At 48.0% G+C, this 52,147-nt stretch overlaps 1 protein-coding gene across 1 annotated transcript; it reads left to right on the top strand.

The window, feature by feature from the left end:
• Positions 1-3,879: 3,879 nt before the first annotated feature.
• Positions 3,880-37,590, top strand: SEPTIN3 (septin 3). The gene is made up of 10 exons (XM_074983921.1): positions 3,880-4,063; positions 26,851-27,042; positions 27,673-27,801; positions 28,236-28,317; positions 29,368-29,505; positions 30,017-30,134; positions 31,535-31,630; positions 35,306-35,402; positions 35,993-36,044; positions 37,347-37,590. The coding sequence occupies exons 1-10, from the start codon at positions 3,958-3,960 to the stop codon at positions 37,480-37,482; spliced, it is 1,146 nt and encodes a 381-aa protein (XP_074840022.1). The 5' UTR covers positions 3,880-3,957; the 3' UTR covers positions 37,483-37,590.
• Positions 37,591-52,147: the final 14,557 nt, after the last annotated feature.

The following is a 52,147-nucleotide window of genomic DNA, read 5'->3' on the forward strand; positions in this document are numbered from 1 at the left end:
CAAAAAGTTTAGGAAATGCTGCTCAGCATTTTCCATTTTTCCTTTTGCAATTTTGTAAAATTTTAAAAGTTCCTCTACAGTTGGAAAAGTGACAGACTAGCAAAATGAAACTGTACCTTCTCAAAAATGGGAAGAATTTCAAAAAGTTACAAAGTAGCAAGAGGAAGAGGTGGAGCAGGGTAAGTCTGTGTGGAAAAATCCAATTCCTTGACATACTTAATTTCACTGGATTTGAGAGGGTTGGGGGGGGGCAAAAAATTAAAGTTTTAAAAATTCAAAGTTTTTCAAAATGTTTTAATAAATACATCCATAAAACAAATTTTATTCTGTTTTGACCTTCAAACAACTGAAAATCATCCACTAAATTGTTCCTTTTAATATAAACAATAAATATAATGTGCCACTTCAGTAATGCAGGAAGTATATAGGTTGCATAGATACAGAGGAGTGCAGCATGTTTGGGGGATTCTATCCAGTCTCTGAGGCCTTTGTACTTCTGGTAATGCCTAGCCTGGGAACGACAGGGTTAAGGTGGCTAGTATGAGCCCAGGTCACAGGGCAGGAATGGATGCAATGTGAGGATTCCAAGTCCTTCAGGCACTCCACAAACAGCCCATTGTTCCACCCCCTGCTTCTCCTGTGCCCTGTGAGCGCTGGGTGTGGGGAGGGGAAGAGAGGATGATGCTGGGGGGTGATGTTAGTTCCAATTACTGTAAGTAGGTCAGAGGCTGGAGGTGGTCCAGAATGCTCAGCTGAGGCTTTGACGCTAGACCCAGGCAAGGCAGATTGCTTGAAGAGAGCAGCTGGTAAGCCAAGGGGATCCAGAAAACCAAGCAAGGGCAAAGCTGATGGGGAAGAGGCAAATGCACATGGATATATCCTGGGATAGTCCCCCTATTCCCAGATGGGAGAGGTGGAACATATTTAAAAGCACACCCTACTACAGGCCTGCTGTAACCCACCCAGCTGCCCGTGCTGCTCTTCCAGTTTTGGGCTCCCCTAACACAGCTCAGTCAATGTACACAAATCCAGCAGCTCCCCTCCTTATCAGTGCCGTGCCCAGCACTCGCAGCTCTGGCACCATCTCTCTTTCTAAACACCCAGTTCTGGCTTTCCATCCTGCTTCATCCTGATCTGTTACGCTGTTTCCCCAGACCCAGGGGCTGTCCAGTTCACACAACTCTGCCATTGTACCTAGCCTGACCTACCATGCCCCAGGCTTGGCCAGTCCCCCACACAGCTCCTGACTTTGAGGGAACTCATTGGCACTTTTCAGGAAGACTAACGAATTAGATGGAAGCAAAGGTCTCGCCATTCAGTACAGAAACAGGGAAGTAGAGAACAGAGCGGATTCCAGGCACTGGCGTGTTCGCTTCCAAACATCTTTCTCAGAGTCATGCACCATTCTGTTAATCTCTGCACTCAGGCTGATGATGCCAAAAAGGGCATTGGGAGATCCAGAACCAAGCTGTAGAGTCTCATTGTCCCTGCTGGCGCTCGATTTGAATCAGGGAAGTGGATCACAGCACCTTGGCCAGACTTATCTCTGTTTCACAGCTCATAGAGTAAGCAGAGCTGAGGGCTGGGCAGTGCATGGTGAGCAAATTGCCATGAAAACCCAGCGGCTGCAGAAAATGGTTCTAGGACCTCTGCAGGTGCAACAATTCAAAGGTAGGTAGTATTGTTGCAATGCCTCAGTGTGTTGCTGGAGGGCTGCGCTGAGGGAGGCACTGGTTTTCAGGGAAGATATAAAACCAAGGCATTGCAGCACTCTCTCTGTTTAAAGATTCAGTGGCAAAAAGTGCAAGGCTGAGTTGTTAATTAACTCTTGGCAGGCAGGGCATGTTCCAACTCTGCTCAGTGTGTTCACTGCGCTGAAATCCTCCTTTGGTGTCTAGTGAACACCATTAACCTCGGATTGTTGTACAGTGTTGCTGGTTCAGGATGGCTGTCACATGCCTGCCCAGCAGCAGGTAAGGTAGGAGAGACTCCTGGGTGGGAAGGATGTAGGAGCAGCACAGCTCCTCCTTTTCTCCTCATCTTGGCCAAGCAGCACCCCCAAACTGCTCCCTCTCCTTGGCTGGAGCTTCCCTTCCTAGTTCAATCTACTGTAACTGCTCCTCCTCAGGCCTGTCTGCATTGTAGGAGTGAGCAGGTAAGTGAAACCAGTGTATCTAGTCTGTGCAGTGCTTTGCAATCCTACAGTCAAGGGATTCTATGGGGAAATGTCAGCCATGAATATTCCCAGGAACCTCAAGGTTCTGTGGATTCCCTTGTCCTTGTTTGTCAGTTCCTCGCCTGGCTTTTTATGAGTGCCCTCATTCACTGTCGGCCCACTCCTGCTTGCTGTTAGGGCCAGCTGCGTTCCACCCCAGGCCCTTCACATCTCCTTCTCTCCCACTTACTTTTAACAAAGCTGGGAAAAACTTCCTCCAGTGAAGAGAGAGACGGAGAGAGCTCAGGGAGGATGGATGGCCAGAGAAAGGGTGCTGGTGCATTTTCCATGGATGCGTCAGCCAGGACAGAAGCCGGGAGATCTGGCCAGCTTGTGATCAACGCTCCTGCTAAGCACAGCTGTGGTTATAGCCTCCCCGCCTGATCCAACACGGTCTGTGGGACATTTGGCCACAGGCTGCCTCCTCTCAGAATGTAGTATATTCCTCTCACCAGTGGAGGGATCTGAGACATCAGCTGCTTGGTCCCAGCTGACAATTTACCCTCGCTTGCTGCTCATCAACCACAAGGTAAGTTCTTAAATTTCCCCTTCCTTATCTAACTCCTCTGAGAATCAGATGATGAGGACACAGGGTTGGGCAAACCTGAGCCTTCTGTGAGCTGATCGTGACTTAACCTAAGAACTTCTGCACCTGACCAGTATGCAGGAGGCAGGGCACATCAGAGAAAGGCAAAGGAACACCTCAGCCCCATAATACAATTATGGAGGGTGTGGGGGAAATTCTTCCTGGCCCCAACTGGGAATTAGGGCATGCTCAGAAGCATGTGGGGATGAGCCGAGTAACACTGGCAGAGGACAGCCCACAGGGAAACCTGCAATATCACTGCCCAGCCAGTCCAGCCACTTCTGCCAGCGCTGAGCCCTGTAGGTGGAGAGTGATGCTCCCTTTGAATTTATTTCTTTAGGAAGCATAAAGGTTCCGAGTGCATAGGATGGACAAGGACTTCGCTCCTTCCCCTCACAGGATCCGCAGATGTATTCCAACTGCGGCAGCTGGCGCCAGCCCCAGCCGCATCCCAGCTCCATCAGCCCGGCCCATGGGAGGCGGGGGGCCAGCACCACACAGCCCCAGGCTGAGAAGAGAAATCTTCCCTGATTCCTTTAGCCAGGAGTCAGCAAGGCAGATTTCACCTGCAAAGGGGAGAGTGAGCACCACGCTGGTAGGCCACAAGGAGCAGAGTGGCACTGGGCTGCCTATCCCAGGCCCTCTTCCCCCTGCATCCAGGTCCCTCCCGTGGACTGTGGCCAATGGTCTGGCTTCAAGGAAGCTGAGCTCCATCTCATTCACTCTTCGTCGGAGCGGCTGTGCATCTCCACCTGACCGGCGACTGCTCCCACCAGCCTCTGCAAGGAGAGAACTCCAGGCTCCACTGGGGAAGGGAGGACCAGGAGGAGGGGAGCTGTCCTTGTCAAATCTGCAGCCATCACCTGGAGTGCAAACTTCACCCCCAAGAGTGTCCCTTGGCTGCACGGAGGAGCAAACAAATACCTGGCGTGATGGGCAAAGCAGTGCTGCGTACCCTGCAGCAGAAATGCCCACCACATCACTTCCCTCTGGTCCAGATTTCCAGGGATGTTTGGCCCGTGCTGCCCTACTTCCTCTTCTGTCACATCCCCAAGTGAGAGGGAAACAGCCCAAGCACTCCTCTGTGACAGCAGCTGGCCAAGAGGGCCACGTGGCTACTGAGGGAATCCCCCCAGAGCCACTCGGACGTGGGAATATGCCAAGTCTCCCTCTGGAGAAGTGTGCAGGGTCGGCTCTGCAGGACCGACTTTCTGCTGCAGATACCGTCTTTTCTCCTGGGATGGACACGGCTGGACAAGCATGTAAGTGCAAAGAGGGCAGTTGGACAGGGCTGAGTTTGGGAGTTTTGTCCTGAAACAGGCTGTGCAATGGAGGTAGAAACATGAATGAGGGTTTAGCCCTGAGGTTTCGTCTTTCATGTGGTCCCATTCTCCCATCATGCCGTTTCCTGAGGTGAAGTCCCAGCTAGCTGCTATTCTTGATGGAGCATTATTTCATCTGGGGTTGAGGGAGGCAATTTTTCTTCTTCGCATTTGCAGTCATGCGTCATCATCTTAATAGTTCGTCATCTATAAAGAGTATGGAAAGGGTTAATACATGAGTAATAGGTGTTGTAAGATTGGTGCAAATAGCTGTGTTGTGTGTCATAGATGGTTACTGGAACATCAGATGTTATTATAAATGGTTATCTAGTCTAGCCAGCTAGTGTAGCAAGGTCTGTTAGTGGGAAGGGGTAGCTCAGTGGTTTGATTATGAGCCTGCTTAATTCAGGCTTGTGAGCTCAATCCCTGAGGGGGTCATTTAGGGGTCTGGGGCAAATAAAGTAAAAAAAAAAAAATTCTGTCAGGAATGGCACTTGCTCCTGCCAAGAGGGTGGGGAACTGGACTCAATGACCTCCCAAGGTCCCCTCTAGTTCTATGACATGTTGTATCTTCATATATTTCTATTATATTAATATGTTAGACTAGGTAATAATTGATGAAAATATTTAGCAATTGTTTTAAAGCAATTTCTATATGTTCCCTGAATAGAAAGTGGCATCTAATTTTCTTTTTTTCTTTTTACATTTTAAAAAAGGAGCTTTAAAAACAAAAACAAAAACTAACCTGGCCAACCCTGCCTGGCATCCTATGGGCCGGTGCTGTGGTGTGCCCAGCCTGCCCATTCTGGGAAGTCACAACGGCACAGGGTCTAGCTATTGCCACTGCGGCAGGTGTGTGGCTCTGAAGGCAAAACACAGCTGGTTCTTTTTCAGATTCAATGTGGTGAATTCCCCCTTTATTCAGGCAGGAGAATTCTCTGGAGTGCTCAGTGGGCTATCTCCTGTCTCAGCAGCAACTGATGGAGCCCCAGGTGATGTCTGGGGCATTCTCAGGGGAAGGCTGTCTGCTGTGGAATTCTCTGCCACCAGTGATCACCATAAGCCTTCGTGGCTAGGTTTCAAACTCCTGAGCAGACTGCCCTCAGGCAGTGATGGCAGAGCAGCTTGGCAATGCTTCCCCTGCAGATAACCAGCAGGATAAGCCCACGTGCGAAAGTGACACAGATCCTGGGAGGATTGGAGGGTACGGCCCTCCCAGACAACATTGGTTTCCTTAATCTTGTCCTTGGTGCCTAAATATCATGTTGCCAGGTGCACCATAAATAGGTGGATGGGCATCATATTCCGAAAGTGGAATTTAGAGACTTATTGTCCATCTGTGTGTTTGCACTCCTGGACTTCTATTTGACAGACACAAAGGGCCTGGTTCTGGCACAGCGGTTTGCTCCTGAGCACCGTCACTGTACAGCGCAGCCCTTCTGATTTGATAGTGTGTGACCTCCACTTTTCACCCCCCCGACCTGGACCATGGTTCCTCCATCCCTGTGCAGGTCATAGGGCCACAGTACAGAGCAATGACACCTTTGCGTTTCCTGAGACGATCTGTGGCAGGTGGCCTGTTCCTTTAAAGGACAAGAATCCTGGGCCAGCCAGTCCTGTTCAGAGACCCTGGCCTCTGCCTTCACAAGCTATATCCCAGCTTAAGGGGGCTGGACTAAATGGGGTCAGGTGACTGCCTTAAACACTTAGCCTCATAAAAGAGCTAAGATAGTTCCCTTTAGAAAACAGGGAGGCAAGTTGGGCTTCTGTGGAAGAGTCTGGAACAGGGGTCAGCAACCTTCTACCCGCAGGCTGTCACCATAACTCTCTGGTGGGCTGCGAGATGTTTTAAGTTGACCATCTGCAGGCATGGCTCCCTGCAGCTGCCATTGGCCACAGTTCCCCATTCCTGGCCAATGGGGCTACGTCTACACGTGCACGCTACATCCAAATAGCTTATTTCGATGTAGCGACATCGAAATAGGCTATTTCGATGAATAACATCTACACATCCTCCAGGGCTGGCAACGTCGACGTTCAACTTCGACGTTGGGCAGCCCCACATCGAAATAGGCGCTGCAAGGGAACGTCTACACGCCAAAGTAGCACACATCGAAATAAGGGTGCCAGGAACAGCTGCAGACAGGGTCACAGGGCAGACTCAACAGCAAGCTGCTCCCTTAAAGGTCCCCTCCCAGACACAGTTGCACTAAACAACACAAGATCCACAGAGCCGACAACTGGTTGCAGACCCTGTGCATGCAGCATGGATCCCCAGCTGCAGCAGCAGCAGCCAGAAGCCCTGGGCTAAGGGCTGCTGCACACGGTGACCATAGAGCCCCGCCGGGGCTGGAGAGAGAGCATCTCTCAACCCCTCAGCTGATGGCCGCCATGGCGGACCCCACTATTTCGATGTTGTGGGACGCGGATCGTCTACACGTGCCCTACTTCGATGTTCAACTTCGAAGTAGGGCGCTATTCCCATCCCCTCATGGGGTTAGCGACTTCGACGTCTCACCGCCTAACGTCGATTTCAACTTCGAAATAGCGCCCAACACGTGTAGCCGTGACGGGCGCTATTTCGAAGTTGGCGCCGCTACTTCGAAGTAGCGTGCACGTGTAGACGCGGCCTGGGAGTTGTAAGGGGCTGGACCTGTGGAATGTCAACATAAACAAAATGTCGCACTGCCCATCAGCAAATTACACTGATGGGCTGGATTGTTGACCCCTGGTCTCAAAGAACCCCGAGATAGTAGCTTGGCCTGGCCTGGCCTCAGAGCCAGTGTTCTAGTGCAGAGGAGGGGAGAGAGAAAGGTGGTACCAAGGCACTCAGACAGTGAGGGAGAATCAAGGGAGCGAGGCTGGAAGTCAGGGCTCTCTCCCAGAGCCAGAGAGACGTATAGGTAGCCCAGAAGGGACTGGGAGCTGAGCCTGGTGGTGGGCTGAAGAAGAGCCTGAGAGGGTGGAAGAATCTTTAGTTTGTTTGGGCCTTTTGTTTGGATATTTTTTTCCCCAGAAGGGGACTGAGCTCTGAGTGTGACTTAGCTTGGGGGCTAAGACATGAATCCTTGGGAGAGACAGAAAACTTGAATGAGGGGAAACAGAGGCCGGGTGGACTTACAGCACCATGTTTGGTCACTGGGGGCGGTGGGGGTGCAACCCCAGCATATCTTAGAGCAACCTCGGGGCTATTCTAACTTATACTTGGCCTGCCTGTGGTTCTGTAGCTGCAAAAGAGGGGAGAGCAGTGATCCCACACTCACTCCTACTTCAGCTCTGCCCCGACACTTCCTTTTGTCAGAAGCTGCAAGGAGCAATGGCATAGAATTGTTCTGCCGTTCTGTGCCAAACAGCTGACCCCTGTCCCAACGGTGGGTGTCAGTTTTTGGCCTGGCGTGTCACTGGCGCAGCACACAGAACCACAGGAGAGTAGAGAATCAGGCAGGTTTTTCACAGGATTACACCAGGAGGAAGACAACAGAGATCACAACCCATCATCCCCCACAGAGATATGCCCTGATCACATCCATACAGATACCTCTCTTCAGGCACATGCGTAGATGCACAGTGACATGTGCACAAAGGCCTGTACAGACACAGATGCCTACAGGCACTTGGAGAGATGCAGTGTATGCAGAGTGACACAAAGACACACATCTCCTTGCTCTGGCGCACAAAAGTTAGCTTACAGACACTGCTTCCCTCTCCCCTCCTTCCTCATGGAGCTTGGCCCACTCTGCCTCTCCTCAGCAACCAGAAATCCTGAGACTGCGTTACCCGGGGAAATGCTTTGAACGCCACCAGGCTGGAGGCCTGATTGGCCTCAATACAGTCTCTCCTGATTTCCCTGGAGCAGGTGAGATGGGAGTCAGGCCTTGGGAATGACCCCCCCCAAATGCTTAGAGTCCCCCAAGCTGCTCTCAGTCCTCAGCTGGTGCAACCCCTTCAGCAGCCAGCCAAAGGTTTACATCTCTCTGCATAAGCAAGTGGCTGTGGCTAGCGATGCTCCATGGACAGAAGCCTTTGAACACCTCCTGGGAATAGGGAAGGAGAGGAGGGAGGGAAGGAGTGTGTGTATGGCCGGGGGGAGGCATATTCAGAGCACATCTAATCCATTCATCACAGCTTCTCCCGTCCCCAGCAGCAAGCACACCCTCCCCTGCCCACCAATCCTGTCAGAGTCTTGCAGCAGCTGGGATGAAGCTTTGGATCCTAGGAGGGGAGGGAGGGAGAGCGTGGGGGAGATTCTGCAGGGATGTTTAATATGCAGGTCACGTGATATGACCATGGCAGCAGCAGCAGCGGCAGCAGCATCCCTGCTTATCTGAAACATCTAGTGGGGGAGAGAAAAAAGGGAGAAAGAGGAAGAAAAGCAGAAGCTCTGAGGCAGCCACACTGCGCCAGTGTCAGGAGAGAAAAGTGAGGGGAAAAGCCAGCCCTTGGGTGCCTATTCAGAGACAAAGGAAGATTCATGTTCAAAGGTAGGTGGTCCGTGCAGATGCTTGCACGCTAACGGGGGTTCAGTCAGGGCTGAGGGAAGCTAACGGGATCCCCTGATGCTGCTGGCATGTCACTCCCTATACCCGCACACACCCCAAAGGGGGACTTGCAGGGCTGACCCTAGGGTGGTGGGAGAGGGGGCAGAATGTTTCCTTTGTGCCTTTTCCTCTCAATGGCAAAATTCTGGTGTCGAGGGCTGAGTGAGGCAGCTGTGCAGGTGACAGGGAATGGCCATCCTCAAGGCTGCTCCAAAGGAGGGAAATAACCCCTGCGGCTTGTCCAATGGTGGGAAAAACCGCAAGCTGCTACGTGGCTTGGCCCTTGTCAGTCCTGTTCTGATCCACAGGCATATAAGTGGGGCTCACCGGGCAGGCAAGGGACCAAACCCAAACATGGCCGCAGGGACCAGGGAACCCATGCTCCTGGGCCCCTGGCTGGAGCACTCTTCCAGACTGCCTCGGGCACAACTGTCCAACAAGCCCTTTGGAACATAAGTACAGCTGAGAGCTTGGGGCCCCTGGGCAGCTGGGCCATGGGGCAGATAGGTGTGTACTGCTGTGGGGGCTGAGGAAGAACATTGCTCCCTAGGGGGAGGACATGCCCAGGGAAATGCCTCAAAGGGGATCTCAGCGAGACCAGGTGTGTGAAGCAAGGTTTTGTCCTGGACCAAATACAGTTGGAGAGGGAGAGAAACGAGCTTGGGAGCTTGTCCAGAGCTCTTCTTCAGGTCAGACCTGTCAGAGCATGGGACAGCTGCCCAACGGAGGGAGAGGAGCCCCCGGGTGACTGAGAACCGCATGTGGGGGTTGTGATCGAATAGTTCTTCCTCCTCTCTAGTTTCTGTGTGTGTTCAGTGAGGCTTCAGCTTGCTAGATGTCACTGCAGATTGGAGAGAGATGAGCTCTGGTCTGGCCCAGGTGCACCAGGTGGTTATTACAGGCATACTAAGGGAGGGCTGGCTTTGGGAAGGAGGTAGCAGCCCCACAGAGCTGGTATAAGTCTCTCTGCCCTACTTGAGATACTCTTGTCATTAGTGTGGAGGGGTGGTGGGGGGGAGAGCTGACCTGGTGGCCTCCTGGCATTGCTGTGCACTGATTCAGATTGGATTGTCCTGCACTATAAATTGGTTGTATTGTACGAATGTACGTGCTGGAATAAATGGCATGCTGGTAACCTGAGACCTAGATAAAAATGATAGGCTCCTTGTCTAAAGCTTAGACAGTGAGAAAAAATGATTGACCATGATATTTCTCCAGGTCTGAATTACCAAATGTTCATGTCTGCAAGCCACATGGAGATCTGCCTTAAACAATAGCTGCTTGCTTGCCCAGGGACGTACGCTAATGTGTGGAGGGCCGGATGCTGATCTGCACACTAGGACTCCTTCACTCCACCCTGGCAATGTAAGAGGGGCCTTGACATGCGAGCAGGTATAATTACATTGCCAGGGCAGTGTCAGAGCACCGTAGCACAAATGAGCATCTGGAATAGGGGGCTTTGCCATTGACTTAAGTGAGAGCAGGATCAGGCCCTTTGAATGGAAGGCGACGTACAGTAAGGCTAGAGAGGTATTGATAGAGTATTCAATAGCAGTTTGGTCCTAGAGGTTGGATTCTTTGTGGTTGGCTGTTTCCACCCCTCACTGCAGGAGGCCTGTCAGACAAAGAGCAGGAAGGCAGAGGGATGGGATAAGGAGCCTTTCCTATTGAGGCTACTGGTTCCAATCTGCCCCTGGGGCAGTGGCGACTGAATGACTTTACCATCTGATCTCTGCTCAGTGTCCTCTGTGCAAGGAGTGTGTGCAGCGGTGACCAGCTTTGAGCTACTGCTGTACATATGACAGTGATGGACAGATGAGGTGAAGGAATATTAATGTTGCTGAATAGTAGTGGTGACTATTATTACAATTCATTATTAGCTCTTACATAGTGCTTGTCATCCACAGATCTGATTAACTTCTATGACGAGGTAACAGGCTCTGTGGACATGGGCAAGTCAGTGGATGTGATATAACTTGACTTCAGCAAAGCTTTTGATACAGTCTTCCACAGCATTCTTGCCCATAAGTTAAGGAAGTATGGATTGGATACATGGACTATAAGATGGATAGAAAGCTGGCTTGATGGTAGGGCCCAAATGGTAGTGGTCAATGGCTCACTATCTGGATGGCGGTCGGTTTGAAGTGGAGAGCCGCATGGCTCGGTTCTGGGGCCGGTGTTGTTCAACATCTTTATTAATGAACTGGATGAGGAACTGGATTGCATCCTCAGCAAGTCTGCAGATGACACTAAGCTGGGGGAGAGGCAGATATGTTGGAGGGTAGAGAAAGGATCCAGATAAATTTATCCAGACCTGGATAAATTGGAGCATTGGGCCAAAAGAAATTTGATGCAGTTCAACAAGAAGTGTAGAGTCTTGCACTTGGGATGGAAGAATCCCAAGCATTGTTATAGGCTGGGGACCAACTTGCTAAGCAGCAGTACAGCAGAAAGGGACCTAGAGGTTATGATGGATGAAAGGCTGGACATGAGTCAACAGTGTGCCCTTGTAGCCAAGAAGGCAAATGGCATATTGGGCTGCATTAGGAGGAGCATTGCGAACAGATCTAGAGAAGTGGTTGTTCCCCTCTATTCGACACTGGTGAGGCCACATCTGGAATACTGTGTTCAGTTTTGGGCCCCTCAGTATAAAAAGGATGTGGATGTGCTGGATCAGGTTCAGGGAAGGGCAACAAAAAAGATTAAGGGGCTGGAGCACAAGACCTATGAGGAGAGGCTGAGGGATTTGGGCTTATTTAGTTTACAGAAGACTGAGGGGTAATTTAATAGCAGCCTTCAACTTCTTGTAGAGGAGCTCTAAAGAGGATGGAGAGAAACTGTTCTCAGCGGTCTCAGATGTCAGAACAAGGAGTAGTGGTCTGAAGTTGAAGAGGGAGAGGTGTAGACTGGATATTAGGAAAAAACTACTTCACCAGGAGGGTGATTGCAGTGTGTGTCCCGGGTGCAGGGTGAGCAGCACCTTGGTCCCCTTTCTGGTCTCTCTGAGCACTCCCTCTCAAGGGTGTGGCTTTGACTGACACCTCGCAGTTCTCCCATTCTTGGACTGGGATCTGGGTACAACTGCCCTCACCCTGCAGGTCTGACTGGAGTCCTGTGTCTCTCCCCTTGGGAATTGGTGTTCTAGTGACCCATAGCCTTTATACAACAAATTCATTGGGCCTCTCTCACCAGCAGAAGTCTCCCCCACTCTTTTTATTAGTACATGGAACAAAGCAGTAGAGAAAAGGAGGTAAAACAAAGTCAACCTGTGTGTTTAGACTCATCTAAACCTACACTTCCATGCCAACTAAATGAGAGAGGCTTCCTCTGGAGTTCCAGAAAGGAACAGAGCCGGCTTCCACTTTGTGGGGAAGCTGAGGAACTCCTGAAAGCCATCCTGGGCAAGGTGTCTCTACACAGGGACGCTCAGGAAAGCGAAGGTGAATTAATGCAAGGTATGAAGTTAAAGCTCATTAGTTCAAATGCATTTAGCTCCTGTGTGGATATTCTCATTCAGAAGGAAAGTGGCCTGGGTTCCTCTGTAACTTAATCCATAGTGAACTACGACCACTTTGCGACTTGAACTAGGACAACCCAGTATCAGAGAGGTAGCTGTGTTTGTCTGTATTTTTAGAAACAATAAGAAGTCCCATGGCACCTTATAGACTACCAGCTATTTTGGAGCATAAGCTTTTGTGGGCAAAGACCGGCTTCATCAGATGCATCTGGCAAAGCAGGACTTTGCCCACTAAAGCTTATGCTCCAAAGTATCTCTTAGTCTATAAGGTGCCACAGGACTTCTTGTTGTTTAGGACAACCCAGAGTCCCTTGCTGCAGCTCAGGAACAAGCTACATTGGCAATGCTTTGTGGCTCAGAGGCAGCAATGCAGTATGGGGGAGTGTCTGGGTCAGGACCAAAGGGCAGTAGAGCTTCAGGGGTGTCCATGAGTGAGACATCAAGGAGAACTGGTAGCAAGCTAAGCAAAAGGAGCAGGAGAGCTGGCTGGTTGAGCTTTGCATGTTCCATCTGATGTCTGGGCTTTCCTGGCTGGCAGCAGCTTTGAGAAAGCTGGAAAAAGACAACAGCAGCCTTGAGGGATGCTTTGTCAGCACAGAAACCACACACTAGTCGTGACATGCGTAACAGTGACTTCCAGCTGAGAAGGGCTCAGCTTGGCAGCTAGTGCCTCAACCAGGGGCTGGTGCTGCCTGCCTCTATAGGAGATAAGAACTGCCAGGCTGTGGCAGACCAATGGTTCCATCCAGTTCCCTGCTCACCCACACACCAGAGTAAGGGTGGATGCTCCAGAGCAGCGGTTGCCAACCTTTTCGAGACAGGGACCCATTTTGATAATTCAGGAAGACTTTAGCTGTGTCTACACGTGCACGCTACTTCGAAGTAGCGGCACTAACTTCGAAATAGCGCCCGTCGCGGCTACATGCGTCGGGCGCTATTTCGAAGTTAACTTCGACGTTAGGCGGCGAGACGTCGAAGTCGCTAACCTCATGAGGGGATCGGAATAGCGCCCTACTTCGATGTTCAACGTCGAAGTAGGGACCGTGTAGACGATCCGCGTCCCGCAATGTCGAAATTGCCGGGTCCTCCATGGCGGCCATCAGCTGGGGGGTTGAGAGATGCTCTCTCTCCAGCCCCTGCGGGGCTCTATGGTCACCATGGGCAGCAGCCCTTAGCCCAGGGCTTCTGGCTGCTGCTGCGGCAGCTGGGGATCCATGCTGCAGGCACAGGGTCTGCAACCAGTTGTCGGCTCTGTGGATCTTGTGTTGTTTAGTGCAACTGTGTCTGGGAGGGGCCCTTTAAGGGAGCGGCTTGCTGTTGAGTCCGCCCTGTGACCCTGTCTGCAGCTGTGCCTGGCACCCTTATTTCGATGTGTGCTACTTTGGCGTGTAGACATACCCTCGCAGCGCCTATTTCGATGTGGTGCCGCGCAACGTTGAAGTTGAACATCGACGTTGCCAGCTCTGGAGGACGTGTAGACGTTATTCATCGAAATAACCTATGTTGATGTTGCTACATCGAAATAAGCTATTTCGATGTTGGCTTCACGTGTAGACATAGCCTTTGTGACCCAAGGGCTGTGTCTACACTAGCCCCCCTGCTTTCGAAAGCGAGATGCTAATGAGACACTTTGGGATATAGAATCAGAGTCATAGAACACTAGGACCGGAAGGGACCTTGAGAGTCCATTGAGTCCAGCCCCCTGCCTCAATGGCAGAACCAAGTACTATCTACACCATCCCTGATACACATTTATCTAACCTGTTCTCAAATGCCTCCAGCGATGGAGATTCCACAACCTCCCTTGGCAATTTATTCCACTGTTTGACCACCCTGACAGTTAGGAACTTTTTCCTAATGTCCAACCTAAACCTCCCTTGCTGCAGTGTAAGCCCGTTGCCTCTTGTTCTATCCTCAGAGGCCAAGAAGAACAAGTTTTCTCCTTCCTCCCTATGACACCCTTTTAGATACCTGTAAACCGCTATCATGTCTCCCCTCAATCTTCTCTTTTCCAAACTAAACAAGCCCAATTCTTTCAACCTTTTTTCATAGGTCACATTCTCTAGACCTTTAATCATTCTTGTTGCTCTTTTCTGGACCCTGTCTAGTTTCTCCACATCTTTTTTGAACTGCGGTGCCCAGAACTGGACACAGTACTCCAGCTGAGGCCTAACCAGCACAGAGTAGAGCAGAAGAATGACTTCTCGTGTCTTGTTCACAACACATATGCCAATGAGGCACTTCAAAAGGACCCTGCAAACATCAAAATCTTATTTGGTTTTAGGAATAAGGGGATTTCGAAGTGTGCAGGGTCCTTTTGAAAAGGACCCCGTGTAGACAAGCTGCACGCGATCAAAAACGGCACTTTCGAAGTGCCATGGCTCCCATTATGCTAATGAGGCACTGCTTTGTCATTGCAGCACCTCATTAGCATAACCCAAAGTGTCTCATTAGCATCCCCCTTTCGAAAGCGGGTGCTAGTGTACACACAGCCAACACAATTCAAAAATGGGGGAGAGAAGTTTCTCCCATGGGAAAAAAGCACTCTCTCACCCCCAGCTTAAACCCCTCTCAGCTAAGGCTGCTAGGTTTATGAAAGACTAATGTGGGACAGGCAGCCCCACTTGTAGGATCCCCAGCCAGGGCTGCCTGTCCCACATTAGAATTTAAAAAACCTGGGCAGGGGGCAGGGACCCTGGCAGCCCTGCTGCTGGGAGCCAGCTGGGGCACATAGTCCTGGCTGGCAGTGCCAGCTGTGGGTGGGGCAGGGGTGACTTTGCGGCTGGGAGTGCTCAGGTTCAGCCTGATTTTTAGGCATGCTGGCTGGGGTGCAGAGCCCTGGCTGGCTTTTAGCCCTCCTGTGCCCTCCCCTGGCATCCCCAGGCTTAAACCTCTCTCAGGCACCCTGCCCCACCCTAGGCCGCTGCTGCTGCCTCCTCTGTGTGGCTCCTCCCAGCCCTCCTATTCCCTTTTCCAACCTGCGGCGGGGCAGTTGCCTGCCCTGCCACACTGAAATGGGTCTCAATTTAATTGGTTTAATGGCTGGATTCCTCCTGCCAGCCATTAAACTGATTAAATAGAATTCTGTTTCAAAGCGACAGGGCAGGGACTGGGAGCCAGAGGAGGGAGTGGCAGCAGAACTGCAAACGGCTCCTTTAAGAGCCACAAGTGGCTTGGAGCCACCCAGCCAGCAACCCTTAGAAAATCTAATGGAGACCCATGTTTGTGTCCTGACCCATAGGTTCAGAATCCCTGCTCCAGAGGAAGGAGCGAGTAGCTTACAATGCATCTGCTCGCTTTAGAAAAGCAGGGAAGGGATTTCTCCCTGAAAGTCCTTTTCCCTGCAGGCAAGGATTGAATGAGCTTAGATCCACTGAATGTTTGGGTTCCTCACCCACCAAGAGCTGTAGGAGGCTGTGTGGGCAGGAGCACAGGACTAAGCACAAGTTCTGATCCTGCCTTTGCCACTGACAAACTCTGGTCTGGGCAAGTCACGAGTGAGGGACTTTTCAAAGGACTCCTATGAGATTTGGGCCCTTAGACACAAGGGGTGTTTTCCAAGCAGAATGTGGGCAGTGTGGGTTCTTTCAAAACCTGCTCTCAGTGTTGGTTGGGTGCTCAGGTTCAGCCTGGTGTTTTAGCCATGCTGGGGTTATCAAACCCTCACAATGATATGGTGCTCGGTTCTCTGGGCACACCTATTATGCCTAGCTCAGAATGTCATTGCCTCCCCCAACCCCTCTTTTGTTGCCACTCAGAAAGGAGTCACTTAGCTCAAGAAGAGGTTTCAATTAGTACTAAGCAGCAGCTGCCCTTAAAGAGCTTTAAAATAAAATAAGAAATAGAATAGGTCAGCTGTTCTGTGATATTATACCATGACACTGGTATCCAGACACCTCTTTTGCAGCGAGGGAAGATTTTAAAAATTGCATTTGTTTAATCTGGAAAAAAGAAGACTGGGAGGGGACAAGATCATAGACTCCTAGGGCTGGAAGGGACCTCAGGATGTCATCGAATCCAGCCCCCTGCTACAAGGAGGATGAACCCCAACTAAGTCATCCCAGGCAGGACTTTGTTAAGCCGGGACTTAAAAACCTATAGGGATGGAGATTCCACCACCTCTCTAGGCAACACATTCCAGTGTTTCACCACCCTCCTGGTGAAGTAGTTTTTCCTAACATTCAACCTACTCCTGTCAGTCTATAACTTCAGACCATTGCTCCTTGCTCTGCCATCTGTCGCCACTGAGAACAGATTCTCTCCATCCTTTTTAGAGCTCCCCTTCAGGAAGTTGAAGGCTGCTATTAAATCACCTCTCAGTCTTCTCTTCTGTAAACTAAATAAGCCCAAATCCCTCAGCTTCTCCTCATAGGTCATGTGCTCCAGCCCCTTAATCATTTTTGTTGCCCTTCCCTGAACCTGCTCCAGCACATCCACATCTTTTTTATACTGGTGGGCCCAAAACTGAACACAATATTCCAGATGTGGCCTCACCAGTGCTGAATAGAGGGGAACAACCACTTCTCTAGATCTGTTTGCAATGCTCCTCCTAAGGTACCGTAACATGCTGTTAGCCTTCTTGGCTTCAAGGGCACACTGGTGACTCATATCCAGCCTTTCATCCACCATAACCCCTAGGTCCCTTTCTGCTGTACTGCTGCTTAGTCAGTCGGTCCCCAGCCTATGACAATGCTTGGGATTCTTCCATTCCAAGTGATAACTGTTTGCAGGTACATAAAAGGGTGATACAAGAAGGAGGAAGAAAAATTATTTTCCTCAATCTCTGAGGTAAGGACCAGAAGCAATGGTCTTACATTGCAGCAAGAGAGGTTTAGGCTGGACATCAGGAAAAACTTCCTAACTGCCAGGGTGGTTAAACACTGGAATAAATTATCTCAGGAGGTTGTGGAATCTCCATCACTGGAGATATTTAAGAACAGGTTAGACAAGCACCTATCAGGAGTGGTCTACATAAAAATTAGCTCTGCCACGTATGCAGGGAGCAGGACTAGAAGATCTCTCAAAGTCCATTCCAGCCTATGATTCTCTGTCAACCACAGTGTTTCTCCCTCTGGCCAGTAGCTGGAAGCAGGGAACTGGAGTAGATCAGTCCTGCTGTGGAGGTTTTTAATTCTTAATTTTGTTCACTGGGCTTCAGGGTTGGCCCAAGTAGATTTTGTAAGCAAAAATCCCCGCCATGCAAAAGAAATACATCTGCTTCCCTGCGCCTGAGCACTGATTTGTTATGCTGGCTTCTGCTGGCCAGGACATCACAAAAAGGAAGTAAACTCAATATTTCCTCTACAGGGAGGACAACAGTTGTCCGCCTTTTCTCCCCGCTTCTGCTTGTTTCTTCTCTCTTCCCCATTTCACTAGAAAGGGGATTTTTAAAGGTTACCCGTGTCTCTAACAGACCCGAGGTAATCTTTTTCAGTTCTTAGGAATGTCACCATTCTGGCATGATTATATCTGCCTTCCACCACTCTCACAGCTGTCAGGTCTTTCTTTTGTCACATGCGTCAGCCATGGTCCAATTTATTACACTATGCACTGTTCCTATTGGCTTGTCATGAACTAATGTAAACATAAAAATAAAATGCAAATGAATAAAAAGAAACAAAATGTCCAAACACAGAAGCAAACATTTGGAAACAAAAATTAAGAAAAACCAAAATTTTTTCCAGAATGAAACTATTTTCACCACACAATATTTTTCTGAAGGAATTTTCATCATTATTTACACATTTCTGAAATGTTTTCATTTGTGACAAAACTGGTGATTTTCTGTCAGAAAATGGTTTTGATGAAAATTTTCCAACTGGACTTGATTGGGAGCCCAGAGGCCTTTCAGAGAAGGTATTTGGTTGCCCACAAGATGCCTCAGCACACAGGACCAGCTCTTGAAAGGTATTTAGGAGCTTAAATCTCATTGAAAGTTGAGCTTCTAAATACCTATGAAGACCTGAGCCACAGTGCCTGGCAGGATTTTGAAAGGTAACTGTGAAATTCCTGGGCGTTCAGAAATATCCACTCGATTTATATTAGCATGCGTCTGTCACTGGTTTACATATTCTAGTAAGGCTGAGGCACCTACATGTGAGCCTTGTGCAAGCACTGCAGGCTATTTTCAGATGCAGCTGGGGAGAGGCAGCATCTGGGGCAGGTGAGCAGGGAGATGACAGAGAGAAGAGGACATGCATGGTTGGGGGTGGGGAAGGAGGCAGGCAAACAAATGCCCCTGAGACCTCTCCACTTCCCGTTCTGCCCATCTCTGTGGGCTCAGGCTATAAGTGTCCAGGCCTGCTGATGGGGGAGGCATGGCAGGGGCAGCAAAAGCCCAGGGCTTGGCAATTCAAAGGGGCCTGGGACTCCCAACCACTGCCACTGCTTCTGTTGCAGTGGTCAGAGCCCCAGGCCAACGTGAGTCACTGTTGGAGCGTCGCTTCCCATGCGCTACACAGCTCTGAGGGTGAGGGTGGGCACTGTGGTCCAGGCAGCACCAGCCCTGACCCTTCTGCCCCAGGCCCCGCCCTTTCTGGGGGCCTGGAACGGGGTCTCCCCTGCCACACACACCTTGCCTCAGGTCCTGCAGCGACTGCTGGCCCTGCTGTAAACGGAGCAGGTGGTGTGTGACGGACCATGGCAGGACTCAGGGGTTGGGGCAGCGTGTTGCCACCATGAAGACTTTCTTTCCATCCCCTTCAGCTGCCTACTATAGACCAGCACATTGTGAAGAGGAGATGGATGAGGCATTTCTATAATAAATGACAGAAAAGCCCCCAAACCTAAGCCCTGGTAGTAATGGGGGACTTCAACTTCCCAGCCCTCTGTGGGAGAAGACATATGACAAAACACATGTCCAGCAAGTTCTTGGAACGGGCTGGGGGCAGCTTTTTGTTCCCGAAAATAGGGGAAGTAAACCCAGGGACAGAAGCATTTTAGACTTGATTCTGACCAACAAGGAGGAATTGGTAGCTAGGGTCCCCGTAAGACTTGCAGCTCAGGGAGCCTATTAAACACTGCACAGGTGCTCAGGGAACCCAGTCCTGGGACACCTGACACGGGCTGGGGTCCAGGCACCCCTCTTCTGGCCCCAGTCTAGCCCAGCCCTTGACCTGCCTCGGCTGAGGGAGAGGTGGCTGTCACACAGTGCCAGCCTCAGAACTGCTGCAGCAGGAGATATTTTGAGCGTGAGCTTTCGTGGGCAAAGTCTTAACCCCATGGCCCAGCGCTCAGCACATGAATTTTATTACGTGCACCAATATGGAAGTAATGTACAACACATCACCTCCGCAGGGGTGCACATAACAAAAATCATTCCCCTCGTGTGGAAAAAATTAGAAGGAACGCTGATTGGTCGTGAATCTGAAGGGGGAAGGCAATATGGCTGACAGAGATCATGAAATAAGAAATTTCAATACTCTAAGGAAACAAATGGGTGAGAGCAGCAGGATAAAGCCAATGGACTTAAAAAAAGAAGATTTTAACAAGCTCAGAGAATGGGTAGGTAAAATCCCATAGGAAGAAAATTACAAGAGCAAAAGGAGTTGAAGAGACTTGGCAAGATCATAAGGAGATAATATTAAGGGAAAAATCACTAATTATTTAATGCAAAGGAAAGATATGAAGAATAGTAAGAAGCAGGGCTATCAAATTAATTGTAATTAATTAATCACTTTGTTCAACAATATTAGAATAGGATTTAGTTAAACATTTTTGGATGTTTTCTACATTTTCAAATATATCGGTTTCAGTTACAATACGGACTACAAAGTATGCAGTGCTGACTACTTTTATTACAAATATTTGCACTATGAAAACACAAGAAATAGTATTTTTCAGTTCACCTAATACAAGTACTGTAGGACAATCTCTTTAGCACAAAAGTTGAACTTACAAATGTAACATTAAGAACAAAAATAACATCATTCAGAAATAAAACAATCAGAGCCTACAAGTTCACTCTGTCCTATTTCTTGTTCAGCTAGTTGCTCAGACCAGTGTGTGCCAAATGGAACCTCAGAGTTCCACAAAGTGAAAATAAGAGTTCCGCCAGAAAATTCCACTACAGTAACATTTTATGGTTTTTTAAAAATCATCACTAATATTTAAGCATTTATGAATTTTATTAAAAACCAGTTTCATTTGTGTTTGCCACAATAAGTGTCCCTGGGTAATGCCAGAGAGTGGGGATGATGATATCACTACTCAGTACTGTACACAGTCTGTCAGTGGTGCGATCACCTGTTACATACCACCATAAATCCCTGTACTCACTCTATTAACTCTATTAAATTAAATGCATTTTTTTGTTTTTAAATAGGGGCTTTGAGCTAAATATTGATGTCATGACCTTGGTTAGCATTTGTTCATTATTACCCTTACTTCTTTGCGGTCTACTTTTTCAGCTCCATATATGAGTCTTACTGGGGGGGGTCCACAAAATTCTTTTGCATTTAAAAGGGTTCCATGGCCAAATAAAACTGGGAAACACTGGTTCAGACAAACAAGTTAGTTTATATTTGCAGGAGACAATGCTGTCACCTTCTTGTTGCAATGTCACCTGAAAGTGAGAACAGGCATTTGAATGGCACTGTTCTAGTGGGCATTACGGGATATTTATGTGCCAGATGCATTGAAGATTCATGTCCTTTTGTGCATCAGTCACTGCTCCAGAGGTCATGCCTCCCTGCTCAGAAATACACTTTGTGCAAGGTGGGAATCCTTTGTGTTCAGGTTCAAGCCTTTTACATCCCCATGGAAAAATATCACATTCAAAATGGATTCCACATTTCGCATCAAGCATATCTGAGTTAGGCATAGTCATATTCAAAAATGTATTGCCATAAAAAAGTGGGGGCACAATGTCAAAATCATCATGGCAGCATGTGCTCTGGAAGGACCAAAACCTGAAGGGGGCATATGAACGTTTAGTGTATTACCTGGCACATAAATAACTTGCACCACTGGCTACAAAAGTGGGCATGCAAATGACTAGTCTCACCTTCAGTAGCAAACAACATTATCTCCTGCAATTGTAAACAAACTTATTTGTTTTAGCAATTGGCTGAACAAGAAGTAGGACTGAGTGGACTTGGAGGCTTTAAGGTTTTATATTGTTGTTTTGGAGTTGCATTTATGTAACAAACATTTGATATTTGTAAACTGCATTTTCTTGGTAAAGAGATCGCACTGCAGTATTTGTATGTGGTGATTTCAAAAATATTATTTCTTTTGTTTATCATTTTTTCAGTGCAAATATCTGTAATCAAAAGTTATTACATAAATTGAGCCCCGTTGACTTTGTATTTTATGTTGTAATTGGAATCAATATATCTGAAAATGTAGAAAAAGTCAAAAAATATTTAATAAAATTCAGTTAGTATCCTACTGTTTAACAGTGCAATTAAGATTGTGATTAATTTTTCTAATTATAATTAGTTTTTGAATTAATTGGGTGAGTTATCTGCAGTTAATCAACAGTCCTATCAAGACCTCTTTAAGGAACTGAAAATCAGAAAGAAATCTTATAAATTGTGGGAACATAGACAAATAGCTAAGGAAGAACACAAAATAATACCATAAGCATTTAAGGACAAAATGAGAACGATTAAGGACATGTTTTCACTACCCATCAGATCAAAGAGCAGTGATCAGTCCAGCTGGGGTTGATTTATCATGTCTAGTTGCACATGTGCCATATCTTGATTTGGTGGGGAGCTCTGCTGGGGCTGGCGATCACAGCCAGCAGGCAGGGGATCCCCCGCAGCCACCCCACACTCGTGGGGAGATAGGGTGAAGTGGAGAGTCCCCTTGCAATCCAACAGCAAGGATCCCCACCAGGAGAGAAGCTGGTGGCTCCCCACAGGGGCAGCCCCCTGAGCCTGACCTCCCCTGGTCTGGTAAATTTCCTTATTAGGGACCACTCTGTTCCCAAGAGTGTCAGACCAGGGAGGTACAACCTGTACACTCAGGAAGGAAAAATCAAAAGCACAACTACAAACTGAGCAATAACTGGCAAGGTGATACTACTACTAAAAAGGATCTGGGGGTTAGAGTGGATCACAGATTGAATGAGAGTAATGTGCTGCAACTGTGAAAAGTGAATATTCTGGGGTTTATTAAAGGGAGCTTTATATGTGAGACACAGGAGGTAATTGTCCCACTCTACTCAGCATTGGTGAGGCCTAATCTGAAGTCATGTGACTACTTCTGGGTGCAACACCTTTGGGGAGACAGAGACAAACTGAAGAGAGACCAGTGGAGAGCAACAGAAATGATAGTACGTTTACAAAACCTGACCTATGATGGAAGGTTAAAAAACTGGGCATCTTTAGTCTTGAGAAAAGCAGACTATGGTGGGGTTGGGAGGTATGTTAACAGTCTTCAAATACATTATGGGCTGTTCTAAAACGGACGGTGATTCATGTTTAGCGTGGGGAGGTCAAGGAGTAATGGGCTTCCTCTGATGAGGACTTAGGTTAGCTATCAGGGAAATCTTTGTACCTCTAAAGATATTCAAGATCTGATACATGCTTTCAAGGAGGTTGTGGAAGCACCATCATCGGAGGCTTTTAAACACAGGCTGGATCAATCAATACCTGTCAGGAATGGTCTTTGTTTAGCTGGTCTTATCCCAGTGCAGGGGGGCTGGAAGTGATGGCTTTTGAGGTCCCTTCTGGTCCAACCTTTCTACGATGCTAGCAGCAGATGCGTAGCAGAGGTATGATTTTTATCTCTAGGGCATGCAATGTCTTCCTTGAGTGCCTACCCTCTGGAAACTACATTGTGGCAAGGAATCTGTTTCTCTGCCCAGGTATGCAAAGAACTGGAGGTGAATCAGATTGAGTTTTCCCCCCAAAAAGAATCTGATGAGGACCTGGAGGATAAAACAAGGAATGACAAAATCAGGGCAGAAAACTCTTAAAAGGGGTGTAGTTTGTCTCCTCTCACCTTTAAGGCTCCTCAGACATTAACACACACACTCTAAATCACTGTCACTGTCCAACTTTTGGCTGTATTTATACTGGTATAATTATGCCAGTAAATTTCCCCGTTGGGAGAAGCACTTTAATGGTGGTACAGTGCTTTGACGAGGCAATGCTAAGCAGTTCTCCTGTCACCCAGACCAGCTCCTGCTCTCAGACCATCTCTGTCTCCAAGCACTCCCTGAAATTCTTTCTACCCATAACTCCTTCCTGCCTTGTACACTGACTTTTGCTGCAGCCCATGAGGTTGGTTATTGGCACCTTTGCCCAAAGGCGTGGCACATGGGCCCCAGATGTCTCCTCCTCCGACCTTCCACTGTGGGGGAAAAGGGATCAGTTGCCACCAGGAGGCCTGGCAATTCTAAGGGACCTGGGGGACGTGCCCCCATTGCTGCTGTGTGACAGTGATGGCAGCCAGAGTCCCAGTCGCTATTGAATGGCTACCAGAGCGCTTCGCTGGATGCTCCATGGGGCTCTGAAGGCTGGGCGAGGGGGGAAGCTAATCGGCCATTTATGATTTAGATTGGAATAGTGCCCGAAGGGCTTGTCTACACTTGCCCCCAACTTCAAAGGGAGCATGAGGGCTATGGGTGATTACTAATGAAGTGCTGCGGTTCATATGCAGAACTTCATGGGGCTAATTCTCCCCTGTGGCAACTTTGAAGCGTCAAACTTTGAGGTGCCAGCGTGCATGTAGCCGCAGGCGCTTCAAAGTGCCTTTACTCCCTGTCTACGTCTACAATAGCCCCTTCCTTTTGGAAGGGGCATGGTAAAGAGCAATTTGGGAAGATGCTAATGAGGTGCTGCCAAGAATATGCAGCACCTCATTACCATACTGGTGGCTGCACGTGATTCAAAAGCACCGATTTTGAATCAAGTGCTGCCCATGTAGATGGGGCGCTTTCAAAAGGACCCCCCGGACTTTGAAAGCCCCTTCTTCCTAAAACCAAATAGGAAGAAATTGCTTTCAAAGTCTGAGGGGTCCTTTGTAAAGGCCCCCATCTACACGGGCGACGTGCGATTCGAGAGCAGCGCTTTTGAATTGCACACATCCACTATTATGCTAATGAAGTAATGCATATTCATGGTATTGCCTCATTAGCATCTTCTCAACTCGCTCATTGCCATGCCCCTTCCAAAAGTAAGGAGCTAGTGTAGATATACCCGGGGAGTAAAGGCACTTTGCAGTACCCACAGCTACACGCATGCCGGCACTTCGAAGTTCGACACTTTGAAGTTACCACGGGGGAGAATTAGCCTAATGAAGTGCTGCATTTCACTGCAGCACTTCATTAGTAATCGCCCATCACCCTGATTACCATGCCTCCTTCCAAGATGGGGACAAGTGTAGACCCAGGGAAAGTGTTTTGGGTGCGTTACAATACCCAGACAAAGGAAAACAGGGTCCCTGCCCAGAAAAGCTGGCAATCCAAAATCCTACCAGCACTGTGAGCAGTGTGGTGCTAGGACAGCAGCTTACAAGGATCATGACAATTGGTTCGTTTTTAAATTCACAAACTAAATCCCCCCAGATCAACTTTCTTTCCACATCCAACCCTGACGCAGGAGGAATACCAATTCCCAGTGCTGGTTCCAGCGTGTGAACACGCCTCCCTCCCAGCATTCAGCCCTGACCTTGCCAGGTATATGACCAGTTCGCAATGTGATAAATCAGTGATTTAGAGAAGCAGATGATTTACTGTCCCAGTCAGAGCTTTCTCTAACCCTACAGAGACAGAGATGCCATGAAACTCAGTGAGGGACTTAACTATTGTCAATCTCTTGTATGCGTAAGATGGGGAAGAGGGAGAGGTTGAGGCCTCTGGCTTCTTTCTTTCTAGTAACTGCAGAGGTAGTGGTTTGCAGGAGTGCTATAAATGAGAAGATAGCGGCTGTGTGGACCAACTTGGATACACTCTTTGTGGTGTGGAAGAAGGCCCAGAGGCGTAGGGGAGAGAGGCAGTGATTTCAAGGGCTGTGATGCTGAGGTGGTATGTTTGGAGTGGCTGAGTTTTGGTTAGGGCTTGAAGGCTTCAATGTGGGTGTCCAGCTGGCCGGGAGAAGGCAGCCTCAGTTATCCAGGGTGGAGATGATGGGAGCCTGGACAGGAGTTTTAGCTGGGTGGCCAGAGAGAAGAGGTCAGATCTGAGAAATCTGAGTGCCTCTTCAGGGAGGTGTGGCCTGAGAGAGAGGGAGTTGGTAAATTATTGACAACACTCTGAACTTCCATTTTCACTTTCATCAGAGGACCTCGGCTGGGCACTTCACGAATGTTTCATTGAAGGCACTTAACAAACATTAAAGGAGCCTCACAACATCCCTGTGAGGCGGGTACGGTTACCCCATTTTTGGCAGAGCTTCCAAGGCCTTATGGTGAGCCGCCCTGTCAGTCTATACGACGATAATTTGGAGTGCTGTGTCCAACTGGTTTCTGAGTGTCAGGAATGTTCTTTGCTCTGCCCATCACTCCAGTGCAGTGTAAAAATGCTGACACCCTGAGAGAGAAAGAAAGAATGAGAATAGTGTCTAGTCTGCCGCTTGTATCTGCATAACTCATGCCTCTCAGGCGTGTGAAAAACACGCCCTTCTGAGTGACGTAAGTTACGCCAACATAAGCCCCAGTGTGGATAGCACTATGTCGGTGGTAGAGAATCTCCTGCCAACATAGCTACCATAGCTTTAGAGAAGGGCGGGGGGCAGCAATTTTGGTGACCAGGCGCTCTCTCCTGTTGACATAGAGTGGCTACAAGGGAGATCGTACAGTTCTGAGGCTGTACTGGTGCAGGTGTGCCGTTGCTGGTCTAGTGTAAGCATGGAGGGTTGGGAGAGTCCCTGAAATAGAGGGGGAATTCGATGGTGGCACAGGGATACTCTCTGTGTTGGTGGGGCTGGATAGATTCAAGGAGTCACTGTTGTACAGTGAGCTGGGGCTATGCAATCTACAAAGTATGTACCCCCACCCGCACCATAAGATGGAAGAACTGGCACACAAAGACAAGCGACCTGCCCAGAGTAATGTGGAGAGTCTGTGGATGATCAAGAAGTCTCCAGATTCCCATACGGCTGCCCTAATAACCAGTCCACGCACTCAATATCCCTGTAAAAGACCGAAAACTGTAGTGGCTAAATGGCAGCAGAGGGTGGCTCTGGTCACAGAGACAGGGTGTTATATTTAGGGAGGGCCAATTTGTAAAAGTATCTCCTTGTTGTCAGGTATCCAGAGTTAGGGAACACTTGGAAAATTTAGATCCACGTATTAAAAAGCATAAAGTTAAACCCACGAGACCATCTAGCGGCAAGAAACATAGAGCAAACGTGCGTTGCAGACTGCAGTTTTCAATGGGGCATTGAAGGGGCTGACTCTGAGGACATTTATAGGTCAATCTTGGGGCCACAGAGGTGATGAAACAGAGTTTTTCCTCCTGTCCCTCAGGTACATGCTTTGCTCAAAGGGACCCACCACACTGTGGCAACCAGGATGCAATGACGTATAATGCAGAGTCAGAGGCTCAGAAAGTTAACTGTGCAGAAGAGGCAATAAAGCGCAGCTTGGTATCCTAATTCATGGCCAGCTAGTAGCCAGTGAAACAAACATCCAAGACCCACTTTGCAGCCCCCGGAGAGGGGCAGAGGGTGTCAGGGCTGTCATCTGAATGAGAGTTCTCCACACTTTCTCCTGGGCAGGGACAGCAGACAACAAGACTGAGGCAGCTATGTCTGAGCTGGTGCCGGAGGCCCGGCAAAAGCCAGCAGTGCCCATGAAACCTGTTGGCATCAACTCCAACCTGCTGGGCTACATTGGGATTGACACCATCATTGAGCAGATGCGCAAGAAGACCATGAAGACAGGCTTTGACTTCAACATCATGGTAGTAGGTAGGTAGAATTGTTCAAGGCCTACAGGGCCTTGCAGGGGACATAGAAGCTTTGCAAGGCTTTGAGTTCAACCTCACGGGCAGGGATACAAGTGGTTATAAGAGGACAGGAATAGGGGTGAAGGACAAAGCTTTATTATCAGGCCACATAGATGCTGATTCTGTGGGTGCCCCAGAGCTCAAAACAAAATAGAGGGTGCACAGAACCTGCATAGCCAGATTAGTCTTTTGTGGTGCCCAGACCATGGCCCCACCCACCACATAACCATGCTCTGCCCTGAGGCCCTGTCCCCACTTGGCCTCTTCTCTCCAAGGCCCCTTCCATTCTCCACTCTGAGGCCCCATCACTGATCAGCCTCTTTCCCCCAAAGCCCCACCTACAGCTGCACTGGGGAAAGGAGCCAGAGAGGAGAACTCACTGGAAAAAAAAAAGTCAGCACCTATACCAGGTGAAGCCTAGTTCCATTAAATCCCTAGTAGCCTTTGTCCTTGCGATTTCCCTAAAGGTACCCATGAAGGGGAAAATAGTCCCTCACACCCAACGTGGCACGTCCCTGGGTTTAAGTTCTTGAGCCTGTTGTCAGAGCCCAGCTGTGGTAGATGCTTCATGCTTCCCCTTTACATTTCTCAGGTCAAAGCGGGTTGGGGAAATCTACCCTGGTGAACACGCTCTTCAAATCCCAAGTGAGCCGCAAGTCCTCGGGCTGGAACCGTGAGGAGAAGATCCCTAAGACAGTGGAGATCAAGGCCATTGGGCACGGTAAGAGCCAGGAAATGTATCTTGAGGAAATGTATCTTAGCTAAGAGTGAAGGGGGTGATGGTGTCGTAGAACCGTCCTGTCATAGACCTGTTACTAGGGCTGGTTGGAAAGTCAGAATTCAAGGTTTTGTTCCACACCAAGATGAAACTGGGACCTTTCGGCATTTTTGAGAGGGAGAGAGAGAGGCCCTACCCCACTGCTGGCTGGACAATATGCTGATGGCAAGGGCACTCATCGGGGACGCAGGAGATCCAGGTTCATAATCTCGGCTGTGAAAGAGGCACAGACTCTTCTGGTAGCCTCTCCCTTGCTTGTGAGGTGCTGGAAAGGGCAGAACATCATCTTCCCCGCAGCAAGTGTCACTGAAGCGTATCCAAAGGAGCAGATCTGGCGGGAGGGGGATCATGAGGCTCTTTCTGCCTTTCTTCCCCAGTCATCGAAGAAGGTGGCGTCAAGATGAAACTGACAGTAATAGACACCCCAGGATTTGGTGACCAGATCAACAATGAGAATTGGTGAGTGTCTGTCCCCACCAACCTCCCCATCCATTTGCTCTGGGGTTGCTGACTTACTGAGAGAGCTAGGTACACAAACGTGTTAGCACCTAGTGTGTCCATGCTCTAAGGTGGACCCCCCATCCCCGGAGGACAGTGAACAGGTCAGGACCTGCTGGCACAGGCTGCCCTGCCCCAGGGTGAGTCAGAGCTGCAGGAGGCAATGTTGGTGTTTCTTCTAATTCGGTTGTGAACCAATCCCAGGCCTGGAACCGGAGTTTCCTGTGGCTCATGGATTTATCTTTCCTACAAGAGACGCACGTATCAGTTTATAAGGCGCCACAGGACTTCTTGTTGTTTTCGAAGATACAGACTAACATGGCTACCTCTCATATGCATATTCACTATGTATCCCATAGCACAGCTGAGAAGAATAAAGGTGCTAGTAGCAGCATCCTGCCAAAGTCCTGTCTGAATAATGGCACTCTGCCTCCCTAAGCATCACCCAAAATGAGTGCGATATTCTTCACTGCCTCACTCAAAGCCCAAGTGAAGTCAGGAGGCAGATTCCTATTGCCTTCAGTGGCCTTTGGATCAGGCCCATAAACTGTAGTGAAGTGCTAATGTAAATGGTTAACCCACCAAACTGTTCTGCTCCAGAGGTGGCTGTGCTTTAGCGGCCAGTGAAATGCTTCTTATAAATACAGTGTATAAAGGGTTTGGGCCCCTCCTAGATGGAAGAGGCTGAGGAGATGGAAAACCCTTGTCATTAGTTTCCCCCACACTTGAAATCCCCTGATCCCCTCGCCCCAAAATTCAGCAGATTCTGCCAGTTTTGGGTCAGAGTGAGGCACATTGCAAAGTATAGGAGCCCTCATAGAGAAGGCCCTGCCAACAGCCCCTTTCCACGAATGCCACTGGGCCTTTGCACCTCTGCTGACCATCTGACCCTGACAGGGTCTGGTCAGGCTAATAGACAATCCCCTTCCTCCCTGTAAATCCTCCTGGTTCCTGTCAGTGCTGGGAGCGCGGTGAGTATGACACATGCCTCACTTTCTCCAACCTTCACAGCTGGGAGCCCATTGAGAAATACATCAATGAGCAATATGAGAAATTCCTGAAAGAGGAGGTGAATATTGCAAGGAAGAAGCGAATCCCAGACACAAGAGTCCACTGCTGCCTCTACTTCATCTCCCCCACGGGTCACTCGTACGTAGCCCACTGCTGACTGCTTCATATCTCCCACTGGGCACTTATTTGTAGCCCATCTGCTCTCGTCTCACTGTGCCTTCACTTTAGCCTCTGCCCTCCATATTTCAGTCATATGTAGCTCATTAATCCCTCTAGTGTCCTGAACGAGTCTCTCCCATGTACGCTGTCCCATTCAGTGCTTCCGTTTACATCCCACCCTGCCTCTTTCATCTCTCCCATGGATCATGGACAGGGCTCCCACTGTGGCTTGGTTTTTCTGTACTGGGATGAACATGGAGAAGGCTGTAAAGAAAAGATGTAGAATGGGATAGACATACCAGCTCTCCCCAGAGTTTTTTTTTAGGTTCTGAGGAGGGAGGAGAACAGATCTAATGGGAGCATTTCTTGGGGTATATGGCAGAGAGCTCTTCCTTGTCCTTCTTGGCTGGATTCTGGGAGGGGGCAGAGGTTAGCCAGTGTTAAGGGTGATGGGGTAAATCTGTTTTCACCCCTTTTTCCCGGGCTGCAGCTTGCGACCTTTGGACCTAGAGTTCATGAAACATCTCAGCAAAGTAGTAAACATCATCCCTGTTATCGCCAAGGCAGACACCATGACCCTGGAGGAGAAGACTGAATTCAAACAAAGGGTGAGAACCCCCCCACCTGCATGGAACAATGTTTTCCCAGCCTCACCTGTCCCAGCAGGCAGGTGGGGAGAGGTGGGTTGTATCCTTCAGCCTGGGAGCGTATTGTCCTGACAACTCTGACATCCTGGTGTTTCCCTTCCTTGTTAGGAATAGCTCTGAGCTGCTGCCAGGGGGTAGACACAGTATTGGATTCTTCTCCACAAAAGGTCCAGCAATTGTGTAACCTGAAAAGAAGACCTGAAACTGTGTCAGTGGTTGGGGTTATTGAGAGCATCTGGGCACGTTCATGTGGCAGATGATGGCCTAAATCATTTGGCCTAATATGGGGAAAACATTTTTTCCAGCTGGCAGGAAATCACAGCAATCCAGCTCTTTCCTAAGCCACCACACATTCCCGACAATCAGGCCCACTGACAGGAGGGGTAAGAGGGACAACTGCTTAGGGTCCCGGCGTTTGTAGCAGCAACAGTGGCCGAGAGCTTGACGACCCCCTGAGGTCCCTTCTGGCTCTATGAGGTGTGTGGGTGTGTGTGAGCTCCAGGCCCCTTTGAGATGCTCAGGGAGCATTACTCTGCCTCTCTGCATTGCTTCTGAGGGCTGGGGGAGCTGGGGGAGGGGCGAGGCAGGGACAGCACAGTGCTCCAGGTGGAGCTGAGGGCTGACAGCCTTTGGCCCCGTCCCTTCTTGCCTGAGGCTCCACCCTTTCTGGGGCATGGAGCTAGGCCCCCCACACACCTTGCCTCCAGGCCTGTGGTAGCTGTCTGCTTACAAGACAACCGCCTCCAAAAACGTGCATGCCCTTTCAACAAGCCTTTGCAAACATGTGCCCACAGCGGGGCATAACTGACATTGCCATGTATCTGCGCAAGCCAAACCCAACTCCGAGCTCAGACTGATGGACAGGAGACTGTGCCCTACTAGTCCAAAGGATCCTGTGGAAATGGTCAACCAAGACCACAAAGAATTATGCTGACTGGTCTGCTAGGGGTACCACACTGGAGAAATAAAAATGGGTGGGTCTTCTGGTGAGCTGCTGAAATCTACGAGAGAGCACTGTGGTGGCCTAAACTAAGAAGATGCAACCATCCTGAAAGAGCAGCTGATTCCCTGCTCAAGTCTCTCTGCTGAAGAATCCACTCACACCTATGAGTTGCTGAGACACCTTTCTGCTGCTCCCTGTCCTGTGACTGGATTATTAACTCTCCAGGGGGCCAAGGAATAAAGTCCAGTCTCCTGCCAGGCCTGTGATGTGTCCATATCACACACTCCTCCCGGAGTACTCCCGGCAGATGCCTTCCCCTGGGGACTGTTGGAGCAGGAAGGCAATGCCGCTGCACCCCGCTGTCGGACCTAATTCAGTGCTTGCTCTGCTTCTCACTTTCCAATGGTTCCCTTCCCAGGTGCGCAAAGAGCTGGAGGTGAATGGAATCGAGTTTTACCCCCAGAAAGAGTTTGATGAGGACCTGGAAGATAAAACAGAGAACGACAAAATCAGGGTAGGACACACACACCGTATCATGAGAGAGCACTGAGAAGTGGTTAGCTGTCACTGTGTGCAGATTGGAGACAAATCACTCTCGTTTTCAAAGAGCTTTGAGATCCTTGGATGAAAGATGCTACAATGCAAAGTCATATTATTACTGTTGATATCCTCAGTAGGCAGGGCGGGTTCTTTTATCCTAATTTAATTTACACTGTTTCCATTCATTGTCAAAACAGAGTACTGCGATTGCTGAATTTTTGAGTTCTGGACGTTGGGCTTGAGCTGAATTCAGATTGCTATGTGAAATGTTGCTATTTAAGCCTCAGCTTGGTCTCTACTTGACCCTTCAAACTCGTATTTTTGTAGCCTCTGAAGTAAAACTTTGATTATGTTTCCCCTTCACGTCAATCATCATTGCAGCTCTCTCCTGTAGAAATCCTGGGGATAACTGCAGACCAACCTCTAGGAATCTGGGGACATCTGTTGAAGAGATGTAGGGCTTTTCCTTTTGCAGGCTTATTTGTTTCACTGGGGGGAGGTATTTTTAGCAATTTTTGAATTCTGTGTAGATATCCAAAATCAGTGTTCTCCAAAAGTTCTCTCTGTATATATTAGGTTTTGCAGAATTTGATTTTTATTTTTTCATAATTCTGATGGATATCAATGTTTATTTTAAAGCATTTTTAATTAAAATTTTCACAGTGGGTGAACTTGGGGGTGTATCAGACAATAGGGAAAATTGGCCAATAATTATTTAGTGAGAGTAGATTTTGAAATTGAACAAGCTAATGCTTTACAGCAATTCAAACACAAATTGTTAACACCACATGACAAAATATAAAAAGTTAATATCCTTAAATCAAACCTTAAGAGTTTCTCAGGCAGCAATTTTCTTATTTTGTCTATCTGCAAATTTAATTTATTACCAGCATAAATATGTTTTCCATGTCCCTTAAATTGAGGCATACCTACTTTTACCAATAAAAATCAAATCCGTCCAAGCACATATATATATATATATATATACATATATACACACACACACTCTGTGTATATTTTTACACATAACTCATGACAGTAATATATGCTGTAACAAGCGAGTCTTTGTAATGTTCCCTAGTGCACTTTAACGTAGCACTGTTTCAAACCGCATTACTTTAAAGATCATTAGGGAACCTTATGTGCACACCAGCAGAGTCTACACAAAGACCAATTAATGTGCAACCTATTACTGTGCTTTAGAAATCATACCTCTGTAGTCTATATTACTGTTCTGGGTAGCCAGACCCATAGGTACAAGTTAACCATTTCCTAAGTTTATTGGACAAACACAGATTTCATTTTTATTGGGGTGTTTTACTGATGTTTATTAGTTAATACTGAAAATCAGAAGCCCTAAGCTTATGGAACACGGTGGAGACCTGTGAAAACCTATGGAAATACTGGGGGATTGGCAGACCAAGAGATTTCTACACAACATATAGAAGTGTTGGGTGCCTCTGCCCCCTCTTGGTGTTTTTTCACAGCAGCGTAAACTCAGGATTGGCCCTTGGGTTAGCGTAGCCTACGTGTGAGCGGCCACTCCAGAATTACTGTATCTTCATTGATGCTGCATTCCTGGTGCATGTGTGTTGCTAGGACTTCTGAGGTGGGGGAGGGGGCATCTCCTGTGGTTCTTTGTGCTGCAGTGAGATGAGCCACCCTATGAATCTTTCCCAGAGAATGTGTGGGAGAACTTATCTGTCCTTCTGGCCCAATGAGAGGACTTGTGGGGAGATGTTGGAGGACTAACGGCATTGAAATGCTTAGTCTGTGTCCTCGCTGAAAAGTGAGTGGGGTATCAGCCTCACTCGGCCCTTAGCCTGTACCCCCAGACAGGCCCCTAACTGGCACTGAGAGCAATGCTAAACTTAAGTGATAGAGTTCTGTGTGTGGAAGGCAGCGGGGGTTACAGGCAGCATCTGAGCAAGAGGCCAAGTTCACTGCCCTGAAGACATACTTGCTGACTGCATCCCTTCAGGGGTAGGTAAAGGCAAAAAACCTATTCTGGGATTGGAGTCACATGATTCTTCCACCCTGAGATAGGACATGTCTCCAGTACACCACATGTACAGATTGAACCTTTCTAATCCGAAACCCTCTCATCCAGCAACATCTGTAATCTGGCATGATTTTAGTCAGCTGGACGACCACTTATCATGAGTTCTGGCTCTCTGGCTGTGTCTGCACGAGCAAGTTCTTTTGAATATTTTTTGAAAGAAGGGGCTCTTTTGAAATATCCAGCGCTCTGTAAACTCACAAAAAGCTTTCTTTCAAAGTTAAATCCAAAGACTGTAGTGCTCCTTTCAAAATCGCTCTTCCACTTCTGTTTCAGGAAGAGTGCCTTCTTTTGAAAGGAAACATGTAGATACTCTATGGGCCCTTTTTTCTGAAAGAGCAGTCCTCATGGTACCTGATTTTTGATCCATGGCCCGTTCTTTCGAAAGAGCGAGGGCTGTGTGGATGCTCTCTTTCAAAAGAGCAGGTGACTCTTTTGGTCTGCTTTTTTGTGTATGGACCCACTCCTTCAAAAGAAGTTCTTTAAGAAAAGATCTTCTGGAAGGACTTCTTTTGAAAGATCACTGTGGTGTAGATGTAGCCACAGAGTTCTGTGTTGTTATTTTGCTATAATTTACCCCTAAATATCTTCTCAGAACCCAGTAAGTAGTGGAAGTGTCAGTAATACTGCTTGACAATATCGACCTCCCTTGGTTTGGCACCAGTCAGGTGCCGAGGATGCCAGACTGGAGAGGGTCAACCTGTATTAACCACTTACTACTGAGTGATCATAGCCTTCTTAAACAACATATATTTATTAGCTTGTGCAACAGAGTGCTAGAGAAAAAACAGGATTTTAGACAGCCTACCTGCCTGTCTGTCCTACCTAGAGCATAATCCCATGCTGGTAGGGCCAACACCTAGGTAGGCCTTATTTCTTCACGCACACCCATGGTGTCTGAAATCTTTTGAATCTGCTGTGCCTTCTTGCAGCTCCAAGACAGTGTCCCTCTTAACCAGTTCTTCTTCTGGAGCTCACTATCTTGCAGGAAACTTGCCCAAGTATTGGTGACTTTTGCCCTCCAGGTCAGAGGGTTTCATATACTATCAGGAAACCGAGCTAGGTTTGTCAGATCACATAGTTCTGTCATTGTCCCTTTAGGAATCCTCGGTGGCCTTCTTGAGCCATCACTTCTTTCCTTCTGGGAACTGCCCCAGAGAGAAATACACCAAAATATGGGTGCAGCAAATATCAGGCCAACATATGGTATTAATGAATGGTTACAGGGAGTTCTGTATTTATTGTGCCTATGATTCATAAATGCTGGGCATTTCTGCAGACTTACCTAGAACAATTCTGCACTTGGGTGCAGACCCCATGGAATCACTAGGAGTTTCTGCAAGCTCACTTATGGCAACAGCTGTAAACAGCTGGCTCAATGCAAAAGCTATTGTCCTATTTTGCAGTGGCCGGGCATTGGATTGTGAATGGCAATGAGCTTCTCTTGCCCCATAGAACACTGTAGGCTGGAGGGAGAAGGGTAACACGGGGAAAGGTGGAGAGAGAGTAGTAGTGTTGCTGTATCTTATTATTGCCCAGTGCACAAAGGAGCAGATTGATTGGGCCTGTCTGCCTGTCTCTCTTCAGCAGGAGAGCATGCCATTCGCGGTGGTGGGCAGCGACAAGGAATACCAAGTAAATGGCAAAAGAATCCTGGGCAGGAAAACTCCCTGGGGCGTCATTGAAGGTAAACTGGTCCCTCCTTCCGTGATGGACGTATCTACCTAGGTCTGAGGCACTCAGGGCTCCAGGTACAATGCAAACCACTTCCACTGGTGCCTCCAATATATATTTAATCAAAACGTTATAAAGAGAGTTTCCAACCCCTCTGTGAGGAGGAATTAGTGCTACCACTGTGGCATTGCCAGCTGGCTGGGGTTTGTTGCTGCTTCAGAGTGTGGAAGATGTCAAATTGAGGTCACCTCAATTCTCATGAGAACTCTTCCTCGTGACTTTAAGACCTGACAAGCCCATTAGCCTGCATGTGATGCCCATGTAACTGCAGAGACACTGAGCCCACTGCCGAGGGAGAGTGAAGTCTCTACTCCACAGCACTGGCTGAGAGGCCAGGGGCTGTTAGCTTGTGTGGTAGAGCACAGGGCTTTAGCTCCTAAAAGTGCAGGTTCGTTCCTGCCTTCCAACAACTCTGGGGTTACGCACATATAACACCACATGCCCTGTTTGAACTATAAAATCTCTGCCTGCTAACTTGACACCCTTCCCATGCGCTAATGAAGGTTTTTTTAACCCACACTCCCTTATTTCCTCTGTTTACAGTGGAAAACCTCAATCACTGCGAATTTGCTCTGCTTCGAGACTTTGTCATCAGGTGAGGCCCAGGGTAATACAGCAGTTTATTCCTGATGAAGACACAGTACGGTACTTACTACATGGACTTGCAGATAGAATTTCGTCATGACGAGAGCCGTGATAAGGGACCAGTCTCCAGAGGAAAGGCTGAACGTCATACCTCTTGAGACAAGAAGGGCTGAATACTAAAGGGAGCAATCGCAATTTAACTAATGGACAGGGCAACCAGGCTGTTCTTTAAAGTATATGATGGCTATGCCAGGAATGGGCTAGTTGTGATGCTGGGCAACACCCTCCCTCAGACCCCACTATACAAACACACCCTAGACAGGAGAACCTGACCTAGATCTGGGCTGGACTCAGTCACAAAGAGGGAAAGATTCCTAAACCCTGTTCCTAAGACCCATCCTATATAGCCCTCCTGATTTGGGGGTGGATATAAACTGATGACCAAGAAACAGAGCCCCAATCTCCAATCCCTTTTCTCCCCTTTGGTATGGATTGGAACCCTGCCAGGGGAAGTGGCATCTGTCTCAAACTCTGTGGGCAAGTGCCATAGTTTGAAGGCAATGTGTGTGCCTATGAACAAGGTAGGTTTTGTTTTTTTTTAAAAAGTTCAGCGTAAATATACGTCAGAGTTAAAAATCAGGCCCCTGAGTGCTTCCTGTTGCCATGGTATTTTAGCATCTGGGTGTTATGAAACATCAGAGAGTGACACAATGTCATGGTGACATCACAATATTTGCTGTCCTGAACAAGAAATTCCCAATGCTGGCCCCACCTATGGGTCACGATTGTGCCTTCCCTGGATCGTTCAATGAAAGATTGTTATTAAACAATGATGTCCAAAGCTCAGGTGATTTCGGGTGGTTAGTGACCCAATGGGAAGACTTGTGGATATGGGAAATTTTCAAAGCGGGGCTGGTGCCAGTAGCACAATTACTGGGGACTCCACTGCACAACTGACCAGTTGCCTTCTGGGGAAATTTCATCTTCTTTGAAGCATCATGTATTGGCCACTCCTGGAAGACTTGATAAATCAGATATCTTAAATGGGCAGAGTAGCTGACTCCATGGGCCATACCACTGATACGAGCCAGCATGACAAGACATGTCATATGTGCTTATTTTATTTTGCTGACTGATGCAGTTTCCTACTGACTAACGTATTATGGTCTCCATCGAAAATGAATGCCCTGTTGATTGGCCAGCCAGACGAGAGGCTCATTCTGATTCCTCTTAGGAAATAAAACAGAATGACTAGCAGTGATCCAGGTGCTGACAGATTTTTTTTTTCTTACCCTCCTTCTGCCTCCCTCAGGACTCACCTCCAAGACCTAAAAGAAGTGACACACAACATCCACTATGAGACATACAGGGCCAAGCGGCTGAATGACAACGGGGGACTCCCCCCAGTGAGTGCTGAGACAGAGGAAAACCATGAAAGTAATCTGTGAATTACTCCTCCCACAGTCTGGATACCACAACCTGCCCCAGCTATCCTTGACTTTACTGTAGGTCTGTCTTCAAAGCATGTGGCACATCCTCTGCGTGTGTGCGTAAAGGAGCTGGGGCACCGGCGTTTCCTTTCTCCTTCCTAGAATGTTGTCACTCTTGTTTTTTGCACTGCAGGCTGTGTGTTGTCGTCTCCCCCTCTCTTGTGTTGTGTGGTTCCGTTGCACGTCTTGATTGTGGGAAGCAGCCGAGGGAATGAAGGGAGATTTGATTTCTGGGGCTTGGTGGTGGGGAGGGGAATGACTTGGTTCTGTGTTTGCACATCTGAAGTCTCCAAGGACAGACAGACAGAGCTCACTGAGCACAGAGTCTTCAGAGTGGTGGTGGCATCTGAGAATCTCTTCCTGAATGTGAGTGGAGTTTCCTGGTGTGGAGGGGAAGGTAGGTGGATGGTTTAGGGGGAGAACTAGGCACTGATGCCATATACCCATTTCTCGCTGGGACCAGTTAAAAGAGAGGAGTGGAGGGAGATGGAAGCTAGTGGAAAATTGTGGCTGGAAGGAAAACAGGCGGTGTGTTTTCCAGTCCCTGTACTACCAGGGAGCATGGGTGGTGGTGGGGTGGGAGTGCAAATTAGATCTTGGACTTGAGGGTTTCATTGTGTCAGATCTAGAAGCTTTTGTTTTACTTTCCCACCACAGGTGTCTGGGAGGGGAGAGATGATGAAAAACCAGGAACACTGACGGACAAATCCTGAGGTCTTCCCTCAGGGCCAAATGGGGGCATTTAGCCACTGCCCTGGGGTAGGCAGCAGGCAGGGTGTCTGGGTAGGCTGCCCCAACTTCTAGGATACTTCAGCTTGCTGTCCCCAATGTGCTCAGCCCATGGAGCAACGCAAAGTGTGAGAACAGGCCACAGCACATCTCTGTCCCTTCCCCCTGTGAGGCAACGTACACCTGCTGGGACACAGGTCAGAGGCAGGCCCTACACTCCTTTGCAGTTGCAAACACCTCTTGCACATGACACACAAGTAGGGCAGCCTCCTGGCATGGTCACTGATGCAAGGGCCACCTATACTCTGGCCTCCTGGAGCTTCCTCAGGCAGAACTCCCAATGACACAAATGGGCCAGCCCCGAGTCCTCACTCAGTTTTACCCAGTATTTACTAGGACAAAACTGTCCCTGTCACCATGGAAGATGTGCCTGAGTTAAAAAAGACTGAGGGCCCTGGAATGCGGCCTGGAGTTAATTACTTGAAACACGTCGCTATCAGTAAGTAGGAGTCGCGCATAATAGCGTGAACACGAGAGCGCCCCTCCTTCTTTCCTTAGCCACAGAGCTCGCTTCAGTGGAAGAGCCCTCATAGACAAAGTGGGCAGAATACTGATTGGCCTGCTGGTCTTGTGCTAAGGTGGGCTCCCCACCACACCCACTAGCCCTTTGCAGACTGTCATTAGTTAGTGAAGATGTTTGAGGATGTATAGAGTGAGGGGACATGAAGGGACAGTAAATGAGAAGGGAAAAGGGACTTCAGCAACAGAGAGGAAACCATCTTTCTCAGGATGGGAGTCAGCTCCTCAGTCTGTTGGGAAACATCATGGGGCCTCTCTAACCACTGTGCAGGGGTCTGCGTGTAGGAGAAGAGGAGAGAAAAATACACTTGACCCTTGCTGCCCTGGCCAGGGCTACCCACTTCTGAGGTACAGCTGATACTGGGCTCTGAGCATGTGAGAACTGTGGCTACCTTCTGATGTTCCAGAAAGACTTTCCATACTGGGAACCTTTCCACTGGTTTACCCAAGGTCCAGAACCAATACTGTGTATTCGGATCCTTCAGGATGATATGTGGGCATTACAGACAGGCAGTTATTAACTTATTTAATTGCTTCGTAAAGAAATGCTTTTTAATCCCTGGGGTTTTTGGCACTAGGGATCCCTTTTCCCTCCCCAGTCACAGCTAGATCATTCTCCAGCTGCCAAACAAACACACAGTCTCTGCTTAGCTTCTGCATGAGAATAGCATCTGTTTTATGTGACCCCCCAACCTGTCCAGGCAGATCTTCCAGATGGCCTGGTATTTGATGAAGGGACTTATCTCTTTCAGCACTAAGCCTGAGCCCTGGATTGGGGTCAGTGTAATAAATGAATATCAGTTTTCTTAACACTAAAGGCCTCTACTTTGCATTTTACCTGTGGAGAAACAGCATTCCTCTATCAAGCTTTGCCTTTGATAACACATGGAGACTGACAGGGATAGCAGAGAGGTGCTGGAGTCAGTCTAACCTGCCATACATCACAATTGCAACACGTTTGATGATTTTTGAGCCCAAGAGGATGCATGCCCCATGATTAGCGGTCATCCATTAGTAGCAGAAGAGCAGAAGTCACATATGGGCTGGTTAGAGAACTGAGTCATCCAGCAGGCAACCAGCAGAAGGGGCTGTAGGTCAGGACCGAGGTGCTCTGGAAGAGCTGTCTATGTGGACACCGCTGTGGTCACGGCAGGGAGTGCTGCAGTTGAGGAGGAGGTATGCTGGCAGAATTGCATGGAGCCCAGGACCGGAAAAGTGGGGAATGCTCTAGAAGTGCCATGCTATACGTGCTGTGTCTGTGGTGTTAGCTAGTGCTGTCACTGCAGGCTGAAGGGTTCATCAGCACAGCCCTTGTCTGTCCATACAGATCAGCCAAGTGTAAAGGCCCATCAGCCCTGCTCCATCCATCCATCCATCCTTATCTTCTCCTCCCAGCTGCCCTGCATGGACAAAGCCTTCATTGCTGCTACTCCCCTTACACATGGGCCAGGAATTTTCAGACCTGGGCAAAGGCCTTTTCAGTGCTGCATCCATTCATATCATCTCTTCTCAGCCCTAATGGAGGGTGAAAACATGTTTTGTAGTGCTTCAGTCCGTCCAGCCATCCACAGGCTAATCCAGGGCAAAAGCCTCTGCAGAACTTCTGCTTTCTGTCCATCTAGCTCAGCTGTTTTAAACCCTAGTGAAAGGCAGGCCTTCTCAGCACTCCAGAGAGGCCTGGGCCACTTCCAGATTTTGAGAACCCCAACCATAGTCAAAAGAAGGCACCGCATGAACACAAAACGATAAGTCCTGTGGCAGCTTTCAGACTAACAGATTTTTTGGAGCATAAGCTTTCATGGGCAAAGACCCCGCCTTGTTATATGCTCCAAAAATCTGTGTCTATAAGATGCCACCGGACTTGTTGTTTTTGCGGCTACAAACTAACAGGGCTACCCCTCTGGTACAAAAATGAAGACAACACATGAAAACAAAACAAGGCACCAAAAAGAGTGAGACATTGAATAGTTTCTTTTTTTAACAAACGCTTTTCTAGCCTGTTTAACTTATCAAATGCCAGAAAAATTAACAAGTGTCTAAATTTGAGGCCCCTTTTGAGCTTGAGGATGAGGCCAAATGGCCCTCCTAGCTCCTCCACTGCAACTGGCCATGCAAAAGCATCTTCACTGATGCTCCTGCTCATCCACCCATATCAGCTGTCTGCTGCCCGCCAGGGGCTTGCTCTAGTGCAGACAAACATCTCAGCTGTCCCCAGCCCTGCTGCAAAGTGGAAATTGCTGCTACCCATAAACCTCCACCTCAGCTGTTCTCAGCCAGTTGCAGGGGGAAGACTGGCCTTGCCCACACCAGCAGAGCAAAGATGCCACCTATGCTTCTCCGAGCCATCAAGATGAAGGGTGGAGCAGGGATGCTTGGCCTGGTGCCTGGGCTCTGAGACCTCACAAGGGGAGAGGGTCTGAGAGGCCAAGGTCCAACCTGAGCCTGAATATTTGCACTATAATTTTATAGCCCTGCACCCTAAAACCCCATGAGTCTCAGTCTGCTGACGAAGGGCTCTGAGGTTTTTAAACACAGTGTAGAAGTACCCCAAAACTCTCAAGCTGGCTCCCCCCCGTCCCCAGGGCAGGGCACTATCAGCTCCAGTGAAAGAAGAGTTTCTCTGCACAATGATATGGTCATTTCTATGACTATGGGACCTGAACAAGGGTCTCTGCAGAGTGCTGATACCTCCCTGTCTACTCGAGGGATGGCCCCATGCAGAGGTGGCCGATTTCCCTTTGTCACAGAGATCATAAGTACTAGGGCCATGCTCTGTGCCAAGGGGAGTTGTGTGAGTGGGAGAAAGGTAGTAGCTATGGCCTTTCGTGGAGGAACATGGGTCTGGTACTCCAACCAGGGATTCTAGTTCTCTTGTGACACTTACTGCCTCCATGCGCAAGATGCCCTTCTTTAATACAAATACTTTTACTAGCACCACATACTATGCGACATATAGTGATAGGCTGTTCCACTTTTTCTTACGCAGATGAAGGCTTGCTCACACAACCTGTTCCAGTGACTTCAAAGTCGCTCCGACATCTCCAGTTTGGAGGTGTTAACCAAAATAAATATGGGTTGCACAAACTAGTGCATGTGGAGGATGGTCCAGTGGGTCGGGCATGGGCTTAGCACATGGGAGATCTGCTTTCAGTGCTTTGCTCTGCCCAGATGTGACCTTAGGCAAGTCAGTCAGCTGCTCTGTGCCTCAGTTCCCCTCTGCATAATGGGGATAGTAATGCATCCTTACTTCACGGGAGTGCCATGAGAATAAATGTGTTACAGACTGTGAAGCACTTTGAGAGCTGCTCATGAGAGTACTATATAATAATATTTGCTATATTAGGAAAAAGTAATATGCTAGATAGCATGGTAACTGACACTTCTTAACCAACAGATGTTAAACGTGGTTTTGCCCTTAGTGTAGACAAGGACAATTGCATTTAAAAACTTGTTCACTCCTCATGGTTAATCCTACAGGGAACTAACCCAGACCAGATCATGCTTTAAGACATACCTACTCTTGTTCCATGGTCCATTCCTTGTCAGGGTGAGGTGGCTTGTGTGTCTCAATGACCCAGGAAGCTATGCCAACAGGAGCTAAGCTCCTGGAAGGGTCACCCAAACCAGACAGGTCAAAGGGTAGAGACCAGACAAATTTGGACCACGTCTTCCTGAGGTAAAAGGGGTTGGCTTAGGGTTAACCACCCTATAAACCAAAAGTTACGGAAACATCTACAAAGAAACCTATAACTACACAAGTGTTGGGAAGAGTTGACAATCCATTTGGACTGAGTAAGAAGCATGGCAGGGAAAGCCAAAAGGAAGCTGCTCCATAGATGACCCTTCTCTCATCCAGGACAACCACCCTGTTTGGTACGTGGAACATTCGGACCATGTATCAAGCAGGGAAGACAGCACAAATAGCAGTGGAGATGAAACTGTACAGACTTGCCACTTCGGAGTTGTGTGAGACAAGATGGACACAATCTGGACAGCTACTCCTGGCAACAGGTGAAACCCTCATCTACTCAGGACATGAAGAAGAGGGTGCACCACACACAGAAGGTGTGAGCTTTATGTTATCATGAGAGGCATTTGATGCTTTAATGGAGTGGACAGCAGTATCATCACACATCATCACAACCAGATTCTACACCAAAGTGTAAAAGGTATTAGTTGCACAATGTTATGCAGCAACCAATGAAGCAGATGGAGAATGTTAAAACAGACTTCTACGAGAAACTACAAAGTGCTGTGAACCAGAAAGCAAAGGAGGATATGTTGATTTTGACAGGAGACTTCAGTGCAAAAATTGGAAACATAAATACAGGCAGAGAACAAACCATGGGAAAAGAAGGCCAAGGCAACATGAAGGAACACCAAGAGCATTTTAGTGACCTTTGTTCCTTCAACAGTTCGGTGATAGAGGTAGTGTTTTTCCACACAAAAATATACATAAAGTCACTTGGGTTTCACCAACCACCAGTCAGAAAACCAGACTGATCACATCTGTATCAGCAGTGCTTTCAGAAGATCAATGCAGGATGTCTGCAGTAGACGAGGAGCAGATGTAGGTTCAGCCCACCATCTGGTCATGGTAAAGCAAGTTCAAGCTCAAGAGGTACATCACAAATGTGACCAAGTTATGGCTGAGATTCAACATGGAGCAGCTGAAGGATTTAGGTGAAAGAGTCAGTTTCCAAGTGGAGCGGTCCAACAGAGACGCACTTCTGACAAATCTTATCCCAGAAGATGCTACCATGGACAAAATTTGGGAAGACACCAAAACAGCCTGGAAAGAGACCTGTGATAAAACACTGGGAAAGATGACAAAGGCATCACAAAAAATGGATCACAGCGAAACTCTGAGAAAAGTGAAGGAACAAGAGGACAGAAAAGCAGCAGTCAGCAACAGCAAAACAAGAGCAGCCAAGGACAAAGCTCAGAGATTGTATTCAGAAGCCAACAGAGAAGTTAAAAAGGTCATAAAACAGGACAAGAAGAACTTGGTGGAAAACCTTGCACAACAAGCAAAACAAGCTGCAGGACAGAGAAGCTTGAAAGAGCTGCGTGACGTCACATGGAAGCTAGCTGGGTTACTGCGTACAGTGGATCAGCCAGTGAAGGATAAAGAGGGGAGTGTGCTAATGAACCCAAATGAGCAGCTCAGTCGATGGAAGGAACACTTTGAAGAGCTACTGAACTGCCCTGCCCACATGGAGCCTCCAGAGTTACCAGATGCAAATGTAACACTGTAAATTAACAGCAACAGACCTACAAAAAACAAATCAGAAAAGCCATTGCCCATCAGAAAAGCGGAAAAGCATCTGGTCCAGACAAAGTCCCTGCAGAAGCAATCAAGGCAGGTAGTGCGACATCAGTCAACATGATGTATAATCTGTTTGGGAAAATTTGGGACACTGAAGAGATCCCATAAGACTGGAAACATGGCTACCTTATCAAGCTTCCAACGAAAGACAACCTGAAGGAATGCAAGAACTGGAGGAGCACCGTGTTACAGTAAACCATCGATTTAACAGACTAATGCAGGGAGGGGTGTCCGTTACACCTGCAAGTCCCTTAAATATTAGGATTTACTGCCCACCCACCTGTGCTAGGCTCCCTCAGTCCCTTCCCTGCCCCCTTCCCCAAAAGCCAACGATTCACCAGAGCTGCTGCCATTGGAGAAGCTGCTGGAGCCCGCCGCCACTGTTGGAAGAGCCACCGGAGCCTGTCACCTTACTTTTTTAGGGGGTGAGGGATGGGATTTAAGATTTTAGGAGCCCCAGTTAAGCAGACTTGGGGAACAATGGGGGGGGGCTGGCAGATGTCCATTGTTCCCAAAGTCCACTAAATCGTGGTCCGTAAAATTGATGGGTTACTGTACTTTCTATTCCAGAAAAAGTGTTCAATAGGATTGTCTTGGAGAGAACGAAGACAGAAATTGATAGACAGCTCAGAAAAGAACAGGCCGACTTCCAAAGCAGGAGATTTTGTACTAACCAAACAAACCCTCAGAGTCATCACATAATAGTCGCTTGAGTGGAACTCCCTGCTATTCATAACCTTCACAGGCTTCGAAAAAGCCTTCGACAGCATTGATAGACACTTTGTAGAAACTGCTGCAACTCCATGGCATCCCATCCAATATCAACCTGATCCATTCAACATATGAACCCTCAGCCCACCAAGTTGTTCACAATGGTGTCTTGACAGAATTCTGCAGCATACTCTCAGGAGTGTGACAAGGGAGCCTATTGTCACCTTTCCTGTTCTTGATCACAGTGGCCTGGATTATGAGCAGGACAACTGATGGCCAGCAGTGGGGCATTCAATGGACACTTCTCAAACAGCTAGAGGGCATTGATTTTGATGACGATGTCGTCCTTCTTTCACACCAACATGAAAGCATAGAAGAAAAGGTCGCAACACTGAACAAAACTGCCTTAAGACTGGACTGAGCATTAACAAGGGAAAGACCAAGACAATGAGGATCATCCAGTCCAACAACACCATTACACCGGGAGGGGACAACCTTGAAGATGTGGAGCAGTTCACCTACTTGGGGAGCATTATGGCAGAGATGCAGGAACAGACAAGGACATCAGTGCCAGGATAGGGAGAGCTGCATTCAAGACTCTCCATCCCATATGGAGTTCACAAATAACGTCTGCAAAGACGAAACTGCAGATCTTCAACACAAATGGAAAGCGTGTGCTCTTGTATGGATACCAGACCAGGCATACCAAAAAGTCTACAAATCATAACCAACAGATGCCTGAGGTACATCCTTCATATCAAATGACAAGACTGTCACAAATGAGGAGCTTTGGAACACAGCAGAACAAGAACCACTTGATGTTCAAATCAAGAGAAGAAAGTGGGGATGGCTAGACCACACACTCAGAAAACCATCATCCAGCTTAGTCTGTCAAGCTCTCACATGGAACTTGCAAGGAAAACACAAGAGAGGAGGACCTCAGACAACCTGGAGAAGATCTACTGAGAATGAAGGACAATAACTGGGGTACTGCTGGAGTCAGCTAGAAGTTTCGTCTTGTGATAGAGTGAAGTGGAGGAGACTTGTAGATGTCCTGTGCTCCACTTGGAGTACAAGGGTGTAAGTCACTCATGTTCACATGAAGGGCAAAGCTGCATATGACACAGTGAAATACTGGTCCATGCCTATGACACCTAGGTGTTATGGTATTACAAGTAATAATGATATATTAACAGTATTGTGTAAGTCAACACATTCTCTAGCAGGGTGTTCTCCTTACAAGTATAGGCAAGTCCTAAGAAGGCCTCTGGGAACAGATAAACATCAGTGAAATGCTCAAGGACAGAACTTAGTAAGAGAGAATGTTAATGACACAGTGTGTTGGGGGTTTGGGTAACACATACAGCTTTTTCCCCAAGAACCCTTAACACTGCCCATCAGTAAATACAAACAGGAAAATTTTGAATGTCATGGAAATATCAGTTGCTGATGGTGATCAGATGCTGCAGTAAGTTCTTCCCTGGAGAAAACAGATTATTTAATAAACTACTAATAAATGAAACACAATAACCATGCTTTGTAAATAGGCCATGATTTTTAACCTCAGGATCTCAAAGCACTTTACAAAAGTAGGTAACAATTATGATTCCCATTTTACAGACATAAGCTGAGGCAAAGAGGTTACACAACTTGCCTAAAATCACACAACAAATCAAGGGCACAACTGTGAATATAATTCTCACCTCCTTAGTACCATAATTATGCTGCCTTCCCCATCATGATATACTTTTATAAACCAAGGGTGGGGAACGTTGTGGAATAAACAGGCAGTGGGATTAGGAGGTTCAGGTCAGACAGAAGCGTTTATTACTATAGCTATAGGAGAGAATGCAGAGCGAGAGAGGTTCAGTCCTCCATCGGTGTGAACTCTGCCTCCGGCCCTAAATACAAGGGCTTTTATAGCAAAATTACCTCTGTGATCGTATAGTGAAAAGCTGACAAAAGGCACAAACAGAAACTCAGTAAGGTGCAGTTAGCCTATATAAGCTGTACTGTTGATATGAGAAACTAAGAAATAGCAGAGGGGAACTAGCAGGTCTTGGGTAACTAGGCAACGGTTGATAAGAGTTTAACTGCCAGCCTTGCAGTTTTTACATACATTCAGCTAAGTCTATTAATATCTCACTTACGACGTAGCCTATACTAAGATGAACTAAACGGCCTTGGCCAAACTTTTACACCTAACGAGGCCTTCCTCCACATTCCCCCCTTTGAGGCTATGTCTACACTAGTCCCAAACTTCGAAATGGCCATGCAAATATCCATTTCGAAGTTTACTAATGAAGCACTGAAATACATATTCAGCGCCTCATTAGCATGCAGGCGGCCACGGCACTTTGAAATTGATGCGGCTCGTCCCGACAGGGCTTGTCCCGATGGGGCTCCTTTTCGAAAGGACCCCACCTACTTTGAAGTCCCCTTATTCCCCTCTGCTCATAGGAATAAGGGGACTTTGAAGTAGCTGGGGTCCTTTCGAAAAGAAGCCCTGTCTGGACGAGACGCGCGGCGGCGAGGTGCGTCAATTTCGAAGTGCTGCGGCCACCCGCATGCTAATGAGGTGCTGAATATGTATTTCAGCGCTTCATTAGTAAACATTGAAATGGCCATTTACATGGCCATTTCGAAATTTGAGGCTAGTGTAGACACGGCCTGAGAGTTTACAGTCTCACAAGTCTCTCAGAGTGTAGTTGACGAACCGCAGATGCTTTGCCTGTGGCTCTTCCAACGAAGACCATTCATTGCAGAGGGCTGTGCTGTCTCGTCACATGCTCTTGCCTCTTAGGGTCTATATGTCAATCGTTAGGAGGCGTTGTATTTCTTCTTCCCATTCCTTCTTTGTTTGTTGTGTATATAGGTACATTAACTGTATCTCTTGCCTCCACATGGGAGTTAAAGCATTTGTAGCCGTCTTTTGAAACCTTTTGACACAAAATTGTAGCATACAGAAAATTATTTGAATGAGCACACACAGTACGATAAAAACTAATAGAATGAACAAAAACCCATATAATATCTTCTTTCCTAAGGGTCCCAGGTTGGGCATCCAGGAAGTCAGCCAAGTCCACATGTCTTTGCAGCACCAACTAGTATGTTCTGAGGCTACCTGATGTAATATTTGCAGTTGGCTGCGAATCTTATGGATATTGGTTTCCAGCTTGTGGCTTTGGTCAAAATATGTACAACAGGTGGTGTTTACTAACACACACACCCCCAAGAGGCTAGTAAAATATCCAGGGCCATTTGATTCTGGAGGGATACTTGGGACACCTGGCCTATTTCTGATTGCAATGTACCCAGAGCAGCTACTGTAGCATTCCCCAGGACCTCTACAGTTCTGAATATATTAACTACAGCCTTTTTCAACTCGCTGATTCCCAACCCCGGATGAGAATTCGCATACACTGGTGGAATCCTGTATTCTTGCTACTCAACAGATTTTTTACTTCCCTTCAAGTCCAGTGGGGTATATTGTGGGCTTCAGACTGCGTAAGGGTGGGACTAGCGAAGGTTCCTGGGAAGACCCAACCCAAGGTACATACCCCCGTCCAATTAGCGGGTAAGATTTTATAAGCTTGATTTCCACAGATCCAGTACAATCCATGATCATACAGGGTGGGGTATAGGGGATCACCTCCCCACTTAGGCAGGTCTCATTCCAAATGGAAGTTTGGTTATTTCAGGGGTCTCTACAAAGTAGGCCTGCCCATATAGTGGCCCCGGATGGGTTGTCTATTATGTCCTCAGGCTCAGCAGTACATTCTTCCCCAGAGTCAAAGTGTATATTACATATACTATCATTGAAGGAGGAGTTTTTATGGACGAATCCATTTTCAAGCATTATGAAGTTTCCCTTGTCTCCTGGTAGTTTAAAGGAGTTCCAAGTTCCATTCATGGTGTCATCAAGACATGTAACTTGAGTAGCATTAATAGTGTTGGATGACCTTAAAAGGTTGTAGGGTGGTCACCTGGGTCAAAATCTAGGTACAATGTGCACTGGTCAGTTTTCCCCACATATTGATTTCCAAGGGTTTTGCTAACCTGGATACATACTAGCGCCTTATCCTGCATCCCGATGGAAAAAGGTTAGTATATTGGGAGGGGGCGGCTCCATATCCCTCCTGAGTAAGTAAATATGAACAGTTAGATCTTCCCCAAGAATCACCAGCTGGGGTGGCTAAGAAGGGTAGTCCTGTAGACCCAGAGCTGCGCAGGTGTGTACACTACCAACAGGTTGAGGAGCTGGTGGCTCATGCCCATGCCTGCCTCAAACGTATGTAGGAGTTTTATCTTGCCAGCCTCCCCAGGTCAAGGTGACCAAGGAGGACAAGAACTTGAATAGCAATAGTATCTTTCCCATTATATTAGATGAATAGCAGAACCCTAACTAAAGCTGCTAAGAAAAGGATTATTCCTTGGGGCTTTTCTAGATCCCAGTAATTATTTATAATAGACCAAGGGTTACTTATAATACAATTCATTCCAGAGCAGGAGGTCTCCCATACTTCTTTCTGGTGATATAGGCCCAGAAACAAAGTCCCACTACCCCCCACAGTGGTGAATGCAATGGAGCCCACCATGAACAGTTCGACTGCAAAGTCCCATTTAAGTCCTGTTTCAGGAGTGAAGGTTATATCTTGGGGTTTGGTCCCCTGCGGTCACCTTCTCTGGTTCTGGTGCTTCTAGCGCATCAGTGGAAGGGGTTACAGTTTGACCCTTTGGTTCAGGTGCCCTTTTGCAATGTGAAGCATGTATCCAGCCAAGGAGTCCTTCACACTTCATGGCGGTACGGGTGGTCAGCAAGACCTGGTAAGGCCCCTTCCACCAAGGCTGGAGAACATTAACATACAGCCAATCTCCAGGTTCCAATGGATGATAGGGCCCTGTGGCAGGTTCTGGAAGGGCATTCTTCACCTGCGAATGAATAATTCTCACACTTCATCAAGGCCATGCAATAGTTTAACATAACGTCATCAGCTAATGATACATTATGCCGTTGGGGTAACATATAGGGCAAGCTCACGGGCCTGCCAGTTAAAATTTCATGCGGGGACATCCATGTTTCCTATTTCCTGTACCCCTGATGCACATTGGCCGTGTCTACACTAACCAAAAACTTCGAAGTGGCCATGCAAACAGCCATTTCGAAGTTTACTAATGAAGCGCTGAAATACATATTCAGTGCCTCATTAGCATGCGGGCGGCCGCGGCACTTCGAAATTGACGCGGCTTGCCGCCACGCGGCTCATCCAGACGGGGCTCCTTTTTGAAAGGACCCCGCCTACTTTGAAGTCCCCTTATTCCTATGAGCAGATAGGAATAAGGGGACTTTGAAGTAGGCGGGGTCCTTTCGAAAAGGAGCCCCGTCTGGACAAGCCACGTGGTGGAGAGCCGCCTCAATTTCGAAGTGCCGCGGCCGCCCGCATGCTAATGAGGTGCTGAATATGCATTTCAGTGCTTCATTAGTAAACTTCGAAATGGCCGTTTGCATGGCCATTTCGAAGTTTTTGGCTAGTGTAGACGTAGCCATTAGTGCTAAAGGTAGTGCATCTGGCCAGTTGAGGCCAGCTTCTTCGCAGATTTTTGCTAGTTTGTTCTTTAAATCAGAATTTTTTCTTTCAATGGCTCCACTAGACCGTGGATGATATGCACAGTGCAGATGCTGCTGAATTCCTAGGGCACTACAAGTCTTCTGAATTACCTGCCCCATAAAATGGGTTCCTCGGTTTCTATCTGATGAAAGACGTATTCCGAACGGGGGGATTAACTGAGGAGTTTCACGAGTTTCTTAGCAACCATAGTAGCATCTGCATGTTTACAAGGGTAGGCCTCCACTCATCCCGAAAACAAGTCAATGATTACAAGAATATACTCATAATTGCAGCATTTAGGGCATCCCTACAAAATCCATCTGTAAATTTACAAAGGGTTCCCACGGTGGTGGATGTGCTGCAGTCCTGTTTTGCCATAGCAGAAAAATCTGGGGCAAACCAATCATGTTGTACTGCTGCAATCAACCCGCCTTTGCTAGTGTGGGCCCCTGAGTGGGTGACACAAGCAAGGTAGGGTAGAAGGGCCTGAGGCGCAACCAGGCGGCCGTCCGGAGAGCGCCACAGAGAGTCGGGATGCAATAGGCAACCTCGACGTAACCAATTGTTTTTCTCAACTTCAGGTGCTTGGTTCTGCACCTCAGCTAGCTCCGTAGGGACACCAGAGATGACTGGGTGACAGAAGGGCAAACGAGAACTTGTTCAGGGGCCTGAGGGCCGGAAAGGGCCTCATTCCTTGCTGGTTGATCAGCAGGGGCATTTCCACATGTGACCTCATCAGTAAGAGCCCCGTGTGCCTGACACTTGATGATAGCCAGGGAGGAGGGTAAAAGGAGAACACGCAAAAGAGCATCTACATAGCAACCACTGCGAATAGAGGAACCAGCAGATGTGAGAAACCCATGTTGCTTCCGCAGCTGTCTAAAATCGTGGACGACACCAAAGGCATATTGGGAATCAGTGTAAATATTGGCAGACAATCCCTTAACTAAAGTATGGGCGCGGGTTAATGCAATAAGCTCAGAAACCTGGGCACAGGTAACTCCTGGTAGAGAAAAGGCTTCTATAACCTCATGTGAGGAGCAAACCGCATAACCCGCAACCAGGCGGCCCTTAGAATCTCTAAGGATCCATTGACAAAGAAAACAACGTCAGGGTTCTGAAATGGGATGACTTGAAGGTCAGGGCAGGGTGATAGAAGCTCCTCAGTCAGGACAAGACAGTCGTGTGGTTCTCCATCAGGAGGAGACGGGAGCAAAGCAGGGTTTAGAACAGGGCAGTGGGTGAGAGTAACATTTTCTGCAGACAAAAGTTGTTTTTCATATTTGGTTAGTTGACATGAGATGATGTGCTGGGTCTTGTCAGTAACAGAGTGAGGAACAGCAACAGTAAGTGGGTGACCCAAGACTACAGTATTGGTTTTCCTCAACCAGTAAAGCAGCAGCGGCAACTGCTTGCAGACAAGGGGGAAAGCCGGCAGCTACAGGGTCTGGAGCAGAACTATAATAAGCCACAGGGCAGTGTCTATCACCATGTGTTTGGGTCAGGACACCAAGGGTGCAGCCATTCTTTTCATGGCAATGAAGAGTAAAGGTTTTAGAACAATCGGGAAGACCCAATGCTGGGGCTTGGGAAAGCACCTGCGTTAGAGCAGTGAAAGAGGCCTCAGTCTCTGAGGTCCACAGAAGGGGCTCAGGAGTGGACTCCA

Source organism: Carettochelys insculpta, chromosome 1, assembly GCF_033958435.1.
Source record: "Carettochelys insculpta isolate YL-2023 chromosome 1, ASM3395843v1, whole genome shotgun sequence".
Lineage (NCBI taxonomy): Eukaryota > Metazoa > Chordata > Testudines > Carettochelyidae > Carettochelys > Carettochelys insculpta.

Coding starts and splice junctions, on each gene's coding strand:
- SEPTIN3 (XM_074983921.1), top strand. CDS start 3,958: ATGCCAAGTCTCCCTCTGGAGAAGTGTGCAGGGTCGGCTCTGCAGGAC. Junction 27,043..27,672: donor CTTCAACATCATGGTAGTAG/GTAGGTAGAATT, acceptor TACATTTCTCAG/GTCAAAGCGGGTTGGGGAAA. Junction 35,403..35,992: donor TCCCTGGGGCGTCATTGAAG/GTAAACTGGTCC, acceptor CTCTGTTTACAG/TGGAAAACCTCAATCACTGC.